General features: G+C 40.7%; 1 protein-coding gene across 1 annotated transcript; it reads left to right on the top strand.

The window, feature by feature from the left end:
• Window positions 1–12895: 12895 nt before the first annotated feature.
• Window positions 12896–68975, top strand: hs6st1a (heparan sulfate 6-O-sulfotransferase 1a; the record flags this gene model as incomplete). The annotated part of the gene is made up of 4 exons (XM_079262266.1): window positions 12896–13398; window positions 63666–63888; window positions 65095–65343; window positions 68664–68975. Exons 1-4 carry the CDS (start codon window positions 12899–12901, stop codon window positions 68973–68975), a joined length of 1284 nt encoding a protein of 427 aa, XP_079118392.1. The 5' UTR covers window positions 12896–12898.
• Window positions 68976–72089: the final 3114 nt, after the last annotated feature.

Below are 72089 nucleotides of genomic sequence, written 5' to 3'. Positions count from 1 at the left end.
ATTAAGTATTTTTCTTTTTATTTTAACAGGCAAAAGTACCAAATGTTATTATTGTCTTATTTTCCTCAAATTCTCATGACATTTGCAGTGCTGGTTTGTTTTGGAAAAAGACATCTAATCATGAAAAATAAATGACTGTTTCTTTCATTTTGTAGAGTTTGAACTTTCAAGACATAATAAAAAAAAATTATATCAACCAGTTCTTAAAATTAGGTAAAAACAACCTCAGATAAACAAGTTTGAATGGAGCATTGAGGTGTGTGTTAGCACAGTGCCAAGGGCGAACGCAATTGTTGCTTCCCATCAATCTTGGAAAGGTTACAAGGCCATTTCAATTTAGAGTCCATCATTACACAGTGAGAAAGATAATTAATAAGTGTGAGACATTCAAGGAGTTGTCAATCTTCCTAGAAGTGGACATTGTAGCGGGTTCAACGCAAGGTTAAATCATGCAATGCTGAGGAGAACATTTTTAAAAAATATATTAATTAAAAAATTTGCATTAAAAAACAAGACTGAAAGAGAAAAAACAGGGAAACTATTTTTAAAAAGTAATTGCTATGTCTCAAACTTTGCAGGAATCATTTAGCATGTACATGGACATTTATGACATTTGGAGAAAGATTGTGAAGCTTGTTTGAAAGCCTTTTCTATCCTAAATCAACATTACAGTGTGTTATAAATTAACAAAGTTTGCATCTGAGCAAACTATAAGAGTTACAGAATAATGTCTCTTGGAAAAGTCTAAAGTGGAGATGTTAAGCCAAAATGCACAGTGCCGTGATTGGCAGAAAATAAACACAACATGTCAGCGCGGAGACACTGAGACAGCCATGAACTTCTCCACACACCAAAGCATTGTAGAATTAATTGTGAGGCCATCTGTCTGACAGCTAAATGTTGGCAGAAACTGGGTCACGTAACAGGACAATGAGCCCAAGCGCAGCAGTAAATCTACAACAGAATGGCTGGAAAAAAAGAAAAGAACAAGGAGCAGCAGTGGCACACTCAAGGTTAAGGCCAAACCTTTGGCAAAGCTTTTGTTAAACAAACAATAGTGCTGTGTAGCATGTCATGTATTGTATGTCTGATGTTATATTTAACCCACTGCAAATCCTTAATATGGACCAGAAAATCTGCGTACTGTATTTCTTGATTTTTAATTTATACATTTATTTTTTGCCTTTTTTCTTTCAGGAATGGAAGCATGTGATGGCCTGAGACTAATACAATGTTTACTGGAGATTAGGGTTATAAGCAATTAATGTGCAACAGCAAATTAATTTTGAAAGAATGTAATGAAGGTCAGATTTATGTCAACATGATTGGCTTTAGCCATGCCAGTGGAGTAGCTGCATGGGCTTCAGAGTTTGCATGTGGTCCAGGGTTTAAATGTCAGCGTATGAAGAGATTGCTATGAAAAAGGATGGTTCATGGCCTCAGCTTTGATTGCACTGCGACCGTATAGCTGAAAATGCAGCAGAAGTGCAAATCATCACCAAACCTGAAGGCAAAAATGTCTGGAATAGGAACTCATCAGGTTACTTTATATTGGCAGAAAAAACATTCAATATTTTATCTGTGTAAAAATTTAAAGTTTATGTAAATATTTCAGGCATCCTTTTACTTCTAACTCCAAGTTTGGAAGAGGTAGGCATTACTAGAAGAGTCCAAAGCGACTCACGCATTTTAGATCACGAATGAGTCAGTGAGCAAGTGATTATCATTTTTCAGATTACCTTATCAATAAATGGATTTATTGTTTGGTGGGTTGTAATTAAAGGGGTGCACCTTTAAAGAAAAGGTCTGGACTCTGTGGTGGCTATGCCATGTGTGAAAATGATGTCTCATTCTACCTGAACAACTCTTTCACAATTTGTGGATCTGTCATTGTCGTCCTGGAATATGAGCATGCCATGATTGAAGAAAAGAATCCACTGATGGATTAACCTGCTCATTCATGACAAGTAGTCAGATGATCTCATTCTTTGGGCACATTATGTTACTGAACCTAAACCTCACCGACTGCAGCAACCTGCTAGTGTGCACCCAAAGGCTTGTACATGAGACGGTGTAACACTTCATCTGCCTCTCTTCTCACCTTTATGTGCCCATTACTCTGGAAGAGGTTAAATCTGGACTCATTAGACCACTGGTCCGTCTTTCATTGCTCCAGCATCCAACTGAAGCCTTTTTCTGCCGTTCTGCCTCACTGATTAGTGGTTTTCTTTTGTCTACACAGCTGTGCAGTCTCAATCCATGAGTTTCTTTTACATTGTCTGTGTGGCAATGTTCTAATGTCACTATTAAACACAACCCTGAGGTCTACTGTTGTTTTGCTTCTATTTTTCTTTTGCCATTATTCAGGAATTGCTTTCTGAACCACATTTCTTCCTCAATGAAGGGGAAGCCCCGCTATCCTGCAAGTTTTAATAATGCGTTGGACAGTTATTTACCCACTTATGGTTATTAAGTAGATGTTTTCTCTTCTAGATGTATGCCAATGATTTAATCTTTGGTAATCAGGCCAACATTTCTTTCACAAACCACAGGAATTGTCTTTCCACATGGTTGTAAATAATAATAATAAATGTGAAGCTGCTCATAGCGTCAGTTGGGATTAAATAACTTTTACCAGTCAAAAGATAACAAACAATAATTTATTTACCCAATAGGGGGTTCATACCTATTTGCTTTGTTACAATTCAGATGTTGACTCTTTTTTTGGTCAGTTATATGTATGTACTGTTTATTATCATAAATCTCAATTATGATGATAGGGCTCAGAAACTGTGTGTATCTAATGTGATACCCACATCATTAAATGTATCAAATGAATCACCTTACTGAAGGTTGTGGGATCAAGTCAAATTTTCAAATTAGTTACAACCTTAATTTTATACTTTCATGCAATGCCAAAAATTCATTAGTTATAAAATGAACCAGAAGTCTTCATTTTCAGGCTTATTTTCATAGTATTTTATTGTAAGAGCATCCCACATGAACACTACTGCCTTTCACATGCTCACAATATCATGCTTCATACTCATATTTCAGCCTCCAGCTGCCACAGGAGTAAATATAATCCTTTAAACAAATGCATTCTCTCTTGCGCACACACACAAAACATGTGAACCCCTGACATGAAAAAGCATACCTGTATATGCATGATTGCACACAGATGTGCACAAATTCATACCTAAAATCAGGTGTAAACATGCACAAGGAGAAAACACGCACACAGTCTCTCTCTCTCTCTCTAAGTTTCTCTGTGTACTCACTTTCTCAAGCACAAACAGTTTCAGACTGTGGAATGCAGGAAATACACGGCACCCAGTTTTGTTTTCTTTCTACAGCTTGCACATCCCCTTAGGTACATCCAAAGAAAATATTTGTGTCTGAAAAACTGAAAGGTTCAGGGAATAATTTATTTCAAAGCTTCACAACGAAAACGGATTGCTAATTCTTTTGACGTCCATTTTTCTTCTTTTTTTTTTTTGTACTTGTTTATTCTTAAAAAACAGACAAATCCACAGCTGAATTCATCACAAATGTAAGTGGTTTGAGTGTGCGCAGGGATGGGTGGAAAAACAGTTTGTAGGTGTGCGTTCTAATACCTCCCTGCTCTTGTTTTTGTGCTTTTTCACACTCTGGTATTTGGTCCAGGCTGCTGGCTGAAGGAAAAATAAAGCACAAACAGGCGGTGCATGTCTGAACATGATGTGTGTGTGTGTGTGTGTGTGTGTGTGTGTGTGTGTGTGTGTGTGTGTGTGTGTGTGTGTGTGTGTGTGTGTGTGTGTGTGTGTGTGTGTGTGATTTTGTGGGGCCAACATTTCAGCTTTCAGAGCGGATTCCTACAATTAAAGAGACAACATCAAGGCCAAAGACTTGCACATCAAGAATGAACCTGGTTTAAACTGTGTCAACATGTGAGTACGATCCAGTGCCCAACTTTTTAATGTGCGAATATGCAGAAAAATTGCATTGGGAGCATTTTATTGCTGTCGTACCCATGTAAATATTCATTATTGTATGGGTGTGCGCATGCGTCAGAATACAAGCATGTGACTTGTGTTCAACCATCCCAACACAAACTTTATGGATAAAATGCTCTAAAAAAAATTCAGTGAAAGTATAACAAAGATAAAGAGAGACAGTTTTAGAGTGAGAGACACAGAGACAGGATATAATCCATGAGTCAAAGCCTGTGGAAATACTGAGGAAGTTTCCATCTAAACTAGAATCATTATGCAAAGGCAACAATAAACAGATCCGGATGATAAACAGACTGTCATATCTCTATACCCGAGCCAGAGGGCAACACACTTGGTGACATCCATCTTCTTTAAGTAACACTGCTCATAAAGGCATCATGCATTGGGGAAGCAAAACACACACACACACAACACTGTACAATCATAAACAGAAACCCAGCATTAATATTTTCTCTCTCTCTCTCACTTCCTGACACATCCTCGCTTTCCCAAGAATCTGCCAGTATTTAATACAACTGAGTAATGCCAGGGGCACAGCACAAGCCATAATCATGAGTGTGTTTAACAGCAGTGTGACAGGCAGATGCAGCTTCAGTGTAAGTAAAGTACATGTAAATAAGCAGGTTGAATTATTCAAGACTGAGACTGGCTCACACATGCTGGCTGCCCTCAGCAGCTCGGATCAAATCCTGCTGGGATAATCATAGAGAGAAATGTTTTCTGTCAAGGTGCAAACAGTCCAAAATAAAACTGAGCCAAGCAGTAATCTCATTATGCAACAAATGCAGTCATCTCATGAGACACGATTCAAGAATTTGTGAAGTCATAGATGTGTACATTTGGCATTGAAAAGGTTGAAGTTAGCTCAGGGGAGATGGCGTGGATCTGTGTAAGATGATCTAACAGCTTAGTTTTGCATGTGACCAGACATTTGATTGAAAATTTAATGTGAATTAGAATGGAAAACGTGATACTAGTACCTCTTACTATCTGCTCTTAGGCAGGAAACAGACCGGATCAGACCAAGATGTTTTCCTAAACCTAATCAATTAGATTTTAATGTTGCACCATAATCATTAAACTAGATCAAGGTTAAAAAGTGCTCTGAATGAGAAATGAAATTTGGTCTCATGGATGACAGTCATTCACCGCCTCTTCCTCCTGGAGGAGGAAAGGGCAGTTGTGCTGGTGATGAATCCAAATCTATTTTTGATGTCTTGTAAAAGCTGCTGGGAACTTCTCCTGTATGTTTTGGCTCGGTATGTAGATCATTTATTGTGGAGTGATATATCTACATGTGCATATCTACTGAAAATAGCCTTATCTCCAAATAATAAAGAATCATTCCAAAAAATTCCTCAATCCAGATGGTGATCCAGATCATTCCCAGAATTGAATGAAATGTAAGTCAGAAAAAAAGACCCATTATCTGTCCAGTATTTTTAGCTAAATTTGCTAACAAACAAACAAACAAACAGACAGATGAACGCTGGTAAAAACATAACCTCGTTGGCAGAGGTAACAATCAGCATAATGCATGCATACATAAGCTCTGATGGTAAACTTAAATCTGGGTTGAGCAGCTGTTTCTTCTCTTTTGTTTTCATCATTGGGCAAAAAAAAAAAAAAAAAAAAATCACATTAACTTTTCAGCGTTTCGTAATTCAGGTTTTGTGGGGGGAAAAAAGTGCAGCCATTGTCAAACTGCAGAAGTTCTTCTTGGCTTGTTGTCAAGCATGCATGTCCCATCAGACAACCAGACCCTTATTTCAATGGTTGACAATCCTTCCAAGCATGCAGGAAAAACTATGAAGTACGCAAAAATGCAAAACGCCTGCTCTGTGTTTGTGTTTGGTTTGACCTCTCTGGGTATATGTAGCAGCCCCATAGTGGCATAACTACACACTAAGAATGGAGACGTTCTGTCTTTTAAACTTTTTGTTTCTCAAGGAAAGACAACAAGGCATGCTCTCACACAGTTCTACGTTACTTAAATCACGACTACAAATAGCTTCTGGAATATTTGCCAATAAATGCATAACAACATGAGCTTCTTTTTATTAATACTGTATGTTTGCAAAACATGAATGCTGCATAAAGGGAATATGTAGCTCTAATAAATTATCATAAATCAATTTATAAAATTATTAATGAAAGCTAATAAAGGGTGACAACTTAAAAGGCATGTCACAGTTTCCTGGATAATTTTAATCTTTCTGTATGTTTTTTTAAATAATGAGGCTGGGAATGCTTCCTTACTTACTTACTTAATTAAAATCTTTATTCCAGGCTCATGGTCCATTTAAAAAGATACACAAACAATAAAATAAATAGACATTTTAAAACAAACAATCATACCAATGCTTTCACAAGTCAGACTGAAAATGAGTCGCACTCCATGATATGTTAGTGAGAGACATTATTACCGGTATTTCATTTCCTGACCTTTCGATACGGCACCTGAAATTGTACTTGTAAGATGGAAGCAAGGCCTGAAGTGTCTTCACACCAGCTCTGACAAACATTTCTGTGGCTCTTGTCCATCTCGGCCTCCTCAAGAGCACTCGCAGTGCATTGTTGTAAGACTGCGCAGACTGGCTTTCTTATATTTAGCCCGAAGGTGAGCTACATACAGAGGAGTACAAAATGCCTTGAACAAAGACAGTTTAACACTTTCTGTACAGCAACCAAACTTCCTAGCCAGAGTATTAGCCTGGCTATACAGCACTCTACATTGTCTACAGATGTCCCCATTATCGGACAAGTCCTCAGTGATGTACTGCCAAGGTATTTGATTTTAAGATGAAGTATGGTAGTATTTAGAGAACTGTGAACATCTGTTCCAACTAAAATCTGCCTTACATAAATTATACAATGACAGGCTTTCAGAGATCCATATCCAACTGGGAAATCATGGATGCTCTAACTCTGGAAAAGCACACAGGCAATTACAGCCCGACTAAACACACACCAAACCACTCAAAGAGAAAATATACCTGCGTCTCTTACTAATTTCAGACCCATACCTGTTTTTACACCCCAAGCGTGATGATTGGACTGATTGTGATTTGTAGGAAACATTTGGGAATCAGCTCTGATAGCTTGGCAGTATTGCAGGCACAGAGTCTATTAAAATAATAAAAATCTGCAATAACATTTTTTGTGAAACTGCAGTTAAAGCTCAGGGGTTTTATTGGACAGTCAGCTTTGACAGTCTAACCTGAGCCTCACCCAGTAGCTTCAACATGTTTCTGTCTTGCTCTCGTGGGCGTGATTAGTTGAAACATGTTTGACAGTAATAGCTCTGGGATTCACATTAACATGCTTGTAAAGATGGTCGGCTGAATGATAATAAGAAGAACAGCGGGGCTCTTTGCTGACCACCAGCGGGAGCAACGAGAAGCAATGGGAGCCACAGGGAGCGGTTGGTCTCATGGTTGTCGGGCTTCTTAACTTTCCAGTGAACAAGCGAGGCTGGACCTTTGCATACAAAGTTTTGTGAGCTGCTTCTAGACAATGGCATGGCTTCTGAGGGAAGCTCAAGGAATAAGTTACAAATTTTTCAACAGGAAAACAAACACAAGTCAGAATGAATTCAGTTTTCTTTTCCATAAAACTTCAGGAAAGCTACTAGCACAAAAATCCTCAGTTGCATTTCATGCAGACTAATAGAAAAACAGATGATCTGTGGACTTCATAAACCAATATTGTAGTTACAATGGAATATAGAAAACAAACCAACTGGAATAGTTTTATTTAAATTGCATCAGCACAATTTATAAAAAAGTTTCCTCACAAAGAATGCCGTTGACATGCTGTAAAGAGAGTTTATAATTGCTCATTTTCAATTCTTGTCCCTAGTTTCCCTTTTACATTAACAACATATCAGAAAAATAAAAGTTAAATGATAAATTTGCAAAATTTTAAACTATGAGCATTTAATTTGGCCACCATTTCACAGAACAGCAAAACACTAACAACAAAACCACTTCATCAACTATAGCACATCTCGATCAAACCCCTATCAAGATGAGCAGGTCTCACCTTTCTTTTTCTTCAAGCCAGCATTTATCCATTTTTGTAAACTCTTTCATTTCAGGTATTAATTGGATTTCAGTTGGCAGTGTGTTTTTAAGTTGACAGTGGATAGTCCACTTATCATCAGTCATGGGTGTGTCTGGTTGTGCCTTGTCTTTGAATGTGCCTGTCGGGGTCATGGGGTTTATGAAGACATTTAAAAGGTCATTGAAGCGCTCAAAGTTAATTTTAACTTGTTTAAAATCATTTTCAAATACAACAGAGATGCCATAATTTTTAAAGCCCAGTTGTAAGATGAGGTGTGCCTGGTCGCATTTTTTTGTTTAGTAAAATGATTTTAGATATTCCAGGTAGAGACAGAGAAACACATGGAAATAGTCTTTTTCAAGTTGAGAACAAGATAATTATGTTGCAGCCACTGCATGGACATTAGCCGTGCATGTTGTCGGCACCTCAGCAGCTTTGTCAGGTGACCTGGCAGGTGTGCATATAACCTGCATCTTATCTTGCATGAAACTGACACCTGGCTGCTAGGCAACTTGCCATCTAGGCAAATCATTTATGGAAAAGACTTGAACTTTGAAGGGTCCACGCATTGTTGTTCAAAGACGGTTACTTTTCTTTGTTAGTTTTGACATACTAGTCTCTCGTTTGAAGAAGTGAACAGATGCAAGGGTTGATGGTATCAAATGTCTTTTTTAAGGTCAAGAAAAACGACACCCACAACACTGCCCCGATCCAATGTTTTCACTAAAAATAGCAATTTGCCATTTCAGTGGAATTTTTTTTTGGTCTAAAGCCAAACTGCTCTGTACGAGGAGTTAATTGGTTTCATGATGTTCAGTCAGCTGCGCTGCCACCATCTCTTCATGTAACTGGTAAAATAGAAGTAGGGTGATAATTAAAAAGTTGTTCATGGTTTCCTGTTTTGAAAACTGGTGTAATTAGGACTTTTTTCCCAGCTACTGGGAGATTTTCTGGTACTAATGGGTAAATTAATGAGATGAAGCAAAAGGTTTTTGTTCATATGAAGCTGTATTTCAGAATGAGACGGTTATTAAGTTATATTTTTCCGTTGCAGTTTGACAGTTTGTTAATGGCTTCTGCCATTTCTGCTTCACTAACCTGCATAATATGAAAGGAATCTACTGATTACATACTATTTCATGAGTTCTTATATAGGATTCATAATTTCATGCTATTTCTTCTTCTGACTGTGTTAAATATCTGTTATATTCATGTGCAATGGTGACCTCATTGGTGATATTTACATGATTTATTTCATTCTCTTCTTGTTTGGCTATGATTTGTTCATTCAGTCCTTTATGTGTTTCCATAAGGAAGCATTGTTACCTTTAGCATTTCCTGTTAGTTGTGTGCTGCATGATTATTTTCATTTCTGTAGCTGCAGAACAACTTTATTCCATGGACTTTTATGTCAACCAGTCAGTATTATTTTGGGGGGATTTGTGACATTTTAAAATCAGATTTATTTCTCTCAAATTGAGCCAGAGTACAGTTGAGTTCTTTTGTTTTTGTTACTGGTTCATATTTTTTTCTGTTAAAATTGGAAAAAAAAAAGCATTAGCCATGGACTCAAACCTATCCTAGATATCAATTCTCTGAAGCCGTTTCCAGATAATATTCTTAAGGTTGCATTAGAAAAATATGTTTTGACTATGGGATGATTTTAAAAAAATTAGCTTAAAATATATAGTTTTTAAAAATATGAGCGTATCTTGAATCTTGACATCAGCCAAAAGTCTAATAAAAACGTAAGTGAGCAAGTCTTCCCACAGTGGAGCATCCGTTCTTCTTTTAACATACTCTGTAAATGTCAGTGAACTGAGTCCAGCTGCTGAACATGTTGGGAGACGACTTTTTTATTTATTTATTTATTTATTATAAACAGTCTATGGAAATTTCCCTCCCATATCTCCCACAGGATTCAAGCAGTCCAGCTCTTATGTAGCATTTAGGTTTTCATGATGCACCAACTGTTATTCCTCTGTGAAAGGTCTGGACTACAGACAGGCCAGTCCAGCACCTGGACTCTTGCACTATAAATCTATGCCGTTATATCCGATGCATCATGCTATTTAGCGCTGTCTTGCTAAAATGTGCAGGGTCTTATCTGACAAAACGCCCTATCTGGACGGGAATGAATGTTATCCTAAAATCTAGACAACCTCATTGATAGGTTCTTTCCAGAAGTACAACTACTTTCATATAGATGCCCACGTATCACCAGAATTGCAGGCTTTTAATTGATAATGATGTGGTCTGCCTGTATATGGCTGCAGCGGGCGTGTCTCTTCGTCTCCTTGGTGACCTACATCTGCACCCTCTTTCTACTCATCATCAACCGTATATCTGCCTGCTCAACTTCCTTCTCCTCGCTGGGTTGTTGTTTACCCCCCTCACTGACTGCTCTCAGCCATTTTTGACTGCTAAAGGTTCCGACTTCATTCTTTTGTTCTGAGCCAACTTTCTGACATTTGTCTGTCTGTGTCCCTCAGGAGATGCAGCCTGTCTGCTGCTCCATGCCTGCCAGCTCTTTACCACTCCATCTGACCCTCCACTCAGCTCAGCTCTGTTTACCAGAGTTTTAATGAACTCATATTCATCTCCGTCTAGTTCTGTGCACAAGTTTGGCTCCCCAGTCCTACCTGTAACTGGACTGTCCCTCTCCGTTTTAGTCCAGAAGACTGCAGAAATTACATGAGACCATACAAATAAAGTAAAACAGAACTGTACAGATCGGAAAAATAAACAATGATTAAAAGACAAAACTAAGGACACTTTTCTTGAGCCTTTTATGCGTTGGGAAAATTCTTAGTTATGCCATACAACAGCTGTCTTCTTATTATGTTGTTTGTACAGTTTTGCACAAATATATTTTGTGGATAGGACAAAAAAGGTTCATTTCCCACAAAGGTCTTGTGAGTGACATCAAAGAAAAGAGGTTATTCACCACATTTACCTGGTAAATAATGAGAAAATCTACTTTCTTTACATTTAATTCCAGCAAATAAACTTAAACAGTATTCCCATCAGGAATGTCAAATTGAATTTTTTCATACAAAGATTCATTTTTATAACCTGAATATAGAGTAGTTACTAACAGGAATACTATATTTTTAAAGGTAAAAAAAAAAAAAAATCCTTTATATTTAGTTTGTCTTAAAGTTACATGACTGGCTTTTTTGACACCAACTGTGTGAAACATTGAATCTCACCTCTGCAGCCTGCTGTCTCAGCTTTTGTTATCCAGGAAGTTTCCCCCCGAAAACTGGTTATATTCAAATTACCACAATGATAAAGTCACTCAGACTTTATGGTTCCACTGTGGCCCCAATGGCACTGAAGTAAATACCTTCCTCTGTAAAGTGAGAAGTAAAGGAAGTTTATGCAAGTATTGCTGGGTTAAATCTATGTAATGGAACAGAAATATTGAATTTCTTCAAATGAAAATGCTTGAACAAAACACAGATGCCTTATAAATGCACTAACAGTGAAGTTTTTTACTTCATGATATGAAATCTGAGAAAGCCAGGAGATCTCCATGGATCTGTTATACAATCTAATGACTCATACACCAAACTGATGTGATAAACCAGCACAAACTAAACACCCTCTGCTGGGTCTCCACATACTACTAGATTCTGAACCGATGAACATGTCGCAAAAATGACTTCTAACGGTTTCTGCCCACCAAGACTTTGCATGCCAGTCCAGAGCGTGACTTTGTGTATTTTTACAATAAATAAAACTGAAGTCACCACAAAACCTAAAAATACTTTAATTTAATATTGGCAGAAGATTCACAACTATCCATCAGCTTCTTTTTCTCGAATAAAATAGACCAAAAGAGATTTAACTTACAAATGACTTGTTTTCTTAATTTCTTTTTAAGGAAATAAACCTATTTATGGCAATGCTTGTGTAATGATACCTGTTCATCCAGCAGAAGGTGGCTCATTTTGTGTGGTTCAAAGGAAGTGACCTGGTATTTTCTTCTTGGTCATAAAGGAACTGACCTTTTAGTACACAATCAGCTTCACAGAATTTTACATACTAGGAAAAACTCAAAGGATAAAGTCTTTCTTAAACATTATTAGCTCCAAGTCCTATTTGAAAAGCATTTAGGACGGTTTGTTTGCTGCTTTTTTTTTTTTTTAATTTACTAACTCCAATAATGAAACATTTTGTGTTTTGATAGGATTATTCTTATAGCTAAATGGGATTAAATAAGTGAATTTGGAAGCATAAGCTTTTTATCTTCTAAATATACTGACTTAAACAGTATATTTTAGTAGAGATATTATAATAATTAAATTAGATAAGAAATGCAAAGAAAAACGGGGCAATACTTTAGTGAACGGGGTGTATTTCCACTTCAGAACTAGGAGCTTCCCACCGCTTATTTCTATTGGCTACAAGTAACTGACGCGGTCGTTACGTTCAACCAATAAATTAAAGCGACTCTCCCTTTCACTCGGTTTGCAGAGAGGGAGCGAGAGAGGTTGAAAAGGTGGGTTTCGCGCTGCATCCTGGGTACATAGCTCCACTGTGATGCAGTGAGCCTGTTGTGTTGACTGGAAACCAGCAGAAAGTAAACGGGGGAGGGTCTGCTACGGCAGGGGGCTCTTCAGCGAGTTACAATGCGTCTTTCACGGCCTCGGAGAACCATGAGCCAACTTCGCCGGTCGTTTGGAAATGGAGTGAGCCACTCTTGAGCCCCGAACACGAGTGTTTCTTGGAGGGGGGGCAGAGCGAAAATGAAGAAGCCGAGCGCCCTGCTCTCTGTTGTGGGCTTGACTGGGAAATGGTAGCGTACTGTATGAACCGCACTGGGAAGGATCATGGTCGAGAGGAGCAGCAAATTCTTGTTGATCGTCGTCGGATCCGTGTGTTTTATGCTGATTCTCTATCAGTACGTGGCTCCCGGGGTGATCAATTTCGGCTCCCCGCACGGTTATTTCACGGAGGAAGACGATGGGGACATCTTCCCCACTCCGGACCCCCACTATGTTAAGAAATATTACTTTCCCGTGAGGGACCTGGAGAGGACGATCGATTTCCAAATCAAAGGGGAGGACGTGATCGTGTTTTTGCACATCCAGAAGACCGGCGGGACTACCTTCGGCAGGCACCTGGTCCAGAATGTTCGTCTGGAGGTTCCCTGCGACTGCAGACCGGGCCAGAAGAAGTGTACCTGCTACCGGCCGAACCGCAAGGAGACCTGGCTCTTCTCCCGGTTCTCCACCGGCTGGAGCTGCGGCTTGCACGCCGACTGGACCGAGCTCACCAACTGTGTGCCGGGAGTCCTCAACAAGAAGGAGAGCAAGCAGAAGAACCAGAGGTAAAAGCACCACATCGGGTCTAACTTGTAGCCCAAAACTGTGTTAGGTGTAACTTTTTCACAAGGCACATTTTGGATGTTTACACCATTCAAACTTTTAAAGCAGACTACTTTAATCTTTATTAAATATGCTTTATGGTGTAAGAAGTTCATAAGACAAATAAGTAGATTCATTTCTCTCAGTTATGAATGAAATATTTCAGTCACACTAATTAAACACAATTAAATAAAATGATTAATGTATTCAATATGTTTGAGGCAGTCTTGAATATCTTTGTACAGAAAATCTGATCCCACCAGAGACAAACACAACTGGTTTAATATAACTGTATGTGTGAACTCAATGAAATGCGCATGAGTTTGAAGGTATTTTTCTTGCAGAAACATCTTTGTGATTCCAGGTTTACGTAGTAAAATGCATTGATATTATGGCCTTTTAGAACAGAAAACCATCAACGGATTAAAATCTTAACTGGATCTTAATGGCTTTAACTTCTCTGATGGGACAGAGGTTTTAGATAAAAGGATAATGGCAGCGATTGCATTTGTCCTCCTTTAAAAAGCAGATTGATTGTGGATAAGGGGGAGACTGCTGTCACAAATGTTACAGACACTCAACAGTTCCCTCTGACATTTGTTGATAGATACCAACATCAGGGTTCCCTCCCCCTTAATCACACACTGAGATTTGGCAGAATACATCAGGACCATGTAAATCACCCAGGCAGCATTCCCATTCTGTAATAATCCCTTGTTTTGACTGTGACAGTCAGACATGAAGCAGATTCTTATTAAGGTGTAACCCATTTTCTCCCCCGCCTCCCCATTCTTGCAGCCCACATATTGCATCCCTCACACAGACATATTGACGACTGTATCAGCTTCCATCTCACTGCACTCCTGCTGCTAAAGGGTTCGTTTGCTGAACAGGGTCTGTGCCTTTGTGCTGCCGGAGCTGGTCAATACTTCATTTTCGCTACAAGTGATCAATAAGACAAATAGGGTTCAGAAAGATGTGGAAATTTGTCTGTCTGGCAGCGAGGTTCAGGCGGGGATGACTGGCTGCCTGCTCTGCTTCCCATGACAGTTCAAACTGGGGATCAGTGCTGCAGGCTGTGCACGGCTGTACTGGGTTGGGCTGGTAGTAGTGAGTGGGGGGGGGCGCGGGGGAAGGGACCCTGTGGGGGTCTGGCTCCGCTCTAATCCTGATGATTATTACCGCTGGGACACACACACATACACACACACTAGCGGTGGTATTTGCTGCTGGCGTCAGTCCTGACTCCTGTGGGTCGTCGTCGTCGCGCCCCCCCCCCCCCCCCCCCCCCCCCCCCCCCCCCCCCCCCGGTCAGAGGTGATAACGTGTTCGGCCATTCTGCATGTTGAGCCCAGGTATCACAGTGGACGCTGGATAAATGGCTTTCATCACTCTGTGAGCACTGTTTCAAAGCCTGAACTTGTTTTGGGTGTGCTTTTGGGTGTGTGTGTGTTTCTGTGATTGTGTGTACCTGAGGAGGCCCGGGGAACAAAAAAGAGACAGGAAGGCAGAGTGGAGGCGAGAGGTCTGTCTGCATGGTGCATGGGTGAGAGCGTAGCGGAGAGACAATCTCTTGCCTTAGGTTTAATCGACTATCCGATCAGTGCCGACAAGAGATACAAGGAACTATAAGCTTAATAACACCCAGAAGAAAAACGCTGCCGCTTTATATTACTTATAACACCTCAACACAAACTCTGCTGCTTTTTGCTCTCACAACTGTTTGTTTTTTTTATGTCTCTCATTGCCTTTTTTTCATCCATGTATGCTTTTGTCTGCTGTGTGCACTGTGCGGTTATGTCGTGTCACTGTGTTAAATGCAAGAAGCATTTGTCTTCAGGGCAGTGGCAGGGAAATAAGGAAGGCAGCACAAGTGTGAAAAAGATTATCTGTGTTTCCAGAACATCAAGCGTGGGATTTTTGTACCAAATCACTGGACGGATAACTTTCAGATCAGCTGTGCATATATTATCAGTGTGGTGGAAATGTACTGCGTTGCGTGTGTGTGTGTGAGAGACACGCAAACACATCTGTTCACTTCTTGGAGGAAGTGGTTAGCAGTTGAATGTGTAGTTATGAGAAAAGGAAAACGTGGAACGCGCTCGTCCAGAGATGTTCAGCCATGTAGCAGCAGCAGCAGCAGCGGTGGTGAGATTTCTTCATCTCCCTCTGCAGCTGTGCTCTTATCCGGCTGTCAACTGCATTTTACACAAACGATTCAAACTCTGCAAAAAAAATAAATAAATAAAGGCTGAATTAGGACGATTTTCATCACATGGATTGAGTCACATAAATATGCTTTCTGACGGTAAAAAAGCACCCAAAGAAATTTAAAAAAAAAAAAAAATTAAAAAAAAAGGAAGACTTTTTTTGTTTAAATCTCACTAATCTGGCTTGCTTTACTTCAGAGTCAACCCAAAATTTAATGACATTCAAGAAAAATCTGTAAATATTTACATATTTTGACATAAAATACAATTTATTGTCATACATAAATGACTTAAAATAAGTAAATCACCTAAGATTTGTATTAATCATCAGCTTAATGATTAATCACTGAATCGTTGAATTGCACATATGTTATAAAATCCTGGATGAATTCTATATTAAACGAACCAGTTGCTCTGGAAATGCTGAAGTTATTTATTTATTTAAGGATTGCAAAATGGAAAATGGGGGGGGGGGAGAAAAAAAAGGCACATTTCCTTGCTCAGCTGTCACGGTCGGATTAGGTATCGATTCCACAGATGCATCTATTGCACAATTCCTTAGAAAAATATTTCCTTTCAACGGTGGACATCAGCGGCGTTCAAGACACTGAATGAATCACGCCGAATGTGGAGGTGTTGGAAATGTTGTGTGTCCAGCGCTATGGAGGGATATAAGATGCTCCAGTAGCTTCAGCCTGGTCCGGAGGCAAACCGTCCGCCTCTGGAGACGGTGTGAGGGCAGCGGTGAGAGACGGGTCCGTCTTTGATCGGCGATTAGATGAGATCGAGATGAACGGTGGCGTTTTGGGAGGAAGAAATATTCCCACACTCAGCAGATTTGCCACTTGGAGTGAATTCATCATTTCCAACATCTTATATCGGTTTGATGTTCTTCGCTGTTCCCGTGGGACGCACTAATGCGCACACGCACACATTAATGAGTGACACAGGCGGACTCTAATGCAACCCGTAAGATATGGGAATTGTAATTGGTTAAGGAGTTTTCTATCACTTTACTCAAATTAGAAGGATGCTTTCAGATGGGGGGGGGGGGGGGGGGGGATAACCATCTGGCCTGTGCAAGTGTGTACTTGCACACATCTCAGAGCTGCCTGTGCGTGTCTGTTTTTAATCCTCGTGTGTCACAGAACATCTTAGTAAGTTAAGTGATGGGGCTAATTTTACTGCCTCTATCTCAGTTCTGTCTCAAATCACTCCCTGTTTGTTTTTTTTCTCTCCCCTCATCTTTTTCTTTTCCAGCTCCTCTTCATCCCCTCTGCTTGCATCTGAAACACTCTTCCTCCCTCTCCTTCCTCCCATCCATCCATCCATGATAGTGTCACTCTATAATCAAACAGCAGGCTTGCTTTCCGCTTGGTGGCTTTATGGCCGGGGGCTCTCGCTCTGTCTGCCTCACTTTTCCCACTCCCTTCTTTTTTTCTTTTTTTCTTTCCATCTCTGCCCCCTTGTCCGCCTCCCCCCCCGAGCGTGACTACCGCATTAGAGGAAATGTCTTTTCATGGAAGATTTGCTGCAATTTCCAAAATGGCTGCTTTGCCTAATGGACAAGTGCCTTGGTTCTAATGAATGATTACATGTATGAGGATTGGGGGGGGGGGTGGCGGTTGGGGGCAAGGAGAGAGGGAGACAAGAGGGGATGGATGTGGCGAAGAGCAAGATGAGGAGGAGGACGGGATGAGTGTGAGACAAGAGGGGAGCTGTCAGGAAGTGATTGAACAGATAAAAGATGGAAAACAGTGAAAACATTTAGTTTCATTGCTGGGGAGGGCACTAGTCAATTAGCACGGTTGTCAAGCGCTGGGCATTCCTCTTTCAATAGGTCTGTTTCAAATTCACAGCGCAAATCGCCTCGGCACTCTCTGGGATGGCTCTGCAAGTGACTGCATGTGTGTTTTTTTTTGGAGGGGTGAGTGCGTGTGCATGTGGAAACCCAGCGTGATGCCGTCCTCCAGCCAGCGCAGCCCGCAATCCAGATGAACTCCAGGAAGTCACAGAGGCAGCCCCAGCTGATTGACATATATTACAAATGTAAGCGTGTGCACGTGCTTCCTCATGTGCTGAGTGCATGTGTGCACACACACTCATGTGTTTCCTGGCTGGTCGGTGTTAATCCAATCAGATTAACCGGGTTTAAGCACTGGTGGCCGGGCACTCCAAAGCCGGTTACGTCCGCTTATCCTGCGGCTGTGGCAGCAGCGCGGCTCCAACGTTCCCAACAAACGGTCCACACACTTCTCTCCAGTTATTCCCTGTATGTACGCTGAGCTCTAATCGTCCTGTTATGGGAAAACACTGCGCGTCTTAATGAAATTTAAGGGTCTAATTAGGTTTACGCTTGCGACTAAATACCTGCACCTGATTTATTTAAGGCCATTATGATGAGTTGCAAAAAACAAGCATCCTAGCTTCTTGCTGACCGGACGTCTCCGGTTTTATTGGGTAAAGTGTGAGGGATTAAGGTGCGGGGAGAGGCTCTCAAGGTGCATCACTAAATTGTGTTCATGTTGTGTGCCAGAAACATTAGTGGACTAATGGATTTTTCTTAGGAAACTAACTTTTTTTCCTAAGTCAGACTAGAAACATGAAATTTAGAAGCACCATTGACATAAACTTCAACACAATTCTTTTTTTTTTTTTTTCATTTTATTAAACTGCCCACAAATTATTTAAAAACAAATTAAGATGTAAAAGGGAAAAAGTGTTTAAAGAAAAAATTCTTAATGTTAGCACAGTTTGAAATTAGACATCTAATTAATCCCTTCATCCATGTATTTGGATTAAAACAGCAGTTTAGTATTGCTACATCCCTTCATCCGAAGCTAGTGCATCAAGCTTTTGTTCTTTTAAAAGTTTTGTCTTTTAGGGTTTTGTTTTTTTGTTTATCAAGTTGGCAATCTAGATTTCCTCTCAAAAGTCGGGCTGGACCCAGAGGTGGTTTTACAATTATACTTTCTATGCAGTTTGTTGTTTTTTTCTGAACCTTTTCATGGTTTCTTATGACTGTTGAACAAAGCCCCTCCTCACTTTCGTGTTCACACATGCAGAAAGAGACCAGTTGCAGTTCATAGAGTTTAAACTTCCCAACTGTAGGGGTATCGTATCTACTGTAAATATAACAATGTCCCAAATTAAATGCCTAGTTCCTTTTAGTTGAGCAATTTTATCATTTCATAAATGCAACTATTATAATATGTAGGACTGAATTCGATTAAATTTATCTGCTGTTATGTAATAAGGGAGATTATCCATAAAGACAAGACAACACTATGCATTTGAAACCTTTGATTTATAATATAACATTGTTATATATTTTTCAAAATATCATATTGGTCTTTCTTGAGAATAAGATCCTGTGTCTTAATGTTGTTTACCCTGTAAATGTCATATAACAAAGCATTTTTTTTAACAGCATTTTATCAATAGTTCTTAGATGAGAAGATATGATTACCATTGTGCAACATGTCCATCATATTGTTTCTATAAAACACTTCATTCTTAACCATTTTTGAAGTTAATGATAAAAAATAGATCAGCCCTGTGATTGGGCTTTTTTAGTGACCATAGTTCAAAAGATTTAGGACGGATATTAGTGCCCGATCAATTGGAGTGTCCTTAATTCTATTATACCGTAACTAGATGGACTTGGACTGCGTCTAATTGAACTTATTGAACCTGTTTATTTACTAGATAGTCAGCTGAAATAACTTTTTCCCACCTCTAAAGTCATGCTATGGAAATAATCTTTTGATGGTAAAACTTACTTGCCTAAATAATAAAACTGACAGAAACAGCCATGTCAGTGTGCGAATGCATCTCCTCACCGCGTTTTCACCATTCTTTCTAATACAAGCACGCTCCGTAATGTCACTTATTTTCTGAATCAACTTATTTTGATTCACAGCAGCCTGTTTAAATTAGAATTTAATTCAGTTTGATGCAATCTTGATTCAGTTTCAGATAACTGTGTAAAAGCACCTATTTTCCTAAATATTAGGGACATTTTGCAAAACACCGAGCCTGTTTGCACGACCATCCAAATCTGGGAGTGTTCACGTAGTTTTCATATAGTTGTAATAATCTAATACAGTGCATCTAAACTCAGTTTTGAAGAGCTATATCAATACAATGTTTCCCCTCCATTCACAGCCAGAAATGTAAAAAGACAGCCAAATACTGGACACAGGACTGAAAAATGTCCTAAAGATTGTTTCATTCTGTGGACTTGCTCTACGTCTTCTTAAAGTTTCAGATCTCAGGTACCGTGTTGACGTTAATAAAAACCTACAATGAATATTGGATCTATTTTGTGACACAGGCAACCACTTTTTTGTGTGTGTGTGTGTGTGTGTGTGTGTGCGTGTGCGTGTGCGCGTGCGCGCGCGCGACAATGATCTCGCCGAGTCTCAGTAAGTCACATTACAGCAGTCACCTTACGGCAGAAGAGGACTGAAAAATTGATCTCAAATTTGGATATGGATAAATCAATTTAATTTATTTCTTAAAAAAAGAAAAAAGAACCAGCCCTATTCACATTTTCTAGCATGTTTTTAAGTGTTACTCCTGATCCACAAAGATGGTCTCAAGGTGCAACTCAATACTCTCATTCTGGAGCCCTGAGGCAGTTTACTTGAGATTTTTTTGTTGTCTGTAAAGCAGTTTCTTGTGTTTCCAAGATGAAATGAGTAAATAAAATGACCATTTAGACACAGCTGGATAACTTGCCCCAACAATTCCTCACAGACAAACTTCATGCCTTAAATTCAACAGCCAATAAGATGGCCGACAGTTAATGATTTGGTGGAGCGTGTGGCTATCCTCGGTTTTATGCCCCGTCCTTCAAACTATAGCGGAAGGATGGTTGACTCCCATGCAATCTCGCACATAAAAGCGTGAGATATGTCCCCTCTGTGTTTTCTTCTTCAGTAGCTCGAGGTGAGTGTTGACAGCTCTTTTTCAGCAACGCCGCTGCCGCCTCTCGACTGCAGGAGTTCATCTGTAGGTCAGTGTTTCATATAATTCACTGTTAGCATTCCAAAGTTTGGGCCTTAGCGCCAGAGAATACATGGAAACCTCTGTTAGCATCCCCCCCCCCCACTCCTCTTCCAGGACTTTAGTCTGACTACAGACATTTGCGTTGTGTTAAGTTTGAAAATGTGCGATGATTTAAACGAACCTAAACTATTTATGTTGGGTGTTTCTAAACAGGAGTATTGTGATGTTGAATCAACCTGCCAGCACACCAGCTGGTGCGGTCAAGATGAGTTTAAGCTGTTGGAGACATTGATTTGCCCCAGCTGTTTTACCTCAGTGAATTTTAAAGAAGTGGATGTGTGTGTGTGTGTGTGTGTGTGTGTGTGTGTGTGTGTGAGCGAGAGACTGCTTGAACACTGATGACTGTCTCCATTGGCGTTTTGTGAGGGCTTATCATTGCGCTGCTTGCAAGCCTTCGTTATTGATTAACCGCTATAGATCAGAGAGGATTTTACCATTGATTAATAAAACTTGAATGACGCCAACATAGACGGTAGTAGTCCCGATGCATGCTTAAGGTAGAGACGAGACGAGGAGAGGAAAAACAAGAGTGATGTGTTTCTTAATCATTACACAGTCTCCGTTGCTCTCTGTGTCACTCTATCTGTTCCACCCTGTGCTGCTGACCGTCAAATGTCACCTCACACCACGGAAGTGAGTGGACTCTGCAGCCCTGTGGACAAATAACCGTATGGTGAATGATTAGCAGACATTTCTATGGCTGGTAATTAGCGCTGCTACGCTAGAGCAGTTCCGCCAACAGGATTACAGCCTATTGATTATCCTAGCCTAGCATTAGCTTTGCTAGCTCAAACTGACTAAGTGATTAGTGGGCATTTCTATAGTGGTTAATGAGTGGTGCTGCAGAATGCTATGGTATGCTATCCATGAGAATAGGATTACAGACTATTAATCAGACAAGAGGCTCGCAGGAGTAATTAGCTGGTCTCGCAGCAGTCAGTGGGTCTGCGGCAGACACTTCTTCCTGGTTTTTAAATCTACTTCAGACTAGCCCCGGTTGTCTGGTTTGTTGCTGCACATCGTTGGGCCTGCGTTTGTCTTTGTTCAAGCACTCCCAATATTGCCATTTTCATTGATTGCACTCATCTTTTCTCTCCTTCATGTCCTCCTCCCTTCTTCATGGACATGGTGACTAAGAAAGAGAGAGAGAGACATCCCATGGGACTGCTTTCTGCATCTATTAACAGCACTGTCTTCTCATGTCCCTGGATGAGACAAGTCCATGCAGAATGTGACCCAGGATCTCACCCCCCGCCTCTCTCATTCTTTTATTTATTTACTTGTTTATTGAAATGAAATAAATGCATCAATTTTTCTCTTTGCAAAGCTGCTGTGTCTGAGTGAGTGATGGCCAAATAAGGTTTGTGAAAGGAGAGGAGCGGCTGACAAGCGTGTTAATTGAATTGTGGGGAAAATGCAAATCCACTTTGGCCTCTTTGAATTAATAGGCAGAGTTTCAACTCATTGGGACGCTCTTCTCTTTAAACGCTCAAGACCGTCAGACATGGTGGGCTAACTTTTACCAAAAAATTTCATCAAGAAAGTCAATGACGGCAGTGTCTCCATCTGTGCCTCACTTTGTCCTTTCCACCATTCCTGTCTTCTGTTTTCCCTGCCTCATCATGCCATCCCAGGATGGCAGCGTCTTTTGTCTGCCTGCATGGGAGAGCGCCATCATAGGAACCAAAGCGCTGATGGCATTCATGGGAAGCCGAAGTGAAAGAAAAAACACTGAGATTCCTCTTTCTGCTACGCTTGGTTTGTCTGTTTCCCCTCAAGGGCAGAACTGTAGATCACCAGCGTTACTCTCTCTAGAAACAGCACATCTTCGGAAAGAGTGTGTTTCAACGTGCGCTTCGTTTGTGCGTTCAGAAGCAGGATGTGTCTCCTGTGGATGTGTAGCTCGCGCGATCCATTTCACAAGACTGCACGTTTATTTGATTTGCGCAGCTGTGCGTGTGTGTTTGAGTAATCCACAGATGAGACATGCCACTGTGGACGGCCTGTTCTTTCTCTCTCTCACACCTGACTAATGTTGTTAATGTGATTTAAATGTGATTTGTTTTATGTCGTTATTTCAAGGCAACCCAGCAATGAGAAGTGTGTGTGCTGCACTTAAATGAACACATGTTCACATAAAATCATTTTTAACGAAGGTCTTTTTTTTTTTTTTTTTGTATTTCTTTAAACTTGTATATCGATTATCTAAAAATCTTTTAATACTGACGGTTCTCTAAAGACTATCAGCTTTAGGTGAGGCTATAAACAGCATATAAAGCAGAGTCTTTTCCAGAGGAGCATTTTGGTTTAGTTGGAAGTCTGTATCTATGAAAGCATCTTTGGCTGATAAGTGGAACAGACTGTGTGCAGAACCCAGTCTAACCAAACAGGTAGGTGTTTATTATGTTGTCAAGAAATCAAGTACTCCTGACTGACTTTGCCGGTCAAAATTACAGTCAGAATGGAAAAAGAACAAGTTTTTTCACGCCACAGAGACACTGAGGTAAAACACATGATCAAACAGGAACTATGTATTTGTGTCACCACAAGGAAGTCTCCTAGCAAACCACTAGATTGATGGCTGCCCAGTCAGTTTCATTTTCACCACAGTTCAGGTTGGGTTAGTAGTTGTAGAGAAAGATTTCAGAGATGAAATGATAATTGGACTGTGGTCTTTTGCTTTTGCTTTCATTTCGACTTGTGAGGTTATTCACGCACCCACTTTTTTTCTTGTTGGTTCCATAAGTCGTGTGTTTGCTTGAGCTGAAATGACAGGAGAGGAAGTAAAAGGAAAAAAAAAAAACTGCAACATTAAAAGTTCCCATCTCATCTTCCTCTTCCTTAATATGTGCTATTTCTCAGCGAGATTTTCTGAAATGAGTTATCCTGGTTTCAGCGGCGTAATGCAGCCTGAGATGAGGAGAGTATGAGGTAAAAAGTAGGACGAGCCTCTCCTGTAATAGCAGTAAAGAGCAATTGAGAGAGTGAGTGCCACCCTGCTGAATGAAGGTCAGTGTTAAAGCTAATCCAGTTATACTATTCTTAGTGCCTCTTCACTTCCTTGTCTCATTCTCCTACCTCCTCCTCCTCTTCTTCCTCTTCACCCTGCTTAGCTCTGTGGATCTGGGCCACAGATATGTAGGTTTCACCTTTCTTACTGCCTGTATATTTCCCTTCCCCTCACATTGTTTCCTCTTCTTTTCCTTTCTCTCACTTCGTTCCTCCCTTCCCTTCTGTCAAATGTTTTCCTCCTTCATCAGCACCCTCACCACCAGCACTGTCATTTTGAGGTCCCCGGCGAGTGTCAGCTTCCTCCAGAAGGGAGGAAGTGATGTGTCAGGATGTGTCTTTATCTGCCAGTGATCTCATCTGATGCCAGATTGACATAAACACAAGAGGAGGAGGGTAGGCTTCTTTTTCTGGGGAGATGCATGACAGAGAAGCCCTCGTTACATTTCTGATACCCCATGAAAAGATCTTCTGGTCTTGGGGCGATTGCAGTCTAGGATCTGACTGTTTCAAACCTGTTCAGCCAGTCAGTCTGTTAAAACGAACGTCTTTGATATTACACGCCTGAAGTTTAGGATGTAGTCTTGTAACATTGAAATCAGCCTTTTGATCTGTCACACTGTGTAATGTTTCTACTGACAGCCTTGTGCTATCGCTCTGCAGACTCATGGAACAACCTAAACTTGATCCGCTTTCTGTTTTTACACTTTTTCTGTGTTAAATCGATACAGAAAAATGCATTGAGGCCCTTTTTAAAGAGCTTCCGTACATGCAAAGTGCTCTGTTGTGACATTTATAAGGCTAATACATGAAAAAGAAACTAAATATATCAATATTGCAAAATTTGCCCGGGGTTGTCCTGAACAAACACATCGATTGGTTGCTTAGAGTTTAATAGAAAGGGAAAAGCTCAGCCCACTGATGGTAGACAATTTTCAGGATTCTGTGAAATGTCTTAAATATTAATGCAATCAATCAGATGCAAATGGAGAGGCAAGCTAATATGCATTAATCACATGTAAATTCAAAGTGGATAGGGTTAGGTAGTTTATTAACCTAGTCTGAACTTCTATGTGAAAGTTTATTCTCATATTTCATGAAGAAGGTTATATAATGAGCAAAGAGCCATCTCACTGCGCCTTCCAGCCTCGGCCTGAGCTCTGGATATAAGCTGTTAGTGTGAATCACGCTCAACCTGCAAGCCTGACTGTAAAGAAAACTTTTTTTTAAAAATTATTTTTTTTTGGCATTTTCTCATCGTTGCGTGATGGTGGCACCCGGCTAGAATTCAGGGGTCACAAAAGCTTGCACAGACAACACTCCAGATTGCATCGTAATCTGTTCAACAGACATCTCTTTCTGAGACACCAGTTAATCACATTCATGTCAATCCACCCAATAATCCACTAATCCACCAGTGGGAACTCGCAGGAAGTTTTTGAGCAGCCCCCACCTTTTGAGCAGGTTCCACCCACAGAACACCCCCACCAGGACTACTTTTACTCCCATTATGGCTGTTGTTGTAAACATTTGACTAATCAAGTTGAATACCAGGAACGTACAGCTAAATATTAGTTTAAGGTAAATTAAATTTTTAGTGAGTTTGAAGATGATCAATCTAAAACGTTGTCTGGAAGCAACATGTCAGGGTTAAATGTCCGTAGTATAGAGAGTTGGAGGGGTTATAAGGCCAACTGGAACTCGGAAGAACCCCATCAACCCATGTAGCCCCTGAAATATTTCTGTCCATCCTGATTTTATCGTTTGTCGCTTGCGTGATGCTGGTCTTTTCATTGCAAGGGCCACAATGCAAATACTCAGATTCACTCATGCAAAAATCCAAACCATGCTCTCACGCGCTCTCCGTCTCCGCCACACACATTCCGCCTCTGTCCTTTACAGACTTTATGGATGTTCTCTGTTTGACGTTTTCTCTCGTTTTGAATATGCCCCCCTCCTGCGTGTTTTTCTCTTCCTCCCTTCCTTCCTCTTCTCCCTTCACTCTCGGCCGTCTTTTGTCCAGCATCTCTTCACGCTTGACCAGCCGTGCTGTGACTCTTGACTTCAAAGAGCAGCTTCATTCATCAGTCACTCATCAGAGAGAGGGGGCTATTCAGCGCTGCGCTAAAAGAGAGGGAGGGGACGAATAGTGAGTGTATTAAAAAAAAGAGAGGGAACGAGTGTATGAAAAGGGCGCACAAGAGAGAAAGAGGATCCGCTCTTGACCGCGGGGGACCTTACGAGTCACAAAAGCAAGAGTCGTGGGGGGGGCGGCATACTCACACATCCACACACCGAGTTTCTGTTGAGACTTTAAACACACTATCTCTCTCTTTCTGCTTGTTTTTGTCCTATTGGGTGTGTCCAGATGCCTCACGTCTGATCCCATTTTTTTTGTCCATCTGCGCTCTTTCTGCCTTCTCTTTCCTTTTTGTCTAACTAAAGCTAGCGGCACAACGATGCATCAGGGCCTGTTCCTTCCCGTAATCCCACACTGCACCTGGGTTTGTGTTTGCACAAGTATTTCCAAGTCTTTTCTCCATCACCACTTTCCAGTATTTGTTAATCGCACCTTCTACAGTTTTTCTTCTCTCAAGCTCACTGACATTCTCCATCTTTTCTCCGTTTCTCGTGTTGTTTTGAGGTAGTTGGCTAGCTAGTTTTCAGGTCAGTGGGAATTGCCATGGCCTCCCCTCTCAGCTGGAGTCTGGCTCACACTCAACTGCACACAAACACACTCTCACACACAAACATGCACTCGTATTGTTTATCCTGCTCCTTTTGTGCAAGCGGCCCATGTGCACAAGTAGTTAAATTGGCTTGTATACACAATTGCTGAACTTTTATGAAGATGCTTTTCTTGCAGGTGTGTCAAGTTCCTTTTTTTTTTATCCATCTTTTGTTTCACTCCATCTTTTATTTGTATTTCTTTCCGAAGTAATAAGTCATAAGTGAAAGCCTGTCACGCTCTGCGAGCCATTTGCCTCGGTCTGTTTTTGTGGTTGTTCACTCTGGATGAAGGAGAGGACGTTGTTTTTATGACTCACCATTTTTGTGTGTGTGTGTGTGTGGCATGTATGTATGTAACCTCCAAGCCAAACGAGTCTTTTCTGCTCAACAAGCAGGTTTTTTTTCATGTCTTGGAGGAAGAAGTTTCAGTTTTAATGAGCAAGTTGCATTTATTTTGTATTTGCCTCTCCTATTATAATATATTATCATACAACTTACAGTTGCATTGGTGCTTTGAGTTTTAAGGTGAAATGTCAGCACGAGATATCTGTTTTTTTTTTCCTTTTGCATGCATCCGACGAGGTCCAACCTTTCAAGTTAATTTGTTACTGTTGTGTCCACGCTGTCCCAGTATCACTGCTACTGGCATTAGATGAGAAGACTGAGAATAGCTAATAAAGCTGATGCATAATGAATTTTCTTCACTATTTCATAAGTAATTTATTGTTTGGACCTTCTTTTTCAAATGCATGCATTAAAAAATGCATTTGAACGCTGACCAACAAGAAAAACTGAAATATGATTTAAGCAGAAAAGGACAGGATATACTCACCACTATCTGCATTTATTCAGATTATTGATAACATTTTAATCTAAAGGAAAATAAATAGAGAAGTATTAACAATTCTTTTTCTTGCCACTAATGTGCAGAAGAGTTTATACCACATGAGGTTATTATGGCCTGTTTTTTTGGTTTTTTTTTTTTTTTGTTTTTTTTTTTTTTTGTTTTTTTTTGAAGACTTGATGGGAAAGTAGAAGGAATAGAAACAACATTATGACTCTCATCTGAGCTGGCACAGGTTGAAACATCATTATTCACCAGCTGTTTATGTCAAGCTGATAAACCATAAACTCACATGACTGACTGGTGTTTTCCAGGTATGATATTCCAGATATTCCAAGAGATAAAAGTGATTTCTATAGAAGAGCTCTCTGCTATAATTTCTAATGAATGTCCACCAAGTTTTGTTTCAATTTAGAGAAAGTTCTTCCACGACTGATGCCACCAGCACTTCTTTGCATAGTTTGTTCATTTTACGCCAGTTGATGGAAATAATCTGATTAACATTTATTTTCTTTATACAATGAGGAGAAAGAACATAGGCAAAGTAGTGTCATAAATACAGACACATAGTATATGGAAAAGCCCTACACTATGGAACAGTCTAACTTTAACATTCAGTTTTGTTCAGTATTAATTTAGTTAGATGATTTTTTTTTCTTTTGTTCGTTTATGTTTTTTTTTTTGGTTTTTTTTTGCTATTTTAAAGCCACATTTCAAGTATTTGACTGCATTTAATTGTCTTTTGTAATAAGTTGTCTCTTGGGTGTAAACGGGCAGCATAGTTCTGTCTTAGAGGAGCGCAGGGTCCAGGTAAAGCTTTCAGAGTAATTAAATGTGCAAATGCATCTACGACCCTTCAAAACTATTGGCAAGTTTTGTTTTTTGGGGTTTTTTTCATTTTAAGAAGCATAGAATAATAAAAACAGAGGAATGAAATTGCTCCTATGAAGTTTTGGCACCAAAAATATTTGACATGTCCACAAACCACTGTATTTAGATTTTGAGAGTGGATTATTGGGTCCATGTGCTCAGACTTTATTGGGCAAAGCTTCGCTGTTGCAGACACACACTAGCTGCCACGTGCTGCTGCACACCAGCAACCACAAAAAAAGCTTTGAGAGGGGCAGAGGCTGAGATATGTGAGTCACAGGTCTTAATAAAGCAGCGGAGGTGTGGAAGAGTTAATGAAACACCTAGTTATTATTTTCTCCCTTTCTCTGATTGGGAAAGTGAGGAAATGTGTGCCACCACTGATATGCAAGTCGCTGCACATGGAAAGAAATTAACGAGTTTGCTAAAGATTCATCATTATAAGTCACAGATCCGGTCCACTGTGGTGAGTCAAGCTCCTGTCAGCATGTGTGCTGCGTAACAGACCTGCTCCCACTTGCCTCAACAATACTAACACATGAATAGTTGTTCACATGCATAAGTACAGCCAGGGGAGAAGTAGGGAGAGAAGAAGAAAAGAGCTTAATAAAAGCTGGAAGGATGCCATTATCGGTTTAGAGTTGGCTAGTAGAAAGAAAAGTTGGATGAAAGAGAGATGGGTTTAAAAAAAAGAAGAAAAAAAAAGGGACGTGTAGGTAAAGGAAAATATGTCTTTGTGGCCTCCTTTCTCCCCTAATGGAATGTTAATCAGCATAAAGAGGTCAGCCCTTTTGGCATTTGTGTGTGTGTGTGTGTGTGTGTGTGTGCGTGTGTGCGTGCGTGCGTGCGTGCGTGCGTGCGTGTGTGTGTGCGTGCGTGCGTGCGTGCGCGTGTGTGTGTGTGATGAGGTGAAAAGGTCAGATGGGGTACTCTGGCCACTTGGAGCCATTCCTTGGGAGAACACACACGGGGTCTATTACAACAGTCTTTATAACACCCCCCCCCCCCCCCCCCCCCTTTGAACATTATATTATCAGGACATAATGTGCCATATAATCTTTTTCATTAACTCATCATACATCTAGTTGTATAAAGAAAATGAATGTTTCCTCATATTTCCATCCATTGTATTGCACATTAATGAGATTTGTGTCATTTCTTTTGTTAATTTTCATCCTTCAATGGCTTTTTTTTTATTAGTGCAGCTGTCAGATTTTACAAGCATAGTTTTCTGTGTATAAATCCGAACTTACCCAAATTATACCTGACTACTTTCTACACCGGTGCTTCACAAACTGGAAGGGAAGGCAAAGATCAGAGAGAGCGCATGTGGCCTTTACACCCCGGAAATTGTAAAAATGAGATTTGCATACTTACAAATTCTTACATTTTCTGGATTCTCAAATGTCTGTAGGAGGATGAAGCCGTGCTGTTAGCCTCTGGGGTTCGTTGGCATTTTGTTTTATGGGACTGCAGGAAATCTTTGAATGCGTGCAACTGCAGCTCTGCGCAAACAGCTGACTGATTTATTTTCAGTTAAAATGTCATTTCTTACTGACACATTTGCTTTCAGTAATGAGACCAATGAGACCAACAGGCGGATGGGGGATCCTGAATCAAACAAATTGCACTGCAACAAAAAAAATGGCCTTAATATGCAAACTAATGTACAGAGTTGTATAACTGGGAGTTGTAACAATGTCCACTGTAGATGGCACACACAGTCCAGCAGCAGGGTGATGTTTCTGCATATTGCTTAACTTTGACGTTTGCTGCCTAGAAGATACGATGGCTGGGAAGTGCATTGAGTGAAGCACTTTCACAATATTGCCATTACATTTACATAATTACATTAAAAAATAGATTTAAAACGAATATAAAATACAAAAAAATTTGGAATGAAAAATGTGAAACACTTTAGCCATCCTTAATGCAAACTTGCATGTGTAACTCCAAAACAAAGTTCTGAATACATCTTGCCAAAACACTTTTGCCAACAAGAAAGCAACTTTACACTGATGCGAAATGCTTTTACAGTCTTTGGGACAGTTTTACATCTTGCGTAACACTTTCAGAAGTTTCCAAAACCACTTTTAAAAGTTCTTGAAACGCAATTACAAAGGCATGACCTGGGAGTGATACTGTGTTGGGGATTGTTGATATTGTTAAAATGAGAAGGCAAGTGAGCGGGGAATGTGTTTTTTACGGTTTTAAAAATGGAGAAACAACAGCAAGCGGCCTGGATTGTAGCCCTGACAGTCTTGTTCTCCCTTACAATTCTGCATTATTTAATTCAACTTTCACAGCCAATGAAGTGAAGCAGATATTGTTTGGCCTTTCCATCATGTCCACCAGGGCTGCGATGATATACCTTTTTCCTGATTCAAGTCCAATTTCTTTGGGTGCCAATCGATTTAAATTGCGATTCTCACAATTCTTCCATATTGCTGATTTTTGTAGATTAAAAACAAACAAAAAAAATCTACAAAACTTTTTTTTTGCTTGTTATTTTTCTTAATTTCTATTAAAGAAAAAACAACAGAGTAGCCAGGCCATCATCATTCTGCTGCTACAATGCCCAAAAAACAAGTAAAAAGATTATTAAAAACAATAAAGATGGCAAAACTTTCATAATGGATGATTTTTATTTATTTGGGGGAAAAAAAATTTTTTTTATAAACAAAAAAAATCTATTTTAAATTATGAAGCAAAAAATCCCTATATTTGATTTTTTTCAATTTGATTTCCCACCCGTAATTTCCACCGTACATGGATCACTTTGCACGTAATGATGCTGTTCTTCCTCCTCAAGTTGATTCAATATTGAAAAAATGTATTCAGGAGAGCAAACAAAAAGTTTTGGATTGTCAACGGCCGTGTGGTTGCACCCAGACTGGCAAAACATGCACTTCCACATTACTCTCTCATTCAGCAACTGTTTACCCGACAGAGGCAGTTTTCGCTTACAGTAACAATGGAAGGAGGACAAAAAATGAAAAAGAAGAAAAAGAGAACAGCTTGTGAAAAATGTTGTCCATTGTAATGAAGCAAGTCGGTGTAATTAAGGTAGTGACGCTTTTCATCTCCATTGATACAGCAGTATTAGCAAATATTTTGAACATTTGTTTTCTGAATCGTAGAGATGACTATTGTTAACCAGATTTTTCCACCTTAAATAAAAAAGGTAACTGTTTGGAAATCCCACACTTTGCAAATCAGAGTATTCTAGCAGAAACAAAATTTCATCGGAAAGTGATTGACACAGTCTTTGCTTTTGACTAAACTTCCTTAAAATGTCAGGATTCATTGTCCGTGTTTCTTTATATAATTCTTATATAGTTCTTGCAGTCACAACATAAAAAGAAGTTTGAGACTTGAAGTTTATATTTAGGAGAAACTATGAACTGCCAGAAACATGCAGATGGTTTAATAAAGCTGCTGTAATTAGTTCGACATACATAATGATGCCTTCTGACCTTAGATGGACAAAGTTTAATTAATGTATGCAGCAAATGGGGAAATATTTAATTATTTTTGTACATTTCTGTTGTATTGCTGAGAAGTGCAGGAAGTGGTTTTTGTCTTGTGAAAAGAGGCTCATTTTTCCATCATGTTGGTTTACAAGGTTGATCTGCTTGGATTGAGTTGCTGTTGAAGCTCTATGTTCCGATTTCATTTTCTCTGTCCGATATCTATTCCTATCCCTGGGGTTTGAGTATCTGCCAGTACCGATCTGACACCTGTGTTATTTTAGTAGGAGATCTATTAAATTTATTATTTAAATAAATTATCTTTATTATGGTCTTAATGTAAGATACTGTTGCTATCATTCAGTGGCTCAGTGGTTAAATTATAAAAAAAAAAATTGACTTAACACATGAAAACAATGATTGTCATCGAACTTAATGACTAGATTAAGTATTTGCATTAAATAAATCTTGAAATTGGACTTATAGTGAAGGCTTTTTAAGATGTTATACAGGACAATAAACTCTAAAACTTTCTTTTGGGAATTTCTCACATTTTTAAGACAACAAATTTCTTGTGAATTTTAAACCAAATCATGAGACCAAATGTTGGTGTTAAATATGGCAGCAATTGTGTCGTCTCTGGCCGTTGGGTGTGTTTTCCCAGTGGGGTTTTCAAATGAATAAAAACGCTAATGCTAAATGTTAGACCAACAGTAACTCATGTAGAAACCTTGCTGTCTACAAACTTAAAATCATCGTAATGCAAGATTTGGTAACTTCCTATGTCTGTGGCCACATTTACATGGAAGTTTTAATTCTTCTTCAGTCCCAAATCAATGTTAATTCTGCTTTAAACTGGTGAAAAATGGTCATGTAAACGCCTAATTCTGAATGAAAAGTTCCAATCAGAACCTGTCCCAAACTGCCGATATAAAGCAGAACTAAGTATGGACGTGTTTCCATGTAAACCTCCATTTGGAATTAATATTTCATTCAAACTCATGGGAGAATACTGTTATTTCGGAATGATTTTATTCCAAATAAATTTTAAAAAAAAAAAAACGTACCCTGTGCGTGTTGTGATGGTGGGGTTGGGCAGGAAAAACATAATTGTGATCCAGTTTCCATGGTATCGGATGGTGTTTAGACAGAAATACGCACCGATTCAGATCCTCTTACTTATGACAAGATTGGCGAGTATTTCTGATGCTAATATTGGAAGTTTGTGTTTCTGGGGTCAGTAGTTCAACGCTGGTGCTGGTTTCTATTTGTTTCCTCACCTGGGATGGTTTTTACTGTTGAAACATTCACTGAAGGTTTTCTTTAGATTAAAGGTGCTTCTCATTTTATTGAGCAATATAAGAAATCATGGCATCAAATTTCAATGGGTTCCGGAACAATGAAACTTGTTGAAGAGGCACGATGTGAGAATTTTTTGTTGTGAGATTCAGATGTTATGAATGAACAAAGGAGGTTTTCCAGGAAGGCTTCTGGATGAAATAGAAGACGTTTTGTAAAGGTTCATTTACTGCCTGAACCATACATAATGCAGAGCTGCGAAATGTATTAATTATTCACAATCTCATCGCTCAAATAGAGGGATAATCCTTTGTTGGACATCAGGTTCATACCAGGCAGAATTCCGAAGGAGAGTGTGGGAAGCAGTGTAGTAATATCCTCTGCAGCAAATGCTGATACATCATGTTTGTCTGGCTGTTAAGGAAGCAATCTTTAGTTTTTTGTTGTGTTCTTTTTTTACTTACAAAGGAACAAAGTTGAACGAGGTCATATCTGTTCCTCTCAGTCTACCAATGGAAAAAAAAAAAGGATAAATGTTCACATTGTGCTGCAGGAAAATTGGCAAAATATGAAGTATGGGCAGATAAGTTGCTCTCTTTTAAAATAATCTGTTTTGTGTTAAACTGAATATTGATTGTACCTCAATCATTCATTCATTCATTCATTCATTCATTTTTTGAACCGCTTAATCCAATTCAGGGTCACTGGGAAGCTGGAGCCGATCCCAGCTGGCTTTGGGCGACAGGCAGGGTACACCCCGGACAGCTCACCAGTCCATCGCAGGGCATACCTCAATCAGTGATGTGCAAAGCACGTACATCACTGTTAGAGCCCAAACATTCTGAATGAGCTTTCCTTAATGAAACGAGAGGTTATTACCTGGATTTTGGTTCTGTTTTCCTTTTTGTCTTCACCTTCAAGGCATCTGTTTTTAAGGTAATCTGAATTTTTTTTTTTTTTTTTTTTTTTTTTTTTGTTTCTAAATACTTTTTTTTTCTTTTCTTTTCGTTTTTTTTTTTTTTTTTTGCCTGGGCAACTTCATCCCAACTGAAGGAATGCTTGACTAAAGTACTATAATAGACCAAGTTTTGTTAAAGGAGAGGAGGAATCGCCTCATTAGCTGCTTCAAACCCAGATGCAGCCTTCTCTTTGACTCCTGGTGTCATAGAATTGAGGTTACAACATTCGTTCCCTCCACACTCTTCCATCCATCGATCTTTGTGAGTTTGTCTGTTCGCTTGATAGTATGTTTTCATTTTAATGCATTCATACATATGTATAACCATACACGCATTGGGTGTCAGCTTTGCAACATCCCCTTTTGATTAATTTCACTTTGAGGTGAAAGTGACTCTACCGCAGGAAACACGCACACACACACACACACACACACACACACACCGGCATATGGTTTGTGACAGTGTTGACTGCTGTGGATATGTACTGTGGGATTTGCAACCTGTGGGATGAGTGATGCCATCTCTTACTCCTCACCTCCATCTATCTTCCTCCTGCAGTGTTTTCTCTTTCTGGCTCTCCATTTCTTACTTGTGCTCGCTCTGTCATCTCTCTCCTGCTCTTCTCCTGTTTTCCATCAGATAGAAGCTGACAGCTGCCATCAGGCTTATTTCAGGCACTGGCACACACACACACATACCCACATGTACACTTATCCACCCGCGCTCTCTTCCTTTTCACACTTTCGTGTTTGTCACCATCCCTCATAATTTCTCCATCCTACTGTTTGACTCTTTCTGAACGTACCTATCTGGCAGTGAGTGTGTGTCCAAGTTGGAGCTCTTTTCTGAAAGCTTTGGCCCTCACCAGCACAAGATCTGGAGGAGGACCAAAGCAAGCTGGGATTCACTCCTCTGCCTGTTCTTCTTCTCCACCTGTCCATCTGGGTACCCACGCCAGGGAGGGGATTTCTCACCGTGCGTTTGTGTTTCTCCCCTGAGTGTCAGCTTCTTTGAGCATGCATCGTCCATTCATTTATAATGAGGTGTCAAGTCTTCCTGTCCCTGTGGCTGCACATTCCTTGCTTTTTGCACGCTGTTCCTGTCACTTCCAACATGTCTGTATGTCGACTTGTCCATCTCCTTCTCTCTTCCCATTTTAGACATCTATCTGCCCGTCTGTTCGCCGTCCTGCTTGTCACGCTTTCTGTTAAAAATATAGACCGTCCCATCAATTTCCCCACCTGACGGGCCTTTCTCTGTCTGTCTCAACACAAATCTGCTTGTTTGTTAATTTCTGCCTGACTCGTCACATATGATTGCTTGAGCGTGTTACCAAGATATGGCGTTTTAAGCAGATTGATCTCAGGATTTCATGTGTTTGACTCATATTTATGGCATAAAGTTGTGCGAAATTTAAATCAGTTCAAATGATTATTTACCTGACTTGTATCTCTTTTCTTGTTTTTGTTTTTTCATGGCGACCCTTCATCTTCACCATTGTGGCCTCTTCTGGAGCAGGTAAGGCCTTTTCATCCGGCTCTTCTGTGTTTTTATGCAAATCATTTCACTTGTCCAAAAACTCCAGGTTGTGTCACACAGATTGGTTAATCAAACTGTTTGCAGCACTCTTGTGGCTTTCTACACACACACACACACACACCACACACACACACACACACACACAAGCTCCATGTGTGTTGATTTACTAAACCAGTTAAATGTTAACTTGACTTTGAAGGGATGAAGGTCTTTGTGTCTGTGTTTGCTCTCCTTTGCAACGTGTTTGTGTTGGCGGGTGTGTGTGTATGTGTGTGCGTGTGTGCATGTGTTCGTGTGTCATCTCTCTGTTGGGAAATTTCAGCAATCCCACATGGGATTGGCCACTTCCTTCCTTCCATTCAAGAAACCAATGGGACTAGCGTGTATATGTGTGATTTCTTTGTAAGTGTGATGGTTTCGCAGTCTGCGAGTGTGTATGGGTCTCATCACCTGCAGAATGTTGTTTTCCCAGAGCTGTCTCATGTGATCTCCTCTGCCTCTGAGGTGCCTCTTTTTCCAATTTCCCACCGTTCTGTATTCTCTCCATCCAGTTTTGCTCAGGTCCAAAACAAGAAAACAAAAACTATCTCTCCCTGCAGTCCCTTATCTCCTCTGTGCAGCCAAGCCAAGCACCTGTGCAAACCTGTTTGTGTTTATGCAAGTGTAAATTTGTGTGTGTGCATTGTTTTGTGATGCACTCTGGTAAGGACAAGAAAGCTTTTTCTTCACGTTCCATCGCCTGTTTCTGTTCATTTTTGTTTCTTTGCATGCTTCTCTACCTCAGCCCTCCTCTTCCTTCCATCCCCTGTTCTTCAGCCTTACAGTCCATTGAAAATCTACGTTTCCACCTGAGCACCCTGCTTCCTGCTACACGTCTAAGTGTATGCTTACCTGCACTGATATAGTGTGTATACATATCTTTCCCTCTGGCCAATGGTGCATCAGGCACAGTGTTTTCTTGTTCGGCCTTTCTCCTCTTCTCCTTTGTCATTTTAATGCCACTGTGCCAACCACAACTGCCGAAAGGATGCTTTTTAGGTTTCGTCTCCTCCTCCTGTTAGTGGGATGTCTCAGGGAAAACCTTAAAGGAGTTTTTTCAGGTTTGGCACAGGCGTTCGGTGGGGAAAGTGGATGTTTGTTGCAGTTTCACAATGTTCGCCTCTTCTGTTTATATCATGGATACATTTTTAAGTAATCTAAGATTGGGCTTCATATTGTAGCTAAATAAAAATTTTTTACTTTCCTGCAACAAATTCCTTTGTTGTTAGACACCAAACCTTTTAATGTCGAACAGCACCAAGTGAAGGACAATAGGAAAGTTATAAATCGGCTGATTGGTGAAGGCATTTAGACATGTTTTGTTTTTTTGTTTTTTTTCCTGTTAGTTTCTCTAAATAACCAGGAGGCTACAAAACAGCCAAAATAATCTATTTTTTGTTGCCACAGTCCAGCCACAGTCTTCTGCACTGCTCCCCAGGCTGGCACCCAAAACACAGGCTTAGAGATATTTAACTGTCTCGGCCTGAGGAGTTGGTAAGAGATCAGTTGGAAATGGGAGCCGTTGAGACTAAAGGGGGGGTGGACCCGTCAGAAGCTCTTCATTTCTCCCTCGATCACTCTTATTATTTTTCTCCCTGCCTTGTTCTCTATCTACTGTACACCTATTGGGAAATAAAAGAAAGGATGACCCAGATAGGTGGGGAATGAATGAGGGGGTGTCAAAGTAAAAAAGGATGGAAAAATGGGATTGAGTAAAAGTTGGGAACAAGGGACGGTTGTTAAGTTTGCCAGCGACACCTGCTTCACGTCAGCACTCCACCACACGTTCTTTCCTCTCCCCATCTTCTCTATTTCTAATTTGCCACCCAGAAGGGCAAAAGGAAGGCGAGGGGGACGCAAAAGAACACGTCATGCCGAGAGAAAACAAGTTGGCGTCCCATGTGTGCCTCTTCATCTGTGTGTGTGTGTGTTTGAAAGCAGGTACTCGTCTATTTGGGAGTGTGTGTGAATGTTTGAAGAGGAATTCTCAAATAGTATTATTAACTCATCTGGGTTTTAGATGGGTCGCCTCCCTTCCTCAAACAATGCATGCACACACACACACACACACATAGAGTCACAGAGAGCTGTGCGTCTTGACAGCTCCCCAGGCTCTTATCCTGGAAAGGCGAGACAGGAGAGCAGCGGAGCATGCTGGGATCGTAGAAGACCCGGACGTTCATCTCTGAGCCCCCCAGCTTAGTTAATACTTAATGTCATAGGGCAAACACACACACACACACACACACATGCACAGCTATATACAAAGCCATTCTTACACACATCCACACACACAGACACAGTGAATAAAATATTCAGGAATCTTATGAAATAATGATGAACATTGATGGAATGAAACTTGCTAATTTATCTGGGACCCTCTCTTTCCTTTGTTAGAAAATGACGACACACGCTCACATGAGGCTTGCATGCACACTCTCACACACCTTCTGAGAATCAACTGCAGCAGAAGAGCAGAAGTGGCAGCTTTTGGTTACCACTGGGAAAGTTTCTGAACCATAAGTGTGTGACGTTTCTTCCTCTTTTTTTTTTTTTTTCCTCTCTCTTTTATATTTTTAATTCCCTTGGCATCTGTCCTGTCAGACATTAGGCGCGCCGATGCTCACTTATCATGGAGCATTTGAATTTTACAGTGGTTTGATTGTAAGCGCACACACATGGAGTGTGTAAGTAGGGCAGCCGTCTTGTTCTCCTCCATGCAACAGCTTCACCAGCGAGCAGGAAGTACAGCTGTATTGCCATAAAGATTAATAATGCTGGCTGCCATTTGTAGCTTTGAGATAGAAGTTTGGTAATCAGTTAATTAAATCAGCTAATTAAATCAGTGTTTGGAGGCGTACGTGTTTTCCACATTTTGCTTTTCTGAATGGGTGCAAACAGTGGGAGGGAGACGGGAGGGAAACACAAGGAACCAACTGAGAGACAACAAGGGAATATGAGGTCGTGTTGAAAGATGGACCTCAGATGATAAGGGCACGGCACATAGCGAGACTCTGCACGCACGTGTCTCCGCACATGTGTTTATCAAGTGTGTGTGTGGTCGTGAGTGTTTGTGTCATGCGCATGTGTACATTTTCAAACAGCATTATTAACTCATCTGGATTTCGTTCTCCTTTGTGTGTCTAACTTAAACAGTTTCCAATGGCAACAACCTCACATTCCCCAAGTGCTGCATTCAAGTGTGTGTAGTGCACATTTTCCACTGATGTCAGCATTTGGATGCAGAATAACCTTTAAGTGAAAGTTGTTACGCCGAAATGCTCTCCCCTGTCACAGCCAGCGTTAATGCAGTGTTATCCTGTACTGATTGCCGTCTTTGCTCTGCTAAGCTGTCAGATAAAAGCCAAGGTGAAATAAATGATTCTTTTTCTATTCATAAATTCCAGTTTAGACAATTGAATTACATTAAACTTCCAAATAGTTGTCATTTTCACAGTTAACGGCTTCATAAAACGGCGAGGGGTAAAGAAAACCATTAAGATTAATTTATGAAACTGCTTGGCATGAATTATAAACATAACTGTAGGAAATTAATATGCAAGAACGCAGCTGGAGTCAAACCAAACTTGACTAACGTGAAAGAATGGTTTTTTAAGTGAATCCGAAGGTGACACTAATTTTTCTGAGCCCAAACTCCTCAGGCAGTGTGCTTAGTCTCGGAACCCAGACTCCTCATCCAGGCCCAAAGGCTTTTTTTTTTTTTTCTTGCAGCTTCCTCAGCACTTTAAAGCCAAGATAGTGAAGTTTGTATCAGCGCTACTTGATGATTTTATTCATCCCCGAGTCAGGGATGTTTGGTGCAAGAACAGGCTTGGAAGTTGGAGGGGGGAAAAAAAGGGTTCAGATTTAGTTGCATCTACTTGTGCAACAGGGAGACATTTTCTCTGTCTGTGTGTGGGCATGTTTGTGTATACATGAGCTTTGCTTCTGCTTTATGTGTGTGTGCTTGCAAACATGACATCAATCATGTCTCATCCCGCAGTGCTCTAAAAGTGTGGGATCCCCCACCGCTTGGCAGATTGGCACTCCAGGTCTCTGCTTGTGCCACCCTTTAATCTGTCCCCCGCGCCTCGCTATAATCCCTTCCCTGCCGACCTGCGCTGACAGGTGGAGGTTGCACTGGGGTGCCCTTGACCTCCACTCCATAGTAGGTTTACTTAGGACTGGATCAGACCAGATCAGACCTGACTCTTTCTGCCTGTGTATGTCTGGGAGTTGCAGAAAGCTATACATATCAGAATGGCTCCTTGGGGATTTAGATTTTTCCAGCAGTGAGTGAAATAAATCTCTCCACAACTTCTTTGATGTGCAAACATTTTCAGGCTTTCAGGTTTTGAGAAATCTCAGTATGTTTTATTAAAATGACACAGGTGGAAAAATGATAGATGAGCAGAATTTTATCCCATGCACTGACCAAGTGACACTCCACCATGACCGTTTTTCTTTTTTTTTTTGCTTTGGCTTTAATAAATCCTAATAACAAAATGAATTTGATAGCCTGCATTATCTCAATGATGTTTTTCCAGGACTCTTTCCTGGAAGAGACTTTAGTCTTTCTGTCATTATCAATTGACAGTAAGCAGAGTCAGATAATGCATCGGTCATCTGAATATACACAGCCCAGACCCAGAGAAATGACAATAACATAAGCTAAATTAAATTAAGACTAATTAAGACTTTACTCTCATAGACCGTATCATAGAGACCAGCTTGTGGAAGCTGTTTTTCATTTTCTCCTGAAGTGATTGCAGACAATGACTTCTCCTGGAGGTTGGAAATGAGCATAGACGTTTTCATTTGATACTGACTGCGTTTAGATACCATCAAAGTCGTATGAAGCAGATTTGGAACATTAGTGTGATTCGCTAAACTTCGGCATGCCCCTCAGCTGAACGTCCCTGCATGTTAGAACAGATAAATCTGCTTCTCTGAGTCGTTATTTATGTAACCAGACTCACATATGGAGTGGTTGTTCTTGTTGCTCCAGAGCAAAGAAACAAAAACCTTGAGTAGAGAACTACTTTAGCGCCTGATGCTACACTGACGTTTTGCCCTGCTTGAAATCTGATTAACTTTTCTGAACAATGGCCGCCGCTTATAAAGGAAGCTCTGAATTTGCTTTATATACTTGTGGGAGTTGAGCTTCAGGGTGGGACACAACTGAAATAATAAACAGTACAGAGTAACAGAATTGTTGGCTTATCTGTTGGTTAAATCAAACTAAAATGGCTTCCCTTCAATCACCCCCTCAGCCTTTAGAATATGCTGTTTATCAATTTAGAGTTGTGTATTCAGTGTGAAAAAGGGTAAAAAAAAAAAAATAAAATAAAAAAAAAAAATAGGAACAACATAAATTTAACTGGAGCCAATATAACAAAGGCTGGAATTGACCCCTCTAAAATGTAGAAGATGCTTAGATGGACGACATCTCCTCTATCTCAGTTCAAACTGGTATTTTTTTTTATTTCAAATACATTAAACCGGCAATGGCCTGGCTACCTGACCAGGGTGTACGCTGCCTCTCCTCTGCTAATTGTGGGGATGGCCCTAAGATTCCCTGCGACCCAGAATTGGACTAAGCGATGTAGAAAATGAATAAATTGAATACACTAAAAATGACCATAAAGGAAAAAGAATAATAAACCTGAGCCTGTTGAAAACAGAAGCAGTCCAGCAAACCATAAAACCCCTTTTTCCTAAAGCAAGCACTTATGTCTGTGGTGTCCTTGAAGGGAGTGCTTCCAAACCCTCTGGATACCAGCATGCATCACACACACTGCAAAATTCTTGTCTTAAGGCCTTGGGCTATACCTGGCAGCTTCGGATACAGGCCTGTCATTGCCCCTGGAGACCTGCGAATACCCTAATAATCATATAATGGCTGCCAGTGGCTCATAGGCTTCAGGCTGCGTGATAGTTTAGAGCTTTTTAAATGTCTCCTGCAGGGAAGATTAGTAATGTGGTCATCCTGTGCAGACAAGTGAGTCTGAATTCTCAGACTAAATGTCTGCTGCTATAGCTGAAGTGTCCTTGCAGCTCAATGATCGATCCGGTTTGAATTATGTTGCTCTCTATGGTCCCCCTAACTTGGGCCTCGCTGATCTCATCAGCTGAACATTAATGTTGGAAGAGTAAATCAACAAAATGAATCTTTGAACACTTCTAAGTTCTTTTTGCATCTCTGTTTTTAATTAAAGCCTTTTGTTCGAAATTCCGTTTATTAGCCGAGGTGCAAAATTCGGTGCAAACTCCATTACAAACTGCTATGTTCTTATCTGTTGTGATGTCTTTGTTGTTAACTCTCAGGATTTATTATGTCTATGTGCACACTTAACCAGACACACACCCTTTGGACTCATTTTGCCCACCACCCCCCATAGACACACACACACACACACACACACTGTGAAAACAATATCTTAAACCCTGCCATAAAAATGAGTTTGAGACCTCTGTCTGTGTCACCACAGTAGATGCAGGAAGCTCTGCAAAGTCCATTATGATCATAATCACCAAAGCCCCCAAGAGCCCAGAAGATGCTTTGCATTACAGTCTCCCATCTGTATTTTTCCAGCTGGTCCTTTCCCCCCCCGACTTACTCCAGCCCAACGCTATGGATCCATGGTCAATAGCATCTTGTAGGTTTGTGTCTGTGGTCACTTCTTTTTCAACTCTGCGGTCACAGTGTTTACCAAGTAAATCTCTTGATGTTGCATGTATTTGTTAGAGAGCTGATCAATTCCATCACCGAGAAATTTTCTCAGGATATATACAGTAGTTCATGTCAGCGCCACATATGTGAGCTGTAAAGCTGATGTGAATTCCAGTTTGCGGCAGCGCTTTTTGTTTTGGAGTTGATGTGGTTTCCATGTCTTTGTATGGTTGAGGTTGATTCAGCCTCGACAGTGACTGTGATGATTTTGGCTTAACCCTGTTCTGCACCAGTCATGGCCAGATGGATTTTTCCATTAAATGCAGAAGCATAGATATACAATTACATGTGAGAGTTTAATTTATGCAAGTATTTTATGCAAAATATTGATTTAGCCAGTAGCAAGTGAATTAATATTTTGACACAATGCAGTCAAAAATTAAGACTTAAAATGCCTCAAATATCGGCAAAAGAAGTAAATCCCAATAGTTAATAAGTAACAGCTGCATAGTTTTAACCACATTACCAGATATGTTTTATACACTTTCTGGATATATTTGGCATTGAGCACTATGTTTTCTCTTTAGCTTAATTGTTAAATCAGATGATCCTTCAAATACATGACATCAAATTCATTTGTATTTTTTTTTCCTCCAAATGTCAATAAATAGACCCCCCTCCCCCATATTGCCATCCCTGTCAACTCGAAAGTGTCGGTAAAAATTTCCTTTTAAACAAGTCCCAGTGCAGCAATTAAAACAAACAAAAAAGATGATTTAATCAACCATTCCAATATGTACTTTTGGTGACTTTTTGTTTCGCAAAACTAGTTTCCTTAGTCAAAAATGTCAGCCAGAGAAACCTAATATCTCTTTCCTGAATCTTTCATTTAGACAAGCTTCAAGATGACACCATGTGCTGTGATGTGGCTTTTTTTGATATTTGATATATCTCGCCTTGTGTGAACAGTCTGAGGTTGCGTCAAAGTGTCTGTTTAACTTCTTTGGAGAGCCTTTGAACTTTCTTTACTCTGCTGCCAAGTGTTGATTGAACATGGGAGGAGACTGAAAAGGAACAGATTGGAAACCTACAGTAGAATTGTAATTCTCTTCATCCGAAGTCCTACAGTAGAGTCAGAGTAATGTGAAAAGGATTAAAGCTGGGATGAATGCACAAGAGGAGGGAGAGGTCTAGAGATTACAATGAGAGCTTTGTTTCTCCAACTATCGAGCTGAGGTTTGTGCAAGGATCCATTATTCTTGCTTTGATGCTGCTGTCTGAATGAAAAGTAGTTGGCTGCAATGCATTGTTACAACTGCAAAGGGGGCTATCACTGCAGTGCTATTCAGCATAATTTAGCCTACCCCTCCTTCTGTCCAGCTCACTTCCCCGACTTGCTCCTCTGCTTCCTTGTGACGCTGTGCAATTACCTGCAGTACTAAATCAGAGTTTGACAGCAGTGGCTAAATATGGAGCTTCATGCCCACCGTCACCTTATCAAACTTTGCCAAACAGAAACTACTCCAAAGGTGATAGAGGCCCCTGATAAACACCCTGGTTGCCCAGGACAACAGTTGTCAAGGGCATTGTTTGTCAGTTATATGGGCTAGTTGTCAAGGAGCAGATTGTCAGAGACCAAGGAAGTCGGGGACAATTAGAAGATGGGTGATTTATGGCACATGATGAAAAGCAGCCGCTGCGGTGTTTGGTTAGCAGCGCTGTCTGAACGCCGCAATCCTCTTCGTGCTTGTGTGTGCATGCAGCCGGACGTGTTGATTTGTCCAAGTGCGACAGATATTCCTGGCTCGGCTCTGGCAGCACCATTTCCCATTGCTCTTCTCAGCACAGATGTTTGCGTGTGCACGCCCAACCGCACACCCCGCAGCACACATGCACACACATAATGTGCAGCACTCTGCATGCATCCAAGCTCCAGCTGTTCCAGCAGTTAGTGGGACATGGTAGACGCCTCTATTAGAGAGCTGGAAATCCCTGCAGAGGAAGACAAGGGGATGAAGTACGCGATGGATAAGGAATGAACAATGACCCCGGTGCTGCAGGGAGGGCAGGGCAGGGGAGGGGGATCCCACTCTGGTTCTGGGAAGTCTCACTGCAGACATTCTGGACATTTCTGGATCCATCTTCTGAGATCTTCATGGAAGTGAAGAGGAACACACAGCGGGGTCGTGTGGGGGATTTGAGGAAAGGTCTTGGAGTGAGTGATGAATGCCCTCTGGAATTTTCCAGGAATGTCAGATGGGGCTTTTTAGAGGCGGCCTTCTCAATGAGGGCAGATGTGGCCCCGAGGGAAATCACATTATCATCATTCCACCACTGCTTACCTTTTCTTCTCTCAACACACACCAAACACATCCACACACACACATTCCTGTAGAACATTCTCTGCTTTGCAACTATCAAGGGGGAAAGTTTAAAGGGGAATTTAACCCCCAACTGTGGGGAGTAGTTACCTCCAACCTTCACAGATGGTTTTATTTACTTTTTACAAGGATTTATGTTTGCAAGTTAGAAGCTCCTGCCAGATGCTGGTAGACGACCGGAGGTTAAACACCACCAAATAGAGTTGCGGTTTGGTAAAATCCCTCTGTTATAGCAGCATCTCTTTGGCACGTGTTCTCATCGCTGAACCAGGTCCGACTTCTGCACAAGTCTACGCTTCACTCCTCCAGTACTGCTTATTTTTCCATTATCCTATTTGTACCAACCACAACCCCACCGGGCACTGGTTGCAAAATCTAAGGCTCAGTTTCTACAGCTTTGTGTTTGTAGATGGGCCCCGTTAGGTAGGACAGAGAGACGTAGGTTAGAAAAAAATAGACTTGTCCTGCAGGCTTTTTTGTTTTTTTGGAGCGATTAACTTTCCTATTTCTCTTAAGGTTGGTCTTTTTCAGCAGTTAGTAATGTTTCTTGTTACACTGGGATGAACCAGCGTGGGCGGATTAACAGATAATAGGCGGTGAGAAGACACTGGAAAAAGACACGGTGAGCTTTCAGCACAGTGACCCAGTGTGGGAGGTGTGCAGGCAGGCTCTGATAAGGGCCAGACTGCTAACCGTTTCCTGCAGATCCCACTGAATGCTAATCAGGAGGAGCAGAAGACAAGATTGGCCTGTTTCTCTTATTTTCTCTTCTGAGCGTCTGCCACTTCTCTTCACATCCATCTCTTGTCCTCTCATTCTGTTTCTTTTTCTTTTCTTTTCACGTCTCTTTCCTGTTTCTTCCTCGCAGACCGAGTCGAGAAAGCTGTTATAAGGCTTTGCAGATTTTATGAAAATGAGGAAAAGCATTTGGCTCTTCAGTGTGGACATGTTTCTCTATGTGTGTGTGTTGAGCACACTGTTGACTCACCATATGGAGGAACCTCATTTGCATGGTATATTTTTCTCTTGCCTCATGGTCTCTTGTGAGTTTATCCCTTCCAAACTCTCTCCTAACCAGCACATGAACATATGAACTTTAACTGTGACCTCAGCGTAGAGTCTAGCCTTGCCTATTTTTTTTTTTCTTCCTTTCTTTTTTTTTTCCTTTTTTTTTTTTTTCCTTGTTGTACCCCCTGCCACAGCATCTTATCCAAGGATTTGTTTGGGATTCTCTCGGATTCGCCCTGATTCTCCCCTTTATCACTGTGCTTGTGCGCCAGCCTGTGCTTGTCTCTTCTCGCTGAGCACATGAATATAATTACATATCACACTCCACCCACTCAGTCTTTAATATCTTGCAACGAGACAAAATCTTGTATTGTTGGTTTTGGAGAGGGTAGGATGTGCTGTCACACATTCACACGCACTGATACTACTGTTATACTCATGTAGATTCTCCATTGACAAATACTCCGAGGTGCAGCACCCTGATGTGCCCAACCCATGGTGGAATGCAGTCCGCTTCGCATGATTTGACGAACTAGACCATTACATGACCATTAAAGGCAATATTTGTTGACTTTATTTTCATCTTTCTTGGCTCTCCAGAGAGTGTTTTCCCTCTCACCCTTGGCCTGTGTTTACTTTCAATTTAAATGGTAGGATAAACCTGTCAGTGGTGATGTATATTTCTTGCCTTCCACTTGGTGTTTTTCCATTTTATTCATCCTCCATAGCAAGAAAATCCCTTAGCTTAGTCCTTTTTAGTTCAGGTAGAGCAGCTGCCTTGTGCTTCTTTTTAGTTGTTTAAGGCACATGAGTGGATTTCGTGCCAAATCCGAGGTGGCACAAATTTTAAAAGGCACTGTGGATTCAGATAGAGGCCAGACACTAAATGGATTCAGCAAATTGATGTAAAAATGTTTCAAATATCGGCATTTACATTTGTAATGTTTATGAATTCCATGCGAAATCACTCTGGGTGGCGTCCGCAGCTGAATGCTTAATGGTTACTGACAACATGAGTGGTTCCTGCAGCTGAAACAAACTCCCCACATGTAGACCGCCTTCTGCCGCGCTGAATGCCGAGGTGTTGATGTTGCTAAGTTTCTATCCTGCTTGGTCGACGAAAAGCGTTGCCAGGCCGACAGCTGCTCCAGCTCCACATTCCCTCCACGTGATCCAAGATTGGAAACTCGAGGGAGCGTCTGCCTGGGACAGATGCATGCACACACACTGTGTGTGTGTGTGTGTGTGTGTGTGCGTGTGTGTGTGTGTATGTGTGTGAGTACTACTACATGTACTTAGAGCCAGACATGCACCAGCTTTCAATCACATAGACATATAAAGATGGGAGAAGAAGAGCTAGAGAGGCTAGATGTCACAGGCCTTATAATAGTGGGATGCCCTCTTAAGCTGCTTCACAGCAAAGCCCAGAAAATCAAACTGTCATATCAATGAGAAGTTGAGCCCCCCCCCCCAAAAATCCCCCTCGCCTTCGTCACTTTTTCAGACCTTCTTCTATCTCTCTGCCTTCCCTTTTTCATGCCTTTCTTAAAAAGCAGGTTTAGAGTTTTGAGGCAGACAGAGCAGGCTTTTCAATTATTTTCGGTGTCATTTGCAGCAGCATAAGGAGAAGAGAAGGGAGATGAGAGAAAAGGGAAGACGGGGTTCAGACTAAAGAACATGCTCTGGCAGTGCAGAGCTGTTTGTGGCCGACTAAATGGAGATCTAATTCAATTTACGCTATGACCAAAGGCCAGGTTCCTTTTACTAAAAGCTTGCTAGTATCAAATCCAAACACATCTGTTTTTTCCTCTTTTCCGCTCAAGACAGGAACTCCAGGAAGGGCACGGAATCGCTCCCCTTTCGCGCTTCTTCTTCTCTTTATTTTCTAATTTTTCTTAAAAGATTAATTAACAGCAGCTTTTTAAGTATTTTCTCCGGCCTTCTATGTTAGATTTCGTGCCGAATTAACAAGCTTTCGATCCTCTGAATGCACAGTCAATATGCACCCAACAGATGGTGCGTGGCTCCACTGCTTTTCCTCTTCCTCATTTTTTTTTTATCCTCTACTCTTGTTTTTTTTTTTTTTTTTTATCTCCACTAGCCAGTAACTATTTGCTGCTTAGTGTATGCTAGCTGCATGTTGCTCTGAGTTTGTTTGTTCTCCTCTCTTTCTCTCTTTGTCACAGATGTAGTTTGAAATCACGTCCGTCACACTGGCCTTAATCTCGGGGTGAGCAGCTGCCAGTCCATTTCACTTCTATATGGAGAGTAAGCGTACATTTGTTCTTGTATGAATGATAAGGGGAGCAGTTAAAATCCAGGAAAAAACTCAGGTCACCGAAAAGTGTATGTGTTTGTTTAAAGTCGTTGGTCAGACATTAATAAGATGTTTAGTTGGAAGTTGCTTCATCTGAACATGAATGGCACACCAAAAGTGCAGCTGGTTAGCATAGTGTGGTTATTAGGGGTGGGAAAACCGAATCGAAAAATCGGAAATCGTGATTTTTTTTCCTTCACAATTTTAAATTGGTTTTTTTTTCTTAAAAAAAAGTTTTTTTGTTTTTTTTTTTAATTCAAATAAATAAAAATAATCCACTATAAAAAATTTCGTAATTTTTATTGTTTTTATCGATCTTTTAACTTGTCTTCTTGGGCATTATAGCAGCAGAATGATGATCTGACTACTGTGTCTTTTTTTCCTCATTGAAATGAAGAAAAATGACGAGCAAAAAAAAGTTTTATACATTTGTTTTTGTTTTTAATCTCGAAAATCAGCAATATCGGAGAATTGTGAGAATCGCAATTCAAATCGAATCGGTATCCAAAAAATCAGAATCGAATCTGGACAAAAACATATCGTCACAGCCCGAGTGGTTCTGGTGAAAGGAAAAGCTAAAATGCATTATTGTTTATTTCATCTAAAGTTATTTAAAAAAAAAAAAAACACTCTTAAAAAGTTTGAAATTGTGGTTTAATAGAAATAATCTGGGAAATTTCCTTAAGTGCCTTCCATTGGAAACACAAGTAGCATAAAATATAACCCTATAAAGTAACCATTTTCCTTATTTTTCCGTGAAAAGTTGTCAATTATTACCAGCCCTCTGTAATGCGGGTTGATATAATCATAGATAAGACATAGGAGAAATCCCTCTGACACAGCTGGACTTGCTCCATTGTCAGACTTTGCACTAAACAAAGGCTGTAAACTGTATCATAAATGTGACACAAATGAGAGCGGTATTAGCCTCTCATCTGACTCTGAGTAAGATAGCAAATAGTTTTATCTCCCAAAATGTCAACCATTCCTTTAAGATTAGCCGGAGTCTGAACAAATTGAAAGAAGGACAGAAAGAGGGAGAGGAGGAAAGATGCCACAGCCTCACAGCTCATTTGAGTCAAATCTGGAGCTGTGAGCTTGAGTTACACTGCGAGACAATGGGCCTCTTTCAACCCAAACACACACACACACACAGTGTCACACAGAAACGCACACATTCCCAACACAGAGGCATTCTGTCTTGAAAACTGTTGTTGCTTCTGTTGCACAATATTTGGCTCATATTATTTCATTATGGCCCCTTCTTCCTGGTCTCCTGCGTCTCCGGCCATTTCTGGTTTTAATTTTCCTGGATGCTTGTTTTTGTCTGTCTGATTAGAGACTCTGTGTATGTGCGTGTGTATTTTGCCTGTAATTTACGTTGCATATGATAACAAAGGCTAATTTTAGCTGCAAAATCCATTAGACATTGTCTTCTGAGTTGCAGCTGTATAATGAGAGAGAGACAGAAGTGGGGAAAACTGGGGAAAGTCATGATTATTCTTTAATTCCCTGGAATTCTCGCTCCCATTTTTCCTCTCCGCCTTGCTCATGCTTTCCCCTCCCTCTAGGCAGTGCTCATTAGCCCCTTGGCCCTCTCTAAACAGGTGGGGCATGTTTGGCACAGCCTTCCGACATGCAGTCAAGCTTAATTGGGCTTAGAGGACCCCTCATGTACACACACACACACACACACATATATACATACCTCATATGCACCCCTCCCTTCACACTTTTCCTTCCACTCTTAAAAGAGGCAGTTGTCCCCTGTTCTGTTTCCTGGAGGTTGTGGCTCCTGGGCTCGGCAACAAAAATCCAACCTCAGACTTGTCTCCATGTCTGGCAGACTCCCTGACTGACTGGACTCCTGATTGCCCACCATCTCCCCATTTGCTTCCTTGTCAAAACATAATAACAACCTCCACCAATACTAGCGCCATTGTTGGGGATCCACAATGTATCAAAATCCCCCCATCATCTTAATATAGTGCCTAGTAGTTCATAATTTAAGGAAATGATGTGAAATTGTTCCAAAAACTAATGTGCATTCATGCTCTTTGCTTCAATGGCAAATCATCTGTACTTTTGTTGTCCTGGATGATCCATGTAGATGTTAATCGTTGCAGCAGTAGAGCACGTGGAGTGGGTGGTAGGTAGGGGTGGGAAAATCGAATTGAAAAATGAAATATCCGGATTTTTTGCTTCACAATTTAAAAATAGATTATTTTTTTTTTGTTAAATCAAATTTTTCCCCCAAATAAATAAAAAAATCCATTATATAATTTTTGTCATTTTTTTTTATTGTTTTTATTTATCTTTTTACCTGTCTTCTTGGGCATTATAGCAGAATGATGGATTGGCTACTGTGTTGTTTTTTCTAATTGAAATCAAGAAAAATGACGAGCAAAAAAATTTTTCACCTTTTTTTTTTTTTTTTGTTTGTTTTTGTTTTTAGTCTAAGGATATCAAGGAAATGTGAGAATCGCAATTTAAATTGAATCGGCACCCAATAAATCGGAATCAAATCGAATCGGGACGAAAACATTTCGTCGCAGCCCTAGTGGTAGGACGGTGACAGGTCATGAGAGGACCTGTTTGGAAGGATTTTGGTAGCTAGAGAGATTACAAACACAGGTACCACAAGTCATCCTTGATACTTTTGCCAACCACCCGGGAAAAAACATTTCATCTCTGCTGCCACCTACAAAATTACACGTTCTTGCAGCGCTGCTGTTACTACAAGTGGTAGTTCTTCAAATCTGTCGACCAAAGGTTTTTTTTATATAACGATGTCAAAGCAATTGTTTTTTTTATATTACTTGGCCATCGATGCAGGTATTTAAAGTGCTTAATTTCACTGCTTTTAAAAGCTAACAATCCGCTCGGGAATATAAACAAATTGATCAAAAGTTGGTTAAGAAACTGCTTCTAACTTTTGGCTTTAAACAAAAGCTGTAAATTTCCTGTTTTATCTCTCGTATTTAGACAAAGGACACGTTTGTGTTGCGGACACAATGATTTCCAGATGACCCACTGAAAGCTAACATTAGCCAAAACAACGCTACTATAGCAACGCCCATAAAATTCAACAAAGTGGAGCCTTGTAAAAAGAAACCTCAAAGTGGCATAAAATTTTATTTATCAGATAATCTTTTTTTTTTTTTTTTTTTTAACAGCTATCCCACTTCAAGCATTGTGTTATCATGCAACACTACCCTATTGATATGCAACCCCCACCACCACCACCCTTATATTCATGGTTGTTTTTGCTCACCGTCTCAGGCCATTTTCCATCCAAACTCTAGTTCCATGACATTTCTTCTTCAAAGATGCCATAAGTCATACTTATCCTCGTGTGTTTCTCCCGTTTTATACTTGTTTGTGCTCCACGTGTAGATCTGCTCAGCTTTCTGGGTAGATGTGAACTCTCACCTATGTCTGCATAATTACAGGGAATCTGTTTTTTCTTCCCTGAGCAAACACTTGACACTACCTTGAAAGAGAGCTTTCTTCAAAAGAAAAAGAAAATCCTTGTGCTGTCTTTTTTTCCTCTCTTGAAGGCTCCCACATGCTCTCCGCCGCAGTTACTGGCTCTGCAAGATCTCATTATCCTGTTTATTCATATAATCAGATGCCGACTCGCACACGCACGCGTGTACAGATGTAACGCAGGAGCGGAGGTGAATAAAACTGCTGTTCAAGTGGGGTTGTATCCATGTGTGTTGGTGGAGTTGCACTGGGCAGGTGGGGAGGCTTGAATGTTAACTGCCTTATCTCTCCGATTTCACACTCTCGCCTCGAGTCACACACTCGGACACAATGCACACTCACGGAAACACCCTGTTGCCTCCAGACTCGTATGTGACGACTGATTAACGGGGAAACGGGGGGCTCACCCGCACATATAAACACACTCGGGCACACACTAATCCCAGCCAGAGGGGAGGTTTCGTGTGTTGAGTGTGTTAATGAGTGTGCTCGGCTGCTTCTGTAATGGGGCCACCTGTCTACCCATTAGCCTCGTTACCCAGCCTTTTAATTGTCCCCAAACTCTGCATCACGTCTCCTCCTTCTACTCTTATTCTGCTTCTCCCTTTGCCCCCCAGGAGTGATTTCTTCTTGTGGAAGTAAGTATGCTTTTGGGACATATCAGTAATCTGACATCACCTCATACGTCTAGAATTATGTCATAACACACAGGTGTGTGTGTGAATTGGGGTTGGGTGTGGTTTTGAATGCAGCATGCTCATGTATGAGCATATTTCCAAAGTGATTGCTCTGACCTCAGTGTCAGGAGGCATGAACATGATGGGTGGAAGGGACTGCACTCTCTCTCTCTCTCTCTCTCTCTCTCTCTCTCTCTCTCTCTCTCTCTCTCTCTCTCTCTCTCTCTCTCACTCACTCACTCACTCACACACACACACACACACACACACACACACACACACACACACACACACACACACACACACACACACACACACACACACACACACACAGAGGGATATCAGGTTGATTTGTTTTACCTTGAACAACCTACAGCCACCTCCACCTCCATCCTTCTTGCTTTTGGCTGTCCCTCTTCAAAGCAGCAACAAAAGGACTTTGAGTGCAGTATTTTCATTTTCTCCTGAGCTCACACTCATATTCTTTTTTTTTTTTTTTTTTTTTTTTTTTTTTTTGGCTTCATGACATAAACAAATACTTTATTGAACTGTTTTTTTGTTTTTTGTTTTTTTTAGGTTATTGGACATTTTCTGTTTGATTAATCTATTAGTATCATAAAACTAAAAGACACCAGGGTTTTTTTTTTTTAATTTATTTTTTAATTGCTGTTCTGTGCCAAATTTATTTAAAACTAATTTTTTTTATTACTTTGGGATACAGCTACAACCTAGAGGCAAAGCTGGCAAAGAATATGCAGTTATTTATTATATTCTGTATTCAAAACAAAGACAAACTACATTTTCTAGCGAGTACTTTTTTTTCTGTTGAAGGGACGCTAATAAACTGTTTTTCTCAGACTACTTTTTGTGACATTGCAATGAATATTGAATCCTGGAATGAAATATCTTGCACTTAAACCTGTTTTTAGTGTTTGCGCATGTACTTATATGACAAAACTGATCAGATTTTTCTTCACATGACCATCAGATAATGAAAGGGGAGATTAATAGTTTGAGTCCTTGCTGTCTGATATGCTCTGGTTTAGAGGTGTGGTGCAAACACTTGGCTTTTGAGAAAAAGTATTTCTTAAGCTAGCTAGCGATATGACAAACAAGAAGCCCTTATAAGAAAGTGAGAGGAGCACTTTTTATTTGACTGTGATGGAAAGTCGTGTGTGACTTAGCAACCCACTGGATTGTTAAGTGTCCCAGTTGGACCTCAGCTCTTGAGCACAGCAAGGTTTCCAGCTCACCGGATCTCTTCTGGCTTGAATGGCTGCCAACATGTCAGCGTTAGTTGGGTTGGATAATACTTAATATTTCTTTTTCTATGGCATTTTATAATTTTATCAGCAGATTGGAGCTAAATGTGGTGTGCTGCCAACACTGTTGATCACTAGATTTAGGATGACTAGTTGTTTGTATTTGCAGTGATTCCTCCGTAGTATGCACCAGATAGTTGGAGGTCAGCTCAGTAACTGGGTTCAGCACAGATATACTGTATCCTTCTTTGACATCTTGGTAGTCTTAATTTGTCCCTGATGTGGCTCCTTACAGGTTAATGATGGACTCTTTGGTAGAGCAATGCGAAAGGCGAGACACTTGGAACGAAAACGGATTGCATTTAAAATAAAAGATCACAGCAGAGTTTTCCCTCATCTCAAGTCTCTTCTGTGTTGTTTGCCATCTTAGTGTTAAATTACTTTAACTGTCCATCCACAGAGGTCAGGGCTTTTCTGTCAGCAAGTGACCAGTTTGCTAAAAACTATCCAAACAATTCCCTCACGTGTAAATCCGGCTCAGTCTGTTATAACAGACTTTATGGAGCCATCGGCCTAAATTCAACACAGTTGTCCCCGTCCCATGGTGTGTACTTTACATTGTCACGTACAGTTTCTCTGCATGATGGCGAAACAATTTCAGGCCTTCAATAAAAACAACTTATTGCACTTTATTGTTGAGAAACTATAACTGGAAAAAACTTAAAATCTAAGGTTACCATACTTTTTTCTTTATGGTTAAAAAAAATCTTTATCCGGTGATACCTAATTGCATCTCATTATCATTGTGTGTTCCAAGTATTAATGACACACACACCTTTGCGTGTTAAGGGGAAAGATGCAAATAGCGTTGGGGAATGTTAAACATGTTTTAAAACTTGCAGAGGATAATGAAATAGTAAATTAATCAACATGTCATTTCCATTCAAAATCATCCCGGCAAAACCTCCCACAGTTGAAAAATGTGCCTCACCTGGTGATATACATCATGTTGTCATATTTCTCAGCTATTTCAGGGATGCTTAATTTTAAATTGTAACGCCATAAAAGAATGATCAGTGATTACTTGCGCAAACCCTCCTGGTCCTCCAACAGTTCTCCTCTTAGCAAATCCATCTTACTCCCCCCCCCCCCCCCCCCCCCCTCTCTCTCTCACTCGCTGTGTCTCTGTTAGACAGTTATCTGGGTTATTGCCAGTCAAGTTACATGAGAGAACAGGCGGTTGTACATTCCTGCTGAAGCTTTGCACTCAGGGGATTCCCTCCCCTGTCTCTCTCTCTATCCTGCCCTATTTGTTTTTTTGTACATTCCTGAACTGAAACATCCAAACTCCGTAAGCCATGGGCTACGCTTCCATCCAATGCATTCTTCTCATTGTTCACTGCTCCTCTTTGTCTTGTAATCATGGAGGGGATAGCTCCTTGCTGAAATGCAGTGAACTGTGCAGTATTTTGCACTCGTAGCATAAGCTAAGTGTTCACTCACTCCTTTCATTACGGTTGCACGGCAACTTACACCTCCACTGCCAACTTGCATTTTTTTGGTTAAGAGCACCTCACATGGTGAGACAGAGGTGCCCGTCTGAATACTTTGCCTGCAGGGTCTCTGAATATCCTCTGTCTCAGACCAAAATGAAATGCTTTCTGTGTCTGGGATTTCCTTTCTCATCCAATTGGATTTGTTGCTTAATTAAACTAACTTGGTGGACTACATTATACTTAATCAATTTTTTTTTTTTTTTTTTTATTTTATTTTATTTTTTTAAATAAATTCATGTTTTTGCAAATCATCAACAAGCTAATTAAGGACCGGGCGCAGTTGGTATTCAGTTAGCTTCTTCTGCCTAACAACTCATACTGAAGCTACTTGTGGAAATTATTCAGATTTTGCTCTTAAAAATACAACTAGTCCATCCTAATAAGCTACAAAAAAATATAAAGCTTCTGAGTGGCAGTGATTACTTTACTAAATTTGCATTTGTCAAGGGTGACTATATTAACCAGCAAGCCAAATGTCTTCTAGAAGTTGATACGAAGGGAGAATTGGTTGTGTTCATGATTTGTTGGCGATAATTGTGGTGACTAGATGACTGGGTCGTAACATCTCCTACGCCACATGAAGAGGTTTAGTCCCAGAATGCAGTGATTTGTAGCAAAAGTGTTACGACGAGTAAACCAGAGAAACCAGTGTCCTGGTTGTGGAAGGCTCATTCTGGCTCAGTTGCACAGACGGGAAGACCATTTGTTGTGCATTCTGCAGGGCTTTGTAGCCAGAGAATAGCTACGCTGCTCATGCCGACTCCCGTCTGCTGCAGGAAGTGTCGGGCTGCAGGCACATGAGCATCACTACGTAAACATGAAGCAAGCGACGAGGTTGCCTGGTCTGGTGAATCATGTTTTCTGTCGATGGTTGGTTGGATGTGCTGGGAGGCGCAGCACCTAGGGGAAGTTTAGTAATGCTCTATGGGTGTTCTGCTGCAAAAACCTGAGTCCATGTGTTCACGTTTGGATGTTTGGACAGAGAAGTCTTTCCAAGTGGGGGGATTTTCCAAGTTTCAGTCTGATTGCGTATTTGTGAGAAGTGTTGGGAGAGCAAGTCAGGGTCCATACCGGCTCCACCTTATAGCTTACAGAATTTTTTAAGGATCTTACTGATGTCTTGAGGCCTAATAACAAAGTAAACCCTCAGAGGACTCGTGGGGTTCTGGCCTGAACAGCGTAGAGGATTTTTGCACCCTGAGGGGAACCTAAATGATGTGAGGCAGGTGGTTTTTAAAAAACTGCAGCTGATCTGTGTCAATTAACTGGAACCAAGCTGGGCCTTTTTGATATATATATTTTTTTCTTATTTAACTTGTTGGCACAAGAAAGTTGGTGAAAGAATTTCTGCGAGTGTCCTCATATGTAACCACACATTCAGATGTCTGCTTCATCCCCACATACCCCATTCATGTCCTCTCAGTCCAGCACCATCTCCTCTTACTCCCCTTTCCTCTTACTCTTTGTTTTCTTTTGACCCTGTCTCTTATATGTCTTCTGTGTTTAAAGTCCAAATTGCAGAGGCAGCCTGTCTGAGTCCTGAGGCTGTTATTGATCAACTAACAAAGAGAGTCTTGCACGGAGGAAGAGTGAGCCAGGCCAAACAGAGAAGATGCCTGTGGAGGTTTTCTGAACTGGAGGGTCTATTTCTGTCTGTCTCTGTGTGTCATTATTGGCCAGAGTACCCTGGATACACAGGATGAAATGACGAATGGTGTGCGGAGGAGGGGAGAACAGGAGTAGGAGGGATGCCAAAGGGCAAAGTTTAGTCTTGAGAGGTCATCTTCTCAAATACTGAGATGTAAACGGGACATTTTTCAGTCCAGTCCGCTTGTCTGCTGCCTGACGCCTGTTGGTCCCCTAGCAGGTCTGTTTCCAGTCACATCCAACCTGACAATCTACTGTTTTAGGTCTGTGTCAGTGTGTAATGGCGTAAAGAGAACAGGAAGGACTCAGAGGCAGGTCAAGCCTGACTTGTTTTTCTGTTTCCTAATGCACAGAAATACCCACTGATGGTTGATAGCATCTGCATTTCCAGCCAGCACATTCCTGGAGTCTATTCCTCTCTCAGCATGCAGAGGAGAGGCACATGCTGAGCATACAAGGGCTTTCCCTGGAACTACAGCTATCCACAAACGCCACAGACTAGGGCTGGGTCTCAGTTGGGTCACACTTTACTGAAGACTGGTGCTAAAATATAAGAAGAAAAGATGGGGCAATAAAATAAAGGAACAGTTGTAGTGATGGCGACAAATAGATATTTTCTTCCAGGTTTTGTGTTTGCATGTTGATATTGTTCATACATGCACAACTCAGTGTAAACTGTTGCCAGACTTTTAGTACACGCCGTTGTAAAAGTGTGATATTTAAAGGTTGCCTGTCATCTTTTCTTGCGAGATGCACAGTCTTTTCCTGTTATGTGACTTTCAGAGCTAGTTGAAGGATTTAATCATTACTTTTTATGTTGTCTGTCTACTTGGAGAGAAAATGATCCCCTTTGGGAGGTCTGCTTTCTCTGCAAGAGGATGCAATATAGTAAATTTGATTTCCGATTCCTGTCTCTGTTGCCAACCCCCCCTAACTGAGACTTAATGATGGATTGTAGCTACTTTATGATATCTAGCAATAATGCAGTAAGCAAAAAGCATGCGATGACATCCTGCTACTGTCCTTGGATTGGGCCTGGTCCATCAGTCTGTTTGTCTTCAACTGGGATTTTGGCTTCTGGTTAATTAAGGGTTAAAAAAAAAGGAAAATCCAGATAGTTTTGTTTTGCTGCATTTTGTGCTGCAGTAGTTTTTGTCTTGTGATGTAAAGCCAGTGCATCCCTTACTCGCTAACCACCTGGGTAATTATGGTGTGTTTGGCTCAAACCACAGTGGCAGAAGGAGAGACTTCATTCTGTAAAGAGGAAAAACGTTTTAACAAGGTTTCTTCAGGTCTTGGTGATTCAGTGAAAGGATTGTAACACTTCCTAATGTCTGCCCGCTGCTTGTCAAAAATGATGGTGTCCTCTGTCTCACAGCGTGACAGAGGACAGCAGAAAGGGTTAGCTGGACATACTGTCCCTCTCTCCGTGGCTTCATTGCAGGTTGAGTTTGTAGCCAATGAACATTTACAGTTTGTATTTTGAAACTGGCTTTATGATAAGAAACACCTCCTATGCTAAACCTCATTACCTTTGTCTTCACATAACCACTCCTGTAGACTAGTGGTTCCCAGGCTTTTTGAGCCACGACCTGCGAGATCATGTATGCTGAACTTTACTACAGTCAGCTGTTCTGTTTAAATGTCACCCGTAAGAAACTTTTTTTTAAACACTTGATAATAAAATCACTAATTATAAGACTTGAAAAATATCAGCAACTTCATAACGAAGGAGGATAAAGTGGTTTTGGTTGGATGTGGGTCATAGCTGTAACAAAGGGTCTACATGCCCAAAATCATTTACATTTGCTGAGATGATTAAAAATTGACATATGACATGAGTTCTAACTAACTAATTTGTTAGAATATTAATGCGTTAATTTGCCCTGCGATGGACTAGCGATCTGTCCAGCGTGTACCCTGCCTTTCGACCAAAAGCCAGCTGGAATAGGCTCTAGCTCCCCGCGACCCGGAATTGGATTAAGCAGTTTGGAAAATGAATGAATGAATAATGCGTTAATTTCACATATGAATTTCTAGTATGTTCATTTTCACAGCTCTGTTAAAAATTAATACCAAATTCATTTGATAAATGTAAGATTTTTTTTCTTTTTTTTTGTCTTGGAATCATCTTGGAGCCTCCAATTTGGAAAAATGCTGGTTTAGACCAACCACTGGGTCCAAATCCTCATCAGAAAGCATCTAGAACTGATTCAGCTTCAGAGACTTCTCAGAACCCCCCCCCCCCCTTCTTTTCCAATATGTTCAGTATTTTATTTAAACCTACCACCTCCTCGGTATTACGCATTCCCGTTGTGGGCCTGAGTGCAGAGAGGTGGCTTTTTCTCCCACATGTTTATTGTGAGTCTGGTGCAAACTGTTGTCAGTGAACGCTCCTCCCAGTGCCGACTGCTGTTCCCAAACACAAACCAGATCCTTCAAACAGGATTTCTGCAAGCCAGTTTGAGCAGAATTTATAAATGCCGGTTGGTAATATTAAAACGTATGAAACATATGCATATTTATAAAATAAAAAAAAAAAAAGCTCAAAACACACTTAATAATTTACGTAATAAAAGAAAGAAGATGGTGAATTTACTGGTAATTAAACATTAAATGGCAAATAATACCGAGCTCATGTGCCTCCAATTCTCATCCACAGTGAAGCTTTTTGCTGCTCTCTTTTGAATTAATCTGGTTTTTATATGTTTGTTTGTTTGTTATTTCTAAACATGATATTGATTAAAGTATCAGCTGGTCTTGGTAATCCCACCCCCATCCCCTGATTCATGTTCACATTAAAGATGTTTTTGTTGTATTTCTCTAAAACATCAGAGCGTTGGTAGTACTGTAGTGCCAGCTTTTCTACTCTGATACTTGTTTATTTTATTCAGTCTAAAATAGAAAAAAGAAAGTTGTAATTGATGCAGGATTCAGAACTAGTCGGACTTTGGTGAAAAGGTGGCATCTTACTTTTAAATCTCCATAATTTAGTTTTGTTTCTGAACAAATGTACAAACAGAAACACTAAATACTTTTCTAAATGCATGATTTTCTAAATCAGGCGAATAAAAATAACTAACAGTTCTTCATCTAAAATGAATTTTTCGCTACTTGTTTGAATGTTGTTTTTTTTTGTTTTTTTTAATGCTGCCACTTTTGCTCTCCCTGCATTGTATGTGTTTGAACTCTTCTTTATGAAGTGACAAACCTGTTTCCATAAATCCGTTATGTTTATTTTTCGTTTCATGTTTTTCGCTCCAAAGTTGATTCTAGTCTGGATTCCATTTTTAGAGGTAGGAAGAAGCTGTGTTGTCGAGTGGATCTGGTTTCAGCAAACATCCGTGGACTATTAATAAATCATAGCTGCTCTGCACAGCGGGGTGCAGTTGGCGTCTCTGTGTTTGTGTGTCTGGGTGCTTATGTGGGTGTGTGCGTTTTGTAAATCCTACTTAAAAACCATAACCTTATATTCATTATGCTTTTTTCATACTCTCAAGAGTAAAAACAGTTTTGTCTCCTGTGTTGTTGTTTTGTTTTTGTTTTTTTTCTCTCCTGTTGCTTTCCCTTTTGGCGTGAAAATAAAAGCCTTACTTGAAAACTGTCATAATTTCAACATAAACTTGCAAATCCAGCTAGTTTGTAGATTGCAGTTTGACTAAACCAGCACACAGAGGAGGGTAGAACTGGAATGGGATGTAAGTGGGAGACTTCTTTAAGACAAATCTTTCACTTTCATTTAACAACAGAAAGCGAGAGATTTAAGCAGAAGGGAAGCGAAGTTAAAGAGAAAAGGTAAAAGTGGTGATTTGTGACCCACAGGAAGCGGAGTCATTTTCTCCAGGCTCTTCGGGACCATAACAAGACCAGGCACTGTGTGTTTCCTCTTGATAACGCTCGGCAGCCTCACATGAACGCGAATATAGAAGAGTCTAAGCTGCATTGTCATAAAAAAGGCTGATTCTGACAAATTTGTGTTGAAGCTGCAAATGTTTCATTGTTCAGTTTTTTTTTTTTGTTTTGTTTTTTTTTTAAATGAGAAAAAGTTTCAAATATTTACCATTCCTATATAATCTTGCTATATTTATAACCCTGACAAGGTGGAAAAAGCCTACAAGTGTCTCATTCGCACTCCTCTGCAGCACATGAAAACATGAAAATGTGGATGAGAAATGGTGTGAAAAGAAGGGCAAGAAGTCGTCGGAAGGAGAGACGAGGGGTAAAAAAAATTGTGCGCCGTGTTTTCTTTTTCTTGTTTTTGCTTGCTTTGGCTTCGGCAGTCAGACAGCTAGTTGGCCTCACGGTGCACTTCCAGGCTCCTTGTTGCATTCCAGTTTGAGTTTAATTTTCTTTCTACCGGCTGGATTGACGTAGCCTCTGTCTTGATTGAATGCACAATTAAAAGGATCAGCTGCCATGTTTGACTGATAAGTGCTGAGGTTTTTTTTTTTGGTTTTTTTGGTTTTTTCCCCAGCTGCATTTCTGAAGGTATATTTCCACTTCCTGGAGATTTTATGAAAAATGTACAGCACGTAAATGTAGTCTGCTCGAGGGGGGGGTGTTATGTCCAGACTGCAAATTCCTGCTCTCAGCCAGAGGATGATGTTCTTAAACCTGGACAGAGAGACCTACTGGTTCATATTAGCTTTGAAGTTAATTTGCTATAAGCAACATCACCTGTGGGAGGAAACATATCCACGGTAATGCTCTGTCGCCTCAAAGGTAGGGTGTGTGTGTGTGTGTGTGTGGGGGGGGGGGGGGGGGGGGGGGGGGGGGATAGGAGTGGATTTGTTGGTGAGTGCATCTATACTGGTTGGAACATCATTACTGAAGGATCTGACTCCAAACATTTAGGCTTTAAGGCGCAAAAGTCTCCCAGGCACCAGTTTTTTTTTTAGTCCGCTTGACCCAGCAGATGCGACAGGGAGCTGTGCCGTTTAAGATCATTTACTCAGCTTCCTTGTATGGTCACATGTGTGGGTTTCAATGCGTGTTGCACCCTGTTTGTGTGCATGTTATTTATTTATTTTGCCTGGTAATATGCCTGAGCCTTCATTATAGCGAGAGCCATAACTTTGATAAATCACTTGGGCTTGGGGCCCTTACTGCTTTCACAGTATTAGAAAACTAATTGAAATTCTCTTCCGCCTTTCCCACCTCCCTCTTTCTCCCCTGCGATCCTTACTTCTTCTTTTTTTTTTTTTTCCTTTCTTGCTCTCTCTCCTCTGTTTTTCACCCTTTCCGTCGTTTTCCCTTCCAGTCTGTGTAGCGGGGCCTGAACAGTGCCTTTTTTTTTTTTTTTTTCTTGTGGAATTGAAGCCAAGAGGAGGAAAATGTCATCACTGATTTAATAGGCGTATTCTTACTCAGAACCGCGCAGCGGGCTCACACATTCGCACACAAACACAGACTCGCACTCTGGGGAGTGTTAGGAATCCTGATAATGTCATCATAGGCATCTCCATAATGTACCCCGGTCTTCTCTCGGCTCCAGTTCGACTCAGCCTCTCCTCTGTTTTTGATTAGACTGGGAAGGGGGAGGATGATATTTCAGGTGTAGGTTGAGGAGATTTCGAGTTTTAGCAACTTCTATGGCTATGAATACCCTCCTGCTGGAGGGTTTGTTTGGTTTGTTGCCTGGGATCTCCCAGCTGCCACTAGATTGAAGGTTTAGTCCTTTTTATTGTGCATGATCCCCCCTGCTGCTGCTTGATTTGTTTCATTTGAAGAGATCAGGGTGGGGATGTTTTGTTCCGCTGGTGTTGCCAGATGAAATTTGTTTTGGAGTTGCCTTGCTGTCCAGAATCTCTTAACTGTTGCTAGATTTAGGGGTTTAGTAGCTTTGTTGTCCAGGATCTCCCTACTGCTGCTGCTGGATTTTCGGAGGGCACTGCCACTGTTTGTGTGACACAGAGCTTTGTGTCCACCCAGCAAACCCTCATCTCTCACCGGGCAAGCTTTGTAGCACGAAGCCAAAGATTTAGCAATGAAAGCAGAGAGACTTTATGTGTATGGGAGGCAGCTTGTGTGAACCAGGCGATTTTTGTGGAGTCCTGTCAGCACACAAAATTCCTTCTGCAAACATTCCTCTGATGTGTTGCAAGCAGGAGAGGAGGGCAGAGTATGCGCCTGTGTGTGTGTGTGTGTGTGTGTGTGTGTGTTTTCCACAGTCTGTGTGCTTTCATTGCCCAGACAAATCCATGCCATCGCTCTCGGGCTCGCGACAAGCGCGTAGTCACACATAGGAAGGCACACGTAGGTTGTATATGCGTGCAGTTAATGAGGATGTGTTGATTGATTACACTGCAGTAATTAGTTGGAGTGTGAAGGCTTGGAAAGGTCTCTGCTCAAGTGGGAGTGTCCCCCTCTAGAGAGACATTGAACTGTGCTATGCACCATTACTTTACACGCACACACACCACAGAAGCTGTCCCATCCAAATCTCAGATGCTGGATGAGTCATCTCTCAGAAGCAGACTAATACTTGGTGCCGGTGTGAAGCAAAAGGAAGGATCTCTGCTGTGTGTGTGTGTTCACAGCGGAGTCTGAGATATAAGGAAGTTTGCAGCATGGTTTTGCGTGTCGCAGAGGGAGATGTGCTTGTGCCAGGGGTTTCGTTTCCTGCACAGTGGGGGCCTCAACACTGACTTTATCCTCTGCCTTACAAATCAACTCTAGTTCCTGTCCTTTTTTTTTTTTTTAAAAACTGTATTTCAAATTAGAGCCTACAAAGCTCTAATTTGAAGTTTTCCTTCCACTCTTCTTCCCAGATCTCCTCTGTGCTTCACACAACTGCTTCTGGTAAATGCAAATAATAACGTACTGAGTGTGACAGCTTTAGTTTTTTGCCCTGGCCGATGAGGATGTGGAATGAACTGCTGCTGGAAACCATTGCAGACAGTGCCACCATGTGGTCGGCTGTGGAACTACATGTTAGAAAGGGTTCTTTTTGCAACTTTTTTTTTGTTATCTCTTTGGTATCTTGATATGTGCAGACTTTGATTTTAATAAGTGTCAATGCTGGAATCTCTTAACTGCATCAGTTTAGCATACTTCTCACTGAACAGCTAAGTCTACATCATATGAGATTTTTCTGTCCAACTGAGATCAAGTTTAACATATATCTTTATTCTCTTTGCTTTCTCTTTCCACCCCCTTCCCCTCCCTCCACACAACAGAAAGTTCTACTACATCACTCTGCTGAGGGACCCCGTGTCACGCTACCTCAGCGAATGGCGGCATGTCCAACGGGGAGCCACATGGAAAACTTCGCTGCACATGTGCGACGGACGAACTCCGACACCAGAGGAGCTGCCTTCCTGCTACGAGGGATCTGACTGGTCAGGGTGCACCCTGCAGCAGTTCATGGATTGTCCATACAACCTGGCTAATAACAGACAGGTAAGGTGTAAAAATGTTCTTTTCTGCAGAGTTAAAACTATAATGCCAATACACGTGTTTAAATGAAAGTGGGCACGGACAACAAAACAACCTAAATTTTCAGAAATTCAGCACCAGCTAGCCTAGAAATGAACAACGCAGGAAACTTTTCTCTGCAGGTAAAAATGTAGCTCAAACCTTTTTTAAAAAAAAAAATAAATAAAAAAAAAAACCTTGTTTCGATTAAGTTACTCTTAAAAGTGAAAAGAATGAGCTAGGTGGGTAACACGTGCCAGAATACACTCTCCCTCACACACATGCACCTTTGCTCAAACACAGTTAGGAGTTTGCCTGCTGGCCATAAACACAGCAAATTCACACATTCGTTTTTTTTGGGGGGTTTTTTTCATGCTATCTCACTCTCCCACCTCAGCGTGTTGACCAGCTTATCTCATCTGAGCCTCGGGGTGTTATTACTAAGGGTTCTATGACTTATATATGTGACACACAAACACACACGAGCGTAAGGTATCCTGATGGACCAGCAAGCTGAGGTGTACATAGTACTGTAGTGTTCTGAATCCAAACCAGCTTATAGACCCTGATTTATACAGAGTTAAAAAAAAAACTCTGCAATGAAGGAATATCTAATTTTACAGTAGAATTCATATATTATTATAAGACTTAAAGATTAGTGTTAAAACAAGCTATTTTATCCTTTTTTTTTCTTTTTTTCTTTTTTTTAAATTCTCTGCCTTTATCTTGATTAATATAGTTAATATACCAAATGGTTTCAATTATAATCATCAGTTCTGTTTCTTTAAAATTCCTTTTGGGCTGTATTGTTGTAGGAAAGGTGATGAATTAGCAGATTTTCAGCTTCTTAATTTCCATTGGAGATGTGGCCTCCTTGTAGTGCATGGACCTCAAAGAAAGTCCTCGAAGACTACTGTCCTGCAGCTTTTAGATGTTTCCCTGCTGCAACACACTGGATTCAAATTAACTGGGTCATTGTTCAGAACTTGAACAAGTCGCGTCATTTATTTAATTTAAATCAGATATGTTAAGCAACCTGTAGGACACCGACGCTGGACAACTGGAGGTTTTATATCTGATTGAAAACGTCACACTGTTCAATATTTAGCTCCTTTGTTAAGAATCATTTCAGTACCATTTAGTATCATTTATATCCTGAATCTCGTTCCCTTTTGCTTCCCCTGCCCACAGGTCCGTATGTTGGCTGACTTGAGTCTCGTTGGCTGCTACAACATGTCCACAGTTCCAGAGAAGAAGAGGGCCCAGCTTCTGCTGGAGTCAGCCAAGAAGAACTTGAGAGACATGGCTTTTTTTGGCCTGACTGAGTACCAGAGGAAAACCCAGTTCCTCTTCGAACGAACCTTCAGGTTGCGTTTCATCCGGCCGTTCATGCAGTACAACACCACCCGTGCTGCTGGGGTGGACCTGGACAATGCTACGGTCAGTGAACACACAAACAATAAAGACTCATTAGAAAGCCAGAAGTGGAAATGCAAAAAGGGACCATTTAACGTTGTTATTAGGGAGCTTTTTACTATTTTAAGCTGCATTTATTCCACTACGTCTCACAGAGAAATGTTGTTCTCACTCATTTATCCTGACAGTTCTAACTGTACATAATAAGCTTGTTTTAGGATTCAATTTAATGTTTTTCCAACATTTATAATACTCCTGACTTCTCAAAACAAAGAAAGAAACGTTTCAAAACTTGTGAAAAAAATCAAGGAGAAGATGATAAATAGAGTAAAATGAGAGCAGATAGACACGGCGAATAAACACTCTGGTGTCCTATTGCTGTGAAATGAGTTGAGATGACTGCAGCTGTTTAAAAGAGTGCAGCTTCAAACGTCTCTTCACACTTTGATTGGTCCAGTGTGGGAGTTCTTAAGCTCAATTTCTTACAAAAAAATATCCCCCAGTCGAGGGGCAGAGACTGGTGATTTATTCATCAAACCCAGTCACTTGAAGAGAAAATAAAATATGCACAACCGCCAGACACTGTGGAAAGGTGGACCTGTGGTTCTCACAAGAAAGAGTGAAGGTCTGGAGTCATGTGGAAACTCTGAATGAGACATTTTGTGTAGATTTCATATGAAGTATCACTTCAGCATGTGGAATTGTAGTTTTATTAGAAGTTTAGCTGTATCACCACATTTTGAGAAGAATATTAACTCGAGACTCTTTTTGCAAAGCTGCTTAAAGATCCCTGGGAGTATTTACTGATTGAAACTGGCCTCTGAACGATTTGATGGCAGCTCTCTGATAGATTAAGCCTTTGTGCTGATGACTTGAGTGAAGTGCCGTCCTCCTGGCTTCGTGCTGGTGTCCCTCATGCTGCTGATCAAAATCTCTCATTTTCTCACATCGATGCAACATGTCTCTTCCCTCACCTGTCACGTACGTTGCTCACTGAAGACATCCTGCTCTCAAACATGGATTTCAATGAGATTCTCTTAATTAAGCACATTTCCCTCTCCATGTTGGATTCACACACACATTCGAATGATCCGTGCCTGTGAAGCCAGCCGCATTACACAAGCAAATGTGAATCACTTTTCTGTTGTGTCCACATTGCCAATCCGCACTTTCAGATCTCTCTATAGAAGCTCTTTAGAGTATTTTTATACTTCGCCATCACTGACAGCCGGCGGTAAAATGTCTTTAGGTTCTGGGTCAGTCCTCATCCACAGGCAACTCTAATTCCTGCTTCTTCTTTTTTTTTTTAAAGCTGCGTGGCTGTAATTCCCCTTCAGATGATGTATTATATTTTACACAAGAGAAAACTTTTCAACCTCATGAGAACAGCTTTATTGTTATCCTACTGGTGGCATTGAAATACAGTGTTTTATTGTGGTTTTTTTTTTTGTTTTTTTTTTTTTAAACAAAGGAAGGGTCATTCTGTCTGCTTAGACTGTTCTGGAGACCTCTTGAGAGCAATTGGACGCTGAAATGCTCCCTTATATATATATATATATATATATATATATATATATATATATATAAAGGGAGCATTTCAGTGATGGCGAAGTATATATATATATATATATATATATATATATATATATATATATATATAAGCAACCAGGACGTCTTTTTTTTTTTTAATGACTGATTAAAAACTAAAATTGCTTTATACTTCCTTTATCCCGCAAAGGCTTAATAAGGCTTGTTGTGCAGAAAAAGGCTGACAATGACCAAGTATTTAGTTAAATAACCTCTCAAAGAGCCTACAAAGCTCTGGTTTTCCTCAATATAATGCTGCAGATGTTTAAAGTTAGGCTTCAGTTTTTAGCTCTGCTTGTTTAAATATGGTCTTTTTAAGTTGTATCAGCTTTGAATTTAAAGTGAAAGAGCTGCAATCATTGTACACCTGCCAAGCCGACTTTACAAAGTAACACAGTAGGTACCGACCACAGTACTGACTGAGTACCAAGAATGTATAAAACGTTTAAAAGACATGAAATAATTGAAAGAACATAATAAAATAACATAAGCTAAGGCAAAAACTACAATAATGAGCACTAATTTTATTGGTGTTCATTGAGTTTAAAATGGAACTATGATGTGCATTTCAGGCTAATTTATTTTTATTTCTGAGACCAGAAGGGCTGGGAATTGATCGAGTTATTGCCACAAATCGCTTTATTTACTTCAGACCGACCCTCTCCGTAGGCTGTCAGATCAGCCTGTGGGCAAAACGAGTGGATTGAGACTCTTCCGCATTAAGCCCCGCCTCCCGCCACTGCACTACATCGGGAGCGCGCACCGCACCTGCTTTCGCCGTCATTGTAACATCTCATAAACCGAAGGATTCGGCTAATATGAACTCAATAAAAAAACAAAATACAATGTCAACACATAGCATACAGCCCTACATGTTGGAACCTGAATCAGATCTAAAAACAAAGTGGAAAACAGCAACCCACAGCAACGAATGCAGCAGGATGTCTCTCTTTGGTAAACTCACCAGCCATCGTTGGAAATAACTTTATCCGACGTTTTCCACCCGCCTGACGTATTTGTACATGCCCTTGTTAACCAGTAGAAGGTAACCAATCACCAAACCTTATCCCCCGGGACGTCACAAGGATTTCCAAGTAGAAAAAAATCTCTAAAATGACGCGTTTTTCATCGCCATGGAAACCGAATGGAGAGAGTTCTGGAACTCAAACTCAAACTCAAACATGCGTTTAGGTGATAAAAAACAGTGCCGTTCACATTTCTGATGAGGATTCAACACTGTAACACTGTAGAAAGCTCAGAAAACGCCAAATACCATAATAGCACCCCTTTAAGTCTTTTAGATAGGTTTTTAAAAAGACTCTTTAAACAGAGCCGACATCACTGTGGGTTGATCTAATAGTCTGAAAAGAAGGGATACTTCCTCTTACCGAACAAATCATGAAAAACCCCGGCGGCATGAAAGCACCTGACATGACATACCCAGTGATGTATGTGTTTATGTGTTTGCTCCAGCTGTGAATGAGCTTTTTAGCTTCCAGACTCATTTATTTTTGGATGAAGAGTTCCAGGAAGACAAACATGCTGAGTGTTGTCGAGTTAGGAAGGAAATTACTTGATGTGTATTCTTGCCGCGCCAAATTTTTAGCTTGGATGTAAACAATCTTTTTACTGCTGTGATGAGACAAAAACAAAAATGTAATCCATCTTTCATTTTTATTCCTGGCCTTCTCTTCAGTCCTTTCTTGTGATTTCATTTCATCAAATGATGGCAATTTCTTCTGCTCCCTCCTCGGTAGGTCCAGCGTATAGAGGAGCTGAACGAACTTGACATGGAACTCTATGACTACGCCAGGGACTTGTTCCAGCAGCGCTACCAGTACACCAGGCAGCAGGAGAGGCGGCAGCAGCGCATGAAGAACCACATGCAGCAGAGCCACTTGGGCCTGGGCATCAACCTGTGGCCCTCCAGCAGCAGGCAAAGCTCTATAGCAACACTGGAGGACAGGGAAGGGGAGAGGGAGGAGGGTGAAGAGGGAGGCAGGACGGAGGAGGTGGGCAGCAGGCTCCCCACTGAGGACTACATGAACCAGATCATCAACCGTTGGTAGCAACCAAATGAGAACAAACAACAGACATGAATATGTAATGTGAAATACAAGCCCATATACACGCACACAGTCCGATTCTGAAAGTGGCGCCTGCTTCAAAGACCCAAATGACTGACAAACAGACTTTACTGGAGTTGGGCTGCAGGAATCAGAGTCCAAATGGGTTGCTATGGCAACCTGAGCCCAGTTGATTGCGTCAGCTCTGGTTGTTGAGGTTTGCCCAGTTGTTATTGGCGCCTGCTTACCCCCCCCCCCCCCTTTGCGTTCCTTTGTCTCTCGCATCATTATTACACCCTGAGCAGAGGGGAGATCTTTTTTTTTTTTTTTTTCCAAGTTGCCGACAACCGAATATTTGATCCAAGTCTCCCGCCTCCGCTTATCCTCCTGTATTCCTCGCATCCTCTATGGCCTGATGTGGAGCATGAGAAAAATTAAATGAAGTCTGTGAATTCCTACTCATTCTTGCAAAAGGACCAGCCAGCCTCCTGGATGCTCCAGTTTCAAGGGAACTAAAGAGGCTGCGGCTGAGCCGAAAAAAAAGAAAATAATGGGAGCGAGGACTGTATCCGGGGGAGAGAGAGGGGAAAAAAAAAAAAAACATGGACAAAAAGTTGGACTCAGTTGTGTAATAAAAGCTTTGTGCTTACATAAATCAGCCATTTCATCTATGAACACGCTTTGGTCCTGAAATACTCTTAATTCTCATTTTTAATGATGATTTAATTAGTTATTTCCTTTTATGTTTGTGCTTTGTTGAAAGCAGAATTGTAATAACACTGAGACCAACGTTGCTGCCTAAAGAACAGTGATTCCTTTTTTTTTTTTTTTTTTTTTTTTTTTTTTAATTGTTTTTATAAGTCAAAATCTTAAGGATTGGATTGATGAACAAGGACCATAGCCATTACTGATGCCTTGCTTCTTGGGAGGGGGTGGGGGGGTGGGGAGGTTGGTTGCTTGTTTTTTTTGGTTTTTTTTGTTGGGTTTTTTTTGTTGTTTTTTTTTTCTGTTAAAGGTTCCCAAAGCTCATGTCGCTTAACAAGTTCATTATTTTTTCCTTCTTTCTCCTTTTCTTTTGGAAGGGAGTGTGGGGGTGAGTGTGTGTGTGGGGAGGTTTAAGACCTACAGAGACTGACAGCCAATTACAGAGCTGAATCTCACATAGGTGTGAAGAAATCAAAGGCAGGAAAGGAGGGGGCTTGGGTGGGGGGTCTGCTGTAGGATGTTGCCAGGAACTGTGCAGCGTGAGCGGCAAGCGCTTTGGAAGCCTTAACTCAGACAAATGCTTGAGATGGGAGCTGTGGAACTACTGGTCACCATGGCAATGTGCGCTCTTAATGTAGTGGGTGGCATTTTTAGCTTCTCTTTTCTTTTCTTTTTTTTTTCTTTTTCTTTTTTTTTTTTTCCTGACAGCGTCGTAAAAGCAGCAATTTCACACAAACCTCCAACCCTCTTGCTGAAAGAGCACACATATCACTGGTGACCTGAAGTTCATTAGCTGGTTTCACCCTGAAGGATGGAGCGGGCGAGGTAGCAGTGCCTCTATGTACAGGGATCATAGTCAAAATAATTATTGCCAGATATTATGTCTGCATTATATTACAGTAATTTCTCTGACTACTCGTGAGTCTGTGTGGGGGAGTGTGTCTGCGTGTCTGTGTGTGTGTGTGTGTGTGTGTGTGTGTGTGAGAGCGTGTAAATAGTATGTAAAGTATGCCTTTGACTGGTGTAAGTGTATGCCTTTGTAAATATTGTGCCTGACTGACAGAGGATGTCTGAGTTGTGTGAATGACTGGTTTTATGACCAATGATTTTGCCATTTTATTTTCGGTGATGGAGCATGGCACAGGAGTGTGACCATCACAGTGATGCAAGCCAATAATACTCCCTCCCCCTGTTCTTACTTTGCTTTCTCCATTTTCTTGTCTCCTTCCCATGAAATGAATATTCACAAGGACTGTTCACTACAGTTAAAACGGTCATTTACAAGTCTAAAAAAAACCATCTAACAGACTCCATTTTAAAGACCTTTTGTGACCTCAGCACATGACTCTTTCGTTCATGTAGCGCTCCATATGCAAACCTGGAGGGGAAATCGAAACTTAACTTTTCAGATTTTTTTAAAATCTTTTTGTGTAGCTGGTCATAGCTTAAAAGATTATTTTGTTTTTTGTGATCCCACTGAGTTGAGCTTGTTTACCTGGACAGATAAATGTTTGCATGGGGCAAAGCCAAAATAGTTTCACAAATTGTGCCAGCTGTTGGTACAACTTGGGCAGTCGGTCCTGTCTCTAGTGAACATTTTATTATGTGCAGAAAACAGCTGCTTGAGATATGTGGGGGGAAAAAATCTGGAAAAAACAATGTTTCTGGATAACAGGTCAATAAATCTAAATTTTGATTTCCTCTCATAGTTTGTATTGGAAAAACCAGTCTGAGTGAATCACAGGGTGATGTTCAGGGTGATGGAGTCATAGAGGAAGGGCCGTGGCTGCAGCAGATAGTTGGCTGTATGTAATCTGTGATGAATCCGTACCGGCTAAGGTGGATCTTTTGTCATTTGTCTGTATTCTGCCAGTGAGTGTTTGCTGAACGCATGGCACAAATTCCTTTCAGCCATAAGGATCTGCTCTAGAAGAGATAATTGCCATATAGTTTTAATAAAGATTTTATGTTGGCGTTTATGTTGTTTTAAAGCAGTATTTGCAGATTGCGAATAAGAATGTTTCAGATAAAGATCTTCAATGATTCTTTAGGTACATGCAAATGTTGCAAAGCTAAATTAGACTGGATGCAATAAGGGATTTGAAATAATTCAGGTTCAGCACTGGATTTGAATTGGATTGAAATGCCCCATCAGTTTTCTCCAAGCCGAGCAATAAGAACAGAAAATCCAGTAAAAAGGAAAAAAAAAAAAAAAAAGGAGAAGAGAATGTAAAAGTGGGACAAGGAGATGTGCCACAATGTGATCTAATTTAAAATGAATGTAGTCCAGGTTGTTTCATCACATGACGCATGCAGACAGCTTGCTTGTTTGGCATTAAGAAAACAGGATGCATCCTGTTAAAAGTCTAAATGGTTTGCCCACCATTTTGTTGTTAAATTTCAGCTAATCAC

Source organism: Telmatherina bonti, assembly GCF_933228915.1.
Source record: "Telmatherina bonti genome assembly, chromosome: 22".
NCBI lineage: Eukaryota > Metazoa > Chordata > Actinopteri > Atheriniformes > Telmatherinidae > Telmatherina > Telmatherina bonti.
This window is presented reverse-complemented; position numbering and strand designations above follow the sequence as displayed.